Raw genomic sequence first — 60,364 nt, 5'->3', positions numbered from 1 at the left:
GATTGAAAAAGTGAATTCTAATTATTGGTACTCCTATAATGACTAGCCTATCAACTGTACTATGACCCATACCATCTTCGGTCATAATAAAAAAAATCTTAGACCACCTTTGTTTCATTACATTATCATCAAGGTAGGAGACAATGACAACAAAACTAGCTCATAAGACTTTACTCATCGTTTTCCAGTATTTTCTAAATAGCATTCTTAAATCAATAGCTATGGAGTTGTGGGGCCAATAACATTGACTTTTATGCATTCCATGTTTTGTTAGCGTAGGTGGAGCGCGAAGTACTAGTAATATGTAAGTAGTAAGTAGTAATTAGATCTCAGATCACTTTAGCAACTATCCGACAAAGCGTATTAGTACTATATTTTCCCGTGGGAGAAAGATAGTGTATGGCAATGGGTTTTAGCACATAAGTGTTACATGTGACATCATGTGTCTTGTGGAGTGCAGCCAGATGGTGTCCTTGACTCCTGCATGCATTGAAGATGTGACCCAGTGTAATGACTCGCTTCTATATATGAGGTCGTATTTCATTCAAATAGACTTGTGTTGTCAGAATATAATGAGACAAAATAGTTTATTTGTTATGAGTATGACAATGTGAATGCATTTATTGGACAAGTTGACATTGTACTAAAGGAATAGGGCCATTTCGTTGCATGTACAGTTGTGCCCATGCATTGTCTCTGGCAATGAGATTACAGTTTGTTGGTTGTGTCCGTATCATGTAATTTTTCTGCTTATCACGAATAGATTGACAATATACCCTACGCTTTTATTCAATCATGTTTTCTTACCAGAGAGCCTTTTCCTCTGGTTGCAGAAAATACTGATTACCACAATGTGGTCTAACAAGCTCTTTGTTATGGCTCAACCTTAGCAGAGGTCTATGCTCTATTCTAGTTATATACTTCAAAACAAGTAATAAAACACATAGGTGATCTGACTGAAATGGCCAAAGTTGCTGACACAATGTGCCTTGACTTTAGTGCAAGCACAATAAAACGTAGTAGAGATGGACAAAGTCATTACTTTGGGTACTAAAACCAAGTTAATTACCTTTTTATGGCTGTGATTTAATTGTTTTTGAAAGATTCCTTAATCCTGATTGTTTATTCTTCTGCCATTAATTACACTTAATGAGCATGGCACCGCAATGCATCACATAATTCATAACTATAATAATAATAATAAAAAGTACTTATTTTAGCCCGTGTTGTTTTCATGTCATTGGCGTATTTTATTGCAAAACAGTCAAGATCAAAAGGTAAAGAAGGTTAGGTGAGTTCCACTTGCACAGTGAAAAAAAATAATTTTGTGTCTGGTAAAAGGAAAGAGTAAAAAACCTGCAGGGATTTAACCATACCTGGGATACACACATCTTGTCATGCATTTCAACACTTTCAATTACCAGGACTCATTTGGGAACAGATTGTGTATGTGGTCCCCTTTGGGCTCCAAAATAACATAACACTACAAGCCATCAAATCTGTTTTCATGGGTAGATATTGCAGTAATTAATAATTTATTGTTTTGACCTTTGACTGCATATAAAAACTATGTTTTTACCCCCGGCACAAACACTTTACTGGCTACTATGAAAACTGTATCACACACACTTATTTAAATTATTCTACTCTGTGAATAATTTACTTAGCATTTTGTTTTTGTTTATATGTATTGTATATTTGCAAGGTATTTTTCAGGGGAAAAAAATAAAACTGTTTTATTTTGTGCTGTGACAGTCAACCATGCACAATTTTCAACTTACTGTAGGGTTTTGTGAAAGCATTTCTATTTGAAAACGTGTTAGAGCAAAAAAGTATAGCTTTACAGGGACCTTTTTCTCGGTCCAAGAATTATTAGACCTCTCCAAAGATTAATACATGACATAGATTTGGCCTGAAAATTGTAACAACAGCAAGCATCACATTAAATCACCCTCTTTACAGCACAAAACCATTGGGGAGCATAGTTGTGTGGTATCTATAGACTGCTATGATATGCTATGATGCAGAGCTGGGCGTTCCGTCCCAGTGACAGAATGGTCTGTCTATCCGTTATGGACAGCCAATTTGCAAGTAAACGACGAGAAGAAAAAGTTAAACGAATGGACGGTCTAAGAATGAATGGAAGTGGTTTTTCGTCTGTTTGGTGTGGCACATTTATCTGTAATTGATCCGCCAATCACGTGGAATTAGTACATTTACGTTGACCGGAGGAAAGGTGGTGGGGAGGTGGCGGAGAGCACGGGCACTGGGTATGCACCAACATTTCTGTTCATCTTCCTCTTTTTGTCATATGAATGCTGTTTTTTAAGGAGGTTATTTGTAATCAGGAAATAGATGCAATCCACAGACTGTGAACAGAATATGATTTATAGATATTGTCAATGTTTGTATAATTACCCCATTAAATTACCTTGGCATTGGGGGCTTAATCCGATGCCAGTGGACACAGGAGTTGGTTACAAATAACCTTTTCATTGCTAATGCCCACACACTCTTCCCAACATAAGGTGGGAGGCGGCGGAGCGGAGGCGGACGAGAGCTTTCGAGGTGGCAAATTGGAGCCGTTTGAGTACAAGTTTGCCCTTTCATCTCTGCAACTGGAGCCTGTTTTTATAGTTCACAACAAAAAAGACTGTTTTCATTTTTATGATTTAAGTAACCTGCACCTCACCATAAAACATAAACATAATGATGTTGGTAGGGACGTCAGGAGCAGAAAATGTAGAAATAGGCTCTTACACAAGTGAAGTCAGATCTATCTATCTATCTATCTATCTATCTATCTATCTATCTATCTATCTATCTATCTATCTATCTATCTATCTATCTATCTATCTATCTATCTATCTATCTATCTATCTATCTATCTATCTATCTATCTATCTATCTATCTATCTATCTAATCTATCTATCTATCTATCTATATAGCTGGTTAGGACGTCCGCCTCAAAGTTCAAAGGGTGCCGGTTCGATTCCACCTCCGGCCCTCCCTGTGTGGAGTTTGCATGTTCTGCCCGTGCCTGTGTGTGTTTTATCCGGGCACTCCGGTTTCCTCCCACATCCCAAAAACATGCATGGTAGGCTGATTGAGCACTCCAAATTGCCTGACGGACGGACATGCGATCAACACACCACTCTTCTCCCCAGTGACCGTGTGTCAGATCACATATCCATCCACCTGGCAAAGCGGTGCTGCACAACAGTGGTCCACAACATTTTTGGTACGAGTGTACAAGTGTATTAGACATCACAAAATTCACAAAATATACGCCACACCGGATTACAAGCCGCAGGGTTCAAAACTTGTGCAAAAAGTAGCGGCTTATAGTCCGGAAAATATGGTGATTACATTTATATTAATCATGATTGGGATCATATGAACCGTGATTTGCAATGTTGTTTGCCATGGTGACCCTGTGCAAGAGTGCTCCATGAATGAATCGAAATCGGTTCATTCGTCTGATTGGGCATGGCGTATTAATAATCAATTAATAATTTGCGGACTTCGGGGAGATGGTGTGACATCAGTGTCATCTGTTAGCGCTAGTCCTTTGACAGTTTACCAACTTGAGGGTGAAATGGCAGTTAATGCTGCTTTCTACTAGGAAATCCAGCTTCCTACTAATGTAGCGAGTGGGACGACAAAAAGTGGTCAATGATAATGTACGGTTTGATGCCTGCATTCATTCTTATGCCCTAATGGCTGTTCTTTCCAGTTGAAATTGGACATTTCTCACACATACATCGTGTACAGTACACTTGAACCTGATCGTCCCAACAGAATGCTTTCACCAACTTGTTTGTTTTCATGAATTTCATGGTCCTCCAACTTACCTTTATATGCCCCCATTGAAGTGGTTTATTCACAAGAATGGTCGGTCGGTTCTTGAAATGTAAATGAGTGCTCTGAAGCTTTGACAGGCCGCTCAATGACCTTGAGTGTTCATCAATTTATTTATCTATTTATTTTTGCTGTTCTCAAAGGGGGCTTCAGAGACAGTGGAGTGGAATATTTATCTGCATGGTTACATTCACGGAGAAAACCCACAACCTTGCTTTCTCCACAGCGACACCACTGACACTCCCTCATGGGACTTTATTTGATGTGAGAGTCACAGCAGATGTGCACACATGCATGATGCATTTTGGTTTGTTGTGTTGTGTATCCACAACACACATGAACAAAACTGGTGCACTTCTGTTATAGAAAAGCCCTTCAATAGTGGTCCCCGAGTTGCTTCTCGGTTATAATGGTGGTCCCTTAGACAAAACCAGTTGAAAACCCCTGACTTAACAATATGTGCTATTGTTAATACTGATATTCTTCTTTGTGAAGACATTGGTCATGTAAATGAGTTATCACAATATTTAGGAAACAGAAACATATATGCAACATTGTTTTCATAAATCTCTGGTAGTGTTCACATTTTAAATGATTCTAAAACATTCCTAGAAAATCACAATGTCCTACCACTGGTGAGCTATTTCTTAGAACAGCCCCGCAGACTACTCTTGCGGGTTGTATAGCAGGGGTTATCAATGTAGCATCCATGGGCACGAGGTAGCACGTGGGCACCACGTTGGTGACCCCTGCTAAGCATGACAAACTCTACAAAGGATGCTGCTATTACCACAAGCAGCCATGTAGTAAGCAGTTTAAGCAGGAAACACCTTACTGTGTTCAGGTGTGGCCTCAACAACCTGGAGTGGACAGCCTTGTTATCTCTCTCTCTCTCTCTCTCTCTCTCTCTCTCTCTCTCTCTCTCTCTCTCTCTCTCTCTCTCTCTCTCTCGCTCACACACACACACACACACACATGCACACGCACACACATACGCACACACACACACACACACACACACTGAGCAGTCAGGGGTGACATTTTCTCAAACGCACGGTCTACAAGTGTGTACCGTATTTCTCGGACTAAAAGTCGCTCTGGAGTACAAGTTGCATCAACCATAAAATGCACAATAAAGGGGAAAAAAAACATATATAAGTCGCACCGGAGTTTAAGTTGCATTTTGGGGAAAATTTATTTGACAAAATCCAACACCAAGTACAGGCATGAACCAGCAAAAACAGGCTAAACGATACGGTATGCTTACGTGACATTAAATTGATTAAATGATTTTTCCCTAATGAAGTGGCCTGTGATTAGGTTACACCTGAAAATGGCGATGTACCTAATGGAGTGTCCGAGTGACGTCACAGCTCAAACAGCCAATCAGGAGGTGGGGTGAGGGCGGGTGTGGCACTTTTCACTTTCACTTAAGCTTTTTCCCTAATGTAGTGGCCTGTGATTAGATGCACCTCATGGGCACTTCAATAGGTACACTCCGCGAGGTAAAAAAAAAAAAAAAAAGAATAAATAGATAAGAAAGTGTAGCGAACAATTTGGTGAACGATTCTTTCGAACAAATGTTTTGAGTGAACCAATTCTAAAGATTCAGTTCACTTGAGAACTGGAATGCACATCACTATTACAAAAGAGTGCAGACAGCCAAGCGTTGTCAGGTCGAAATAGCCGACTGGTTTATGATACGGGCTCTTGCTCGGAAAGAAATTGGTTTGATCCTGGGTGTGAACACATATATAAATGTGCTTTTAGAATAGGAACCTCACTTTGTATGTGTACGCACGTGCAAACAAATGCAAGTATTTATCTACCCTCTAGGTCAGTGTTTCCCAACCAGTCTGCCGCGGCAACAACATTAAATACCGAGCGCATTGTAAACAGGATCACCAAACCACAGGTCAGTTAGCGCAAGGCCTGGTCAGCCACTTGCTAATCGTGCATGCGTGGCAAATTGGAGAATCTCGAGATTGCATGTTGTGGCAGCGGCACATACTCAGTTTATGTGTGTGATGCTGTTAGTGTTGGCTCGTGAGTGAACGATTCGTTCAAAAGAACGATTTTGTTTTCAGTGAACGAGAGGAAGTGATTCGTTCTTTTTTCAGTTCATATGACTTCAACCAATAGGTGCTGGTAATGCGCATTGAAGCTGGTGCCACCTCACCGTAAATCAAAACGAAGAAAATTACGTAACTTCCGGTTCACGAACGAGTCGTGAATTGCATTTCCCGTTCACCAACTGAACGGATCTGTGAGTGAACGAGTCAGTGAGTGAGTGATTTGCATTTCCAGTTCATCGTGTGAACGGATCAGTGAGTGACCGAATCCTGACTTGCCCGTTCGCGAACGAGTTAATGGGTGAACTGCCTTCCCGTGCATCAACGGATCAGTCAGTGAATGTGTTGCGTCTCCTGGCGTGAACTATGTAAGCCAGAAGGTAGATTTACGATTTGCCAAGGAAAGAAAGAACCACTCACTGAAACACCCCTTCTTTTATGCACGTTTTCTCCAAGCTAACAACTAACTTTATTGCATGAAGGGATGCGCCGTTATGCAACAACGGGGGGATTATGCTTCTCTTTGGGTGATCTTGATTTTATAACACTTGTAGTAGTTTTTAAATAACGTGTATACATATATACGCCTAAATATTGTTATCCAATATATCTACTGCAATTTCACATTGGATTGCTGGTTTGAAATTTACTTTTATTATTATTATTATTATTTTAATTAACATTTATGTTAAAACTTGTCTGGTGTTTTATTCCTTGTTTTTATATTCGCCAATTAAAACATAAAAATCAGACATTTGGTTAACTGCTTTATATGACAACATGTGTAGGTACACCTCATGGACACTTCAATAGGTACACTACACGAGGTAAAAATAAATAAATAAATAAATAAATAAATAAATAAATAAATAAATAAATAAAGGGTTAATTGCACAATAAAAGCACATTCAAGTTATTCCACAGCCATAGTGCGCCCTCATGCGGTTTAAAGTGAAAATAACATGTGAAGTGATCAACTATACTCGTAAGTCAGTAATGTGTTAATGATCAAGTAAAGATTTGTGAATAATTACACATATAAGTCGCTCCTGAGTATAAGTTGCCCCCCCACCCAAACTATGAAAAAAAACACAGCGACTTATAGTCCAAAAAATACGGTAATTGCGTGCGTGCGTGTGTGTGTGTGTGTGTGTGTGTGTGTGTGTGTCAAACAGACATGCAGAGAGAGAGAAGGGGAGAGGAAGGGGGTAGAGAGAGAAACATGGGTGGTAAAGGGGAGGGAGTATGGATCATGCATGTGCATTAACTCAGCTCCAGCGGCGCAGCAGCAGCAGCAGCAGCAGCAGCAGCAGCAGCAGCAGCAGCAGCACAGGAGGCAACGAGAGAGACGAAGGCATAGTCGGAGAGTTGGAGGGAGGCTGCTTAGAATATAAGCTGCAGAGGACCGCTCCACATCACTAAAAGAACAATAGAGGTGTAAGAGAGGAGGGAGGTGGGGGGTGGCCATGAGTGGAGTGAGACAATAACGGAGTAGAAGAGGCATCCTGTAATCAGTGTGGACTGAAACCGAGGCTCCTGTCTGGTCTGCTCTCCATGTTTTTGGGCACTCACCGTACCATTGCCCTCGTCTCCAAAGCCAGGGGAGAATGTCGGGGAAGAAGGAATTTGATGTGAAGCAGATCCTCAGGCTCCGCTGGCGCTGGTTCAGCCACTCGTCCCAAGGTTCGGCAGGAAGCGGTGGTGTCGGCGGGATAGGAGGTTACATTCAGCAGGATGGCACCGACCACAGGGGGACCCCAGTCCAGGGCCGGCTCAAGAGCCATTCCCGGGAAAGGGGTGGAGGAGGACTTAGGAAGTCAAGCAGCCCGGCCCACAGTATCCTGGCGCCGACGCCGGGACCCACTCCCATCAGTGTCAGAGCGGGTCAGCATTCATGGCAGCAACAACAGCAACACACCGTGCCGGGCCTTCAGGTCAATGAGGACACGTCCAAGTGCACTTCCTCACCCAGCACCACCAGGAAGGAGGACCCCAACACGGGCAAAGAAGATGTAAAAAGCAGCAAAGAAGAACCTGCAGAGATGGAGGCCAGAGAGAGGTACCACTGTTGACCTCACAGCCCATGTGTTCATGTGGTGCAACTTGAGTCACTTGCATATGCTCACTCCACAACACCTGCACAATCTAATGCATTTTGGTTAAAAAAGCGCAGTTAAAAAAATCTGACATTACTGAGATTCAGAAACATGTTTCTTATTGTGGTTGTTACGTGGAGCGGTGTAGATAGAAGTGCACTGTCTTACAATGAAAGCTAAATCGAATATTTTCTCTCTCTACAACCACGGTCAAACACAAACATAAGTGGTAAAGTAATCCTGTTTGTTTGGAGTCACAGGTTCAAGATCTGGTGTGGATAGAAAAATATGGAAATTAGACTGGTTGGTGGAGGGTGGCCAGTATACTTTGTGAGACCCCCCTTGAGTAATGGAGCCTCTTCATTTTGATATCCCTCCACAAGCTACCCTAGTATGGCAAAATATTGTACTGTAAATGAAAATGCTTTTCTGAACTGCGCTGATTAAGTCGAAGCATCAATGTATCCAAAAAGGGCCTTTGGGGAACTTTGATTAACTGAAGAGTGTATGCTGTGCATGTTAGCTTTGCTTTGAAGTGTTTGGCAAAGTACGTCTAATGAATAAGGCAAGGAGACGCCGCTGACCTCGGGACTCACTTTCATGCTCCACAGCTTGTTGGACAGGGTAAATCATTGACATATTATTTTAATTATTCAGTAGACATAAAGCCTCAAGTTCATTCCCTTTTGAACCCAGATTTGCTATCTTTCAATATGTCATGCCTTTACACCGACGGTGTCCTAATGTGTTAGGCGAGAAAAAGGCGTGACATCACTTAACAGTGGGCCTTTTAAACAGAAAGCACCGCTATCACATGAATTTCCCCGATGCCCATTAAAGTCACCTGACAAGGCAAATGCCATCACAGCAAGTGGCTGCAGCTCATGGTTTGATTTATCATAATGAAAAGTGTTTTCCAAACCATGGCTTCAAATGTCCACATGTTCATATTAGTCTTTTTAAAAAAAATAATTTTATGTTGTATGAGAGTTTGGCTGTTAAACTATCAAATCTGTTTGTTTACTTGTGTGCTTTCTGGCTGCATGCGAAAAGGCAAGCACCTTCATTTCAAAGATGAAATATAATTAATTTTGACTGTGACTTTCTGAGGAGCCTGGCACTATGTTTGCTTCATGTACCTGGTGAGGATTAAAAAATTGACGGCAGTTGCTTTATTTTATAATAGGGTCAAACTGAATGCATACTATGTGTCAAGCGGGGTTCACTGAAAGTCAGGGATAACAGGACGGACTGGGAATTATTCCAAATTAGCATGCAGTTTTGGAATCAGTTCAACATTCTGCTCTTCATAATTGGCAGATATCCATATTTGGTGTGTGTGTGTGTGTGTGCGGGGGGGGCTCCCTATGTGTGAAGAGTGCATGCATAAGAGATGTGTCCACAGTGGGGAAAAAATGTGTGCTACTCACTTGCTCTCAGGGGGACTGTGAGTTCATGTTGGTCATGTAACACACACACACACCATCATATTTGACAATGATGGTGAAATATTAAAAGGACTGCACTCGATGGGATCATAAAACATGCCCTTGGCCTTCTTGCACGGTTTTAGTGACATGCATTTATGGACTTCATAACCGAGCAAAGTAATCTGATATATACAGTCAATTTAATGAGAACGCCTTCCTCTGCACACATTAAATTGCTAAACGTCAACACTGATTTTTCACTATTATGAGTTCAACGTAAACTAGAACGACCCTCAGCAGTGTGCAGACCTTTTCCAATACCCCAAATGTCCGCATCTGGATGAAAATTTAAGTTCTTGTATATATACTTTCTTGTAGAAATGAATGATTGACTGAATGAACAAGGAAAACTGGAGGAGCCGCACCTTTACCTAGATTTGTTCTGTATAAAATGCCTTATGTTCTATGAAAAGTGTTTTAGCTGTAATCTTACAAACAAACCGATGATGAATTTGATGAACATATATCAGGCTCTTTCAGTCTGTTCTTTTACATAACACTGCAAACAAAAAAAAAGCCCTAACAAATTAATTGGGCTCTGACAGAAAACCGCATTGGTAGTTTATTGTCAACCTACAATGATGATGAATGAGTAAATAAATACAAATAAAAAAATCAGGAAGGAGAGAAGGAGCCCAAAGCTTGTTCTCGGGCCAGACACTAATGTAGGAGGAACTGGTCGTGTGCAATGTACAGGTAGTTCCCAGACAAGCTAACAGTTAGTTTTCAGGTTCAGTTTTTTCTTCTAATGCATTGTATTATTTTTTACTTCTTCTTAATCTTCTTTCTGGATGCTCTGTGGCACCTTGCTACCTCTTCCTGGTCAGTCATTCCAGTCATTCATGATACTATGGAATACATCTGGTTTAGGGAAGGAGACTGAAGTTGATGGAGACCGTTGCGTGTGCATGTGGTTTGCTGTGTAGGTTGTGTTTTTTTTCCTCCTGTCAAGTGTTGTGTGTAACCATGTTTTAAACATTGGTAGAGATGTTAAAATTGGTACATGCACTTGACAATGCCATGAAAACGTTAATGTTTGTTTAAGATGATCAAAAAAATGTAACGATCAGCCAAATATAGCCTAAACAAATATCAAATGGTTCTTAAAATGTTGTTTTGATTTATTAAGGAAAACTAAATTATTCAAAACTATCTGACACTATGTGGAAAAAAAAGTACTTGCCTCCTTGTTGAATCAATAATTTACTGTGGCTAATCACATTTTTAGTTCCTATCACTTATAGCGGGCCTAATATTAGTATGCCTAAACAGCCAAACATGATGGTGGTAGTGTGATGGTCTTGAGCTGCTTTGCTACTTCAGGCTATAAATAATTTATTGTGATTGATGGTGCCATAAATTCTGCTTTTTGCCAAGAATTCATACTTTTTTCCACATATCTGTAACTGGATGTCAATTGCTCAGTCCATAGAGATTATGCATCACCCACTTAGATGGAGCACCAAATCAGAACACTGACAAGCATCTCTCAAACAAGCCTCGTGTTAATAAAAAAAGAACAAATGCAACCCCTCAACAATTTAAAGTTACACAGGAATAGCTGGAACTGACATCTGAATGGGGCGTCCGTGAGGAGAGTTACGAGGCTAAGTAGGCCAGTGACTGTGTGACACAAGGAGAGCGAGGCAGATGTCACTGAGATGTGCACATTCATTTACTACACCAGCCTGATGCCCCTATTACGTCTCGCATCATAAATCCTTGACACATAATTTGTCACAATTCTTCAGGTTAACTCGACAAATGACTTATGTCAGATGTGGAAAAAGTAAAATAGTATTCACCACCTCTCTCTTCTTGGAAAGTATCACATTAGTGTTAAGATTTTATTTTTCACATATTGTCCAGCCATAGTTTAATGCACTGATTTTCAAACCGAGGGGCACATTGTAAATCTCCTATTTCATTCTATTCATGCTCTATTAGGTATATAATGACTTTGAATAATTATAAGCCTGCTGTCCTGCGGTATGTGTATGCTCAATCAAACTTGGGGAGAACAGTAAGTCACAACCAATCTCCCTTTCTCCCATCCTTGTGTCAAATGCAGCCACATATATACAGTATTTGTTCTGTCCTCGTCCAAACATATATATATATATATATATATATATATATATATATATATATATATATATATATATATATATATATATATATATATATATATATATATATATATATACACATATATATATGTGTGTATATATAGTGTATATATATAGCATATATAGTAAATATATAGCATATATAGTAAGTATAGTATATACAATATATAGAATATACGTATATATATATGTGCGTACACACACACACGCACGCACACACACACACACACACACACACACGCACACACACACACACACACGCACACACACACACACACACACACACTCACACACACAAATAAACCCTTACCTCTTGCACATAAACACTAACAGAGGTTGGAGTCAGCAGTTGTTAGTTTGAATGATATCTCAATTCCATCTCCGCCGCCTTGGAGAAGAAATACCACCACCATTCCCATGTCAAAAGCAGTAAGTCAGATATTTGGACGCCTAATAACACCACACGCATCACCATGTGTGGCACATGCTACAGAGGTGTCCTTTCAGACATGACATGTTTGTGGATGTGTTAAGTATCACTTTATAGATTCTCAGAAAGAAGGATCGATCGCATTCTGCGAAATACCCCCACCCCCCCACACACACATACGTACATATGAGAAATTATATGCTAGTCATATTCCCTTTCCGTACAAATCAGCATCTGCTCTTTTTCCAACCTTGCACATTGAGCTAATTCAAAGAAAATTATCCCTTACACAGCCTTTCTTTTACTTTTTGCTGCTATTAGGAAACACCATGACTCTGTTCTGCAGTATCCCGAGGCACTCATTTCCAGCCATTTGCATTAAAAATCACTGTCATAGATAACTGTAATAAACTGTAACGAAAAATAAATGAATATATTGAAGACTTGCAATTTATGGATCCCATTTAATTTATCGCACATATTTAAGCAAGATTCTTATAATAATTTTTTTAAACTTTTTTTAAATGCTGGTTTGTAACTAAAATAGCCTCAATGATTAACATCTGCGTAAAGACATACATTTCTCATGATGGCATAGCACATTAGGAACAGGCAGCAAAGTACGCAATTATAGTTATTCCCCACTAAAAGTAATACAGCAGCAACGTCAAATCCTTTGTTTTTGTTGTCTGCTGAAGACATTTGTGTTTCAGATCAAACGATGAAAACGGGACAAAAGTTCAGAATTTCAGCTCGTTCAAATTGCCCGTAGATGGTTGTTCGTGTGACCTGCGATTGGCTGGCAACTAGTTCAGGGTGTCCCCTACTTACTGCCCGCTGACTGCTGGGATAGGCTCCAGCACGCCCGCGGCCCCTGTGCGACAAGCGGTACAGAAGATGGATGGATATTTTTCATGTTCACCACTAAGTGAGAAGGGTTTAAAACTTCCAGTGCAATTGTAACCACTGAAAAATCAAGAAATTACAGACAGAGAAGACCACTATCGTCATTGCAGCCTCCCAGTTTGGATCTCAATAATAAAAATACAGTGTATTTATGTATGTATTGTTTTTTTTCTCACTCACCCAACTCCCCATGCACCCAACTCCAACATGCATGACTGCTAGTGCACCGAGGTGAAAGGAGCTCATGAAATATATACAGTACAAAACTGCATGAGGCTTTCGTAAGCTCAAACCAATCTCTGTCTAGCCCTCAGTGGCAAATAATCATGGCTTGACTTTGCTGCCTGGAAAGCATCTGATGCTTCACTGAGATCCCCAGTAACATGACTGACTCATATTTTTTTACCCAGCAGGTCTTATCAGGGGAACAGTCAGACTGATGCAGCATAGGAAGGACATGTGATGTGGTTATTTAAATCTGCTCGCTATAGATTAGATATCACTGCGCGTTATCTGCTGAGAAAGCTTTAAACAGACCTCATGCCAAATGCATGAACGCTAAGAAGAGGTTTGATATGAAGTCAAGAGAGAAGATGAAAAGGTGGTTAAAAGCCATATACACCACTTCCAGGATAACATTTTTTTTTGCATTAGCCAAGAACTAAACTCCATTATACTGAGGGGGGTTTCTAATAATGCAACCCCCCATGGAGCAAAACAAGGTAACCACACCAGTGTGAAAACGAATAGATAGCATAAATGTACATACTATTTCCCGCATTATAAAAGTGGAAAATGGTGGTGATTGTTCTTGAAAAATATTTTGTCCTAGATTATTTGCTTATATCAGCTTTCTTTGGCTGTAAAATAAAGCAGTGCTCTCAAAGATTTTGAAGACTTTTGAAACAGTTTGCCTAATTAGACAAATTCACAGTGCTGCATGGCTTTTCTTGGAGACCACAAAAGACCTCTTCGGGCCCCGATACCATTTGTGACCGAGTGAATTGGTTTGTTATATGCGATACATTGCAGTGGGCCACAGTAATTTCCCTGAGTCGGGTGTAGTGATGCTTTAGTGCCTCAATAAAATTGGGCTGTATACCTTTGATGATTCCACCCACTCTTGCAAGGGAAATATACACCTCTGAGAAATTTACCGTCCTCTGGAATGCGATGCCAAAGCAATTAGTGTCGGAGAGATGAGCATGCATGAAAAATCCTTTTTAGCAGGCCTTAGAGTCGATACAAAGGGAATGCTTTTATGGCTCTATTGTTGTTCCGACTTGTTTGGTGTTTCTATCCAAGATGAAGCAGTCATTAGGGAATTATTATGACAGCCCTATGTATTATGCTTTGCACTTCACCATAACATATAGACAATAAAGACTGACCTGAAGAGACAATTGAGCAATGTTAAAAATCTCAGCAAAGAGATTTTCACGACTTTAACAAACAATTCAGAGACAAGAGTCAAACACTAGGCTTAACTTTATAATTGGGTGTTGATCACAATGTTTAATCGACCGCCCTCTCCATTCTCCTTGCATAATCAATTTCTCTATGTCAATACTTTGTGCTGCCAACCAAAATGGGAGTCATTGGTCATTTATTGGAACACATCTGTAACTTGTCTAAATTATGTTGGTCTTATGGCAGCATAATAAAGATTAATCAGACAAATCAAGTGAAAAAGCTGTATGGAAATAAGGTTCAGTATAGTATTAACTATTTAAAGTGCTACTGACCAGCTTTTAGTGGACAAAGGACTTGGTCTGTGACTGGTGTTGGTTGGGTTGTGCATTTCAAACCAACTACTTGTATAGCTTGATTTTAATTAAACAAATTAAATATTTAAATGCATGGCACAGTGGAGCACCAGTTAGCATGCCACCTCACAGTTCTGAAGTGCAGGGTTCGATCTGGCTTTCCTGTGTGGAGTGTGCATGTTCTTTGTGTGGATATTATTAGACTGATTGTTACAATACCTCAAGGTTAAAACATTACTACAGTTCGTAATGTTTTCTGATGGCAATAAATACTCTCTGTAATAGTTATAAAGTTAAATAGCAGCAATTATGTTAAACTCAAGCATTATCTGTCTTTACACAGCAGAAGCGTGTTCCTGATGACAGTAAAATCCTTCTGTGACATGATGTGGTTCTTTTTGTGCAAGGAAATAAACAAGCCCAAATGTCAGAATGGACCAGCTCTGTGAAGGGTACCAAGTGATCGGGTTGCATTGTTCGGCATGCATCATAGGGATTACTGGTGAAGCAGCGTGTAATCTCGCAGCCCGCGGAGACGCCGATGTGCTTTCTCACAATGCAGCGATGAACAGGCGTCTACATTTGTTGAGTTCTCTCTGTGATTGGCACACATTTGTGTGAACACAGATAAACACGGGCAGTTCTAAAGGGAAGGCTGTGGATTGTGGTGCTGTTTGTCCCACTGGACTGGGCTACTTAGTTATCCACTTATTCACGGAGTTTAGCCCACAACAGTTTTGATTTCAGCTTGGAAAGATGCAAAAGCACCTCAAAGGACAGCTGATTTATGAGTGCCACATGTCCAAATAAGCCCTATTGTTCCCCTCTGCCATCATTCCTATGGTTGCCTCTTTGTGTCTTGGATAGGAGAGGAGAACTCAATATTTGAAACTGACATTCAGCTCAGTGGATATCACAGAGGACTCACGGATAACATGTCTGCTGAGGTTTTGATTTGGGTTTGAATCTCATCTTGGGCCTTCCAGTGTGAAGTTTACATTTACTATATATTCCCTGAACTTGAGCGTGTCAGGTTGATTGATGATTCCAAATGATCATTAGTGTGAATATGAAAGGAATCGGTTGTTTCGTCTATATAGTATAAACTCTGCGATTGGATGGCGATCAGATCAAGGTGACCTGAAGTCATCTGGGACAGGCTCAAGATCATCGTTGAGACAAGCACTATAGAAAATCACATCCATGTGATTTAAAGTAGAATTCTTTTTCTAACAATAGAGGGCTACTGTAACTTTAGAAACGGAACGAAAGGACTGAAAGAACACGAATGAGGATCAGACTCCATAATCCCAGATCATTCTCATCTTGTCTTCTCCAGGTTGGCTCTGAGTACCTTCACCAGAATGAACACCAACTCCTCTGACGAATTCTTCCAGGCCACAAATCACGCCGAGCAGACCTTCCGCAAGATGGAGACCTACCTGCAGCATAAGCAACTCTGTGATGTGCTCCTAATAGCAGGCGATCACAAGATACCAGCTCACAGGTCGGCGCCCCTACCGGCTTTGATGTACTATTCTGTTACATTTGATGTGAAATGCACAAACTTCATTAAGATTTCCAGTGTGAATGTTCGGCTTTGCTCTGGTCTTACCAGCCTGCCTTGTTGAGGACTAATCAAATAATCCTTAGGAGACAGTTGAGCCAATAGATGAGCAAACACATTGTTCACCAGTGCGCAAATAAAACCCACTGCTGTGATCTAATTACACCTCTGCCCTTTCACATTGACGTGTTATATTTGAGACGCAGATGCACACTGGGATCGAAAGCACAGGCGTGTCAATATGTGGACAGCTTGCCCTGGGGTGACTGGCTGAATGCGCCACAATTTGAAACTCATGATGAATCATTGTGCTACTTTATGTATTTTGAATGCCATATATAGTATTGGCTGTCCATTTCTGCAAACCACTTCCACAAGTCTCATCTGCACATCTAAAACCAACTAGTTGCCATCTTAATCACCTATGCATATTGTTCAGGTTTTTAGTTTTGAATTTATCATAGTAGACTACCATCACTTCAAAACCACATAGTACATGGTGTAATAGTACTCCAACTTGTGCTTCAATGCATAACCAATATTCACCCTTAAGTAGACAATACATGCCTGCTGACCTGCTGCCTTTGAACCTTCCTTGAATTTTCTTTGCACCAGACTGGTTCTGAGCGCCGTCTCCGACTACTTTGCTGCAATGTTCACAAGTGATGTGAGGGAGGCCAAACAGGAGGAGATCAAGATGGAGGGGGTGGATCCGGATGCCCTCACCTCCCTAGTTCAATTTGCCTATACTGGTGAGTGCTCATAAAGACATTCACAAGCTCTTGCAAGTCACTATGAGATCCCTGGAAAGTGACAGTGATTAAAATGGATCTCGCACTCAATTACTGGCCATCCCCATTACTTCCTGTTACTTTATGAGCACAACTCTTCTTCCATATGTAACTAAGCATATTTTTTGACTGTATTTTAAGTATCAAAAACTAAAAACAGAATATTATTATGATAATTTGTTCAACTTATATGATGGGGTTTAAAAAACAGTTTGGCATTTATTACGTCAATGAATGTTATCACCCAGGAAAAGGAATTACGCTCATTTTTATCTATTCCGTGGTAGCATGGCAGAAATTACGAGTGAATTATATCGCCATGACAGTTTTTTGTTGGCGCAGCTACATTTAGTTGTCACATAAAAAATGTAGCTTGCACACTCTGACATTGCAGGTGTCCTTGAGTTGAAAGAGGAGACCATTGAGAGTTTATTGGCGGCAGCTTGCCTCTTGCAGCTCTCACAAGTCATCCAGGTTTGCTGCAACTTCCTGATGAAGCAGCTCCATCCCTCCAACTGCCTGGGTATACGCTCCTTTGCCGACGCGCAGGGCTGCATGGACCTTCTTAACGTGGCTCACAACTACACCATGGTAGGGAAACACGGGAAAATACAAAAATGAAATGCACAGGCCCTCAACTCAAAATGCTTTACATATATATACTGCAAAATACGCATTGCCTTTGCCATACCAATGCTAAAAATAATGCTCAGTTTTGATTGACAGGTTTTGATAGGTAGAATGTTTACTATTGTGATTAGAGTTTGCAGAGGTGTGTCTAATAATGCACACCCCAATAATTATAGGGCGACAACTTGTTAGAAGCAGCTCTCAGTATGAAATAGTGAGGTACTGAACCATTTTAAATTACAACTACAACAAGAAACATTGTAAAATGAATACCTTTCGAGACCGAGGCCAATTTCAATAAAAGTTATTTATATACAGCTGAAATGCAAATTTTGTCTTCCTCTCCATTGCTTTTTGGTCTGTGGTTCAAAATGAAGAGACATACATGCACAATTGTCTAAAATAATTCAGTGTATTTATTCATGCTCTTTATTTATATTATCTATTATTCAGTACATTATTTCACTGTATTCTGAAGCTTGACCAGGGACTAAGACTACAAATTAGCCAATGATAGACATTTTTTTGCATCACATTGCCCCATTTTTAAAATACCATTTTGATTTTAATATATGATTAATTTTAATTTCACAAAATTTAAGAGTCAATCACATACGTTTAGCAAGCACATTTGTTTTTCAAATTTCTCAAACCTGGTGATATATTGATTGTACACTCTGCTTATGTCTCACTCTCAGCCTTCTCACTCAGGACCTTCATCTGTCTGTCTGTCCTGCTCTGTGTCCAACTAGTGTCGCCCAAGTCCTCTGGCTCTCTGTGTGGTGCTCTCAACTTGCTTCTTCCAGCTTTCGCAACATCATCATCTCATCTGGCTCTGTCTTACTGTCTGTCTGATTGTTATTCATCTTTATGGTGCAGAAATGTAGTCCTATACCTATTTTCGCTTCATTTTTACCTATAGATAAAAATCAATGGAGAGATATTTACAACATGTGAGTCTATAAATCAATGTTCTTTAGGCTACTATTGCTGGTTTGCTTTTTGTGTTGTGGTAACCTTAACAAATCTGACTGAGAAGCAGGTTGAATGTGCCTACAGAAAAACCGCAAGCCACATGCTGACCACCTCCGTAAAACTGATCCAGAACTACCAATGATACCAAATATTGGCGAGTGTACCGTATGAATGAATTGGGTATTCCATACTTCACCACAAATACTTGAATTGATCTAAAAAAGCAGGTGTGGTGAATAAATTTTTAAATGGAGCATATAAGCATTTTAAACAACACACGTTTCACTTTATGTTATTTCAGTCACAGTAATAATATAATGTCAATTTGGTGTTGTGTATGAATGATGACAAGTGAGCGTTTCATGAGACCCTCTGCATTGCTTGAGTGAATCGTACATCCTGTGCTTCAATACAATTGTAAAAAATTGTACATGCCTGCATAAAGACAACATATCAAAATAAAATGTATAGTTATAATGACATTTCAAAGTGCTTTTGAAAATATGCAATTCAAACTCTTAAAATAATGGTGAGCTCTTTATATAAATGAAATGTAATCCAACCAATTTTCCATTTCTATGACAGATTTATTAAGTACATGATAAATAGTAACATACACATGTAACCATACCTCCTTTCCACCTAACAGTCCTTCCCAGTGAGAGTTAGTAGTTGACACTCTATTTTCCTCCCCACTGTAATTCTGCCACAGTCTCCATTTGACAGCTCAGTGTCAAGCAGCTCCTTTGGCATCCTTGCAGGTTGGCCATGGAGACTGAGAGGCTAAGGACAAATATCAAGGTGAGGAAACATCAGAGGCAAAGACAGGCCAAATTGGTTGAATGCATTGGGGCAAAAATAGTTGCAGCTGACAGGTGATTTAGCTAGACTCTCATAAATCATACATAGGGGTGAAATCAGATTTAAATAGAAATGCATGTACAACAGATATTATCCAAACGAGGAATGATAAGAATATATTAACGTATAAAAAACACAAAGAAGTTTGTCTACTAGACTAAACAGCATTCCTGTACTATATACATCTAATGTTAAAAACATTATTCCCCAATTACTAATTAGATGAAAAAAATAAATACATTTACTTCATAGTAGATTAAGTAGATAAATGTCTTATATTATAAGATAAATGTCTTATATTATATATAATAGCGGTTTCACACAGTACGTGGACTCTGCAACAAGGAGGCAATAAAAGTGTACCTCCGGTATGCTAAATTGCAACATAACGTGAGGTCTCGTATGTTTTCATTAAAATAAGTGCATTTTATTCATGTATTATTGAATTTTATTTTAATTTTAATATTTGAGATTTATGTTTTATAAACAGCACTTTATTACAACTGTGAATGTTGCTAAAGTGCACTAGAAGTTGAGTTGGGATATTTGATAAATTACCGTATATTGTTTTCAGTCTCCCCCTAAAATGCTACTGTCAATTCCATAGTCTTTTCATAACAATTACTTTTTGAAATAAATGTCATGGAATGCCCACGCGAACCCCGTGGGGACAAGTGGTAGAGAAGATGGATGGCTGTCATGCAAGGCTGCAAATTCCTTTGGAGTCGAGCACTCATCCTCTTTGTTACCATCCCCTATTTTGAGACTAGTTGCATTCAAATAACCTTTCATAACCTGTAAAGAAATGAAATGAAGATGTCTCAGTTATGTTTATCATCTATTGTTTTGTGAAGAGAATTGGTTGACATGCACATATGAATAGAAATGAAAAGTTTGATGCCTTCAGTTGATCTAATTTATTTCAGCAGCTGCCAGTAAGAGATACCGTGTAGCTGCACATTGATTAGTGCAACCAGCTCAACCTGGAAATGGAATTCCTGTTACATTTTAGAAAGAAATATTTGCATTGGATTAAGATTCATACACAAGCTTGTCAGATAAGGTCTTGGCTGGCCATGCAGGAGTCACACAGCTGGGTATTCGTTATCTCCTAAAGGACATCTGCTCAGCCTGTTTACAAAGCTGGCTTCCGGGATCAGGAGGTTAATCTAATCATCAAACTGCACAGGATGGCTGAACTTCCTGTTCAATTGCTTTGGTAATGAGGAGAAAAATATGTGGACTTCCTGGAAGTCTGTATCCTACTTTAGCAGTGAAGATAGTTTTGTTTTAATAAGCTTGTTTTTTCCTGACCGATAAAGTTTGTATCTCATTTTAGAAATGCTCTTTTAATTGTGTCTTAATTCATGCACCTTAACTTTATTATAATCTAAAAGGCGATTTACTCAAGAGCAGGCATTTATCGGCATATCGAAGACATAAAATACATGACAATAATTAAACAGTTTGTGAGTGGTCCAACCAATTGGAGAGTGAAGACCGCTTTTTAACTCTGCCGGTAAAAATGCTATTAAAACAGTAAATAAAACAGTGGAATAGCATTATGGTGTAACAAGTCACACTTATAACCCTTATTCACATTAATACAAAGAATAGTAAGTGATACAAAGTGGGTTATCAAAACTAAAAGTTAGTAGGCTGTGCCAGATGAGATAAAGGCAATGCAGTGTCGCTCTCACTTCATTTAGGCATCCTAAATCAGTATCCAAGTGGAAAAGAAACACTGAAATACATGTCGTTCATGAAATCTAAACTCATCAATTAATTTCTAACGTTAGAATTTGCTGTTGTTACCACTTTTAATTTATTCATAAACAGCGTGATTAGAGGCGGTAATTTGATTCCTACAAATCGTGACTTGCTAGCCTCATGACTGACTACAGCTTGGCCTGGTGAGGTTGCTCTGATTCTCACCTCTCAATTGTGCTCTGAGGAGAAGCCCCAATCTCTCTGTTTGTAAAAAAAATGGGGTTATATAGTAATGGTGTGGATACTATTTGCAAAACAAAGTCAAATATGTTCTTCTTAGCAGCAATTATTTGTTTTATTTCCGAAAAAGTCTGGAACAATTAGATTTTTAAAGAAGCACTCCAAATATTTCCAAATATTTGAAGCCAAAATTTCATATATTGGAAAACTTGAAAAAAAAAAGCCTAGCTCTGTGTCAATGGTGAATGGTGATGTTATTACATCAGTTGGTCGTTTAAATACTATATTTAATTTTTCTCTCGAGTGTAATTAGACAATTTCCTAAGCACTCTAATATCTGTTAAGGTATGCAAAATCAGCCTGAAACGTATTGTAATTACATGTAACTTATGCCTCTTGATTGAGAAGCAAGTCGCCTACTTGTTCTTCTTTTCACCTAAGGATACATTACAAGTTATGATTAGTGCACTGGCTATGTTGTATCTTTTGTCAAAAGTAGAAGATATTAAAGAGTTAAAGCAAACAAATCTTTTTGTATTATTTCATTCCTTCACCCAATGAAAATAGACAAGAATCAATAATTGTGTTGAAACACAGTATTGATAATGAAATTGGAATAGCAAAATTCTAAATACTCAATTCTATCCCTAAACATGAAGCTGATTGTTAAATATAATCAGTCTTGGAGTAACTGAGGCACCCACTTAACTGCAAATATCATGGGCACTGTTGATTGAATTCTTTCAAATTGGTAAGAAGAAGAACAACATTGACACCAGTCAAAGCCTACATCTGAAGGCAATCTCCTGTAGATAGCATAACTAGGCTCGGGGCAATTAAGCATCTTCTTTGGTGTACCCCCCAACTTCTGTTTACTATATATCAAAATGACTGATATGGTAAAAAGTCTTGCGACAAAAAAGCAAATGGTGATACAGTAACCATTACTTTTACACAGGAATGTCTACGGTGCAGTCAACCAGCTAAATGGAAAAACAACACAAATTCTAATTCAATTGACTTGTCTTAGAAAGTATAGCTTATTTCTCCATTCCTCTTTTGCAGGGCTTTAATCGATGCATATCCTCTCCCGCTACTCTTGTTTTACCCACCAGTGAGTTTGCAAGCCAATGAAATCACATCCTTTAAAATCATTATGAAACAAACACTGTTTAGCTTTCAATCGTCTTGTCAGCCTGGTAATTAGAACCTACTGGTCCTAAAGCAACGTCAAAGAGTCTCTCCATCAAGTGTAACCACAGCTGATCAATGCACATCCTTCTTTTCATTAAAGCTTGTGGTGTAGAGCTCTCAGATCCTGCTCTGGTAATGGCGCCGAGCGAAACACTGCACGTTAATGATCAATAGTTGGCTTGTTTTAGATAATTGTTGAGCAACCACTAAGGGAATGAATGCTTTCTTTCCAAAGAAAATATGTTTGGTTCTCCCAGTTGGACTCAGGCATGGTGCTTAGATAATACAGGGGCATGCACGCGCGGTGTTTTATATCACATCATCTCTAATGGAAGTGCCCCGCGATAGTGCCCTTGAAAAGGTTGCCGCACGGTGTTGTAACATGGCCCTGGCTGCAGGCCAGTAAAATGAAGATCAATCTTTAGGAGGGCAATGGCGAAGAGCTTTCACATCAAAAGTGGCAGCGCCGTGATGATAATGCAGGGCTTTTCTGTTGCTCGTTAAAAAAGCTTATAAAAAGACTTAATGGTGTCATGTATGATCAGCGGCAAAAATGCTTTGTAAGCTGATGAAGGTTTTCAAGGGAGATTTTTTCAGCTGGGCCTGCTTGCTGCCTCCATCATTTTATTTTATAAGTGACAGTTATATCTACGCCTTTGGAATTTGAAGCAACGGAGCATAAGTCATCACTGTTATCGGCTATGAGAAGACTGTGGAAGCCTGAACTCTCTTCTCTGTGCTTTCATGCCGTTGCTCTCCTTGCTGCAGTAATAAAAATAGACACACAGACCCATGCATCAGGCGAAGTTCTGGTCTAATGACTGATGATTATGTCCCTTTGGCATCTCTAAAACCAGGAAAACTTTCTGGAGGTCATTCAGAACCAGGAGTTTCTTCTGCTACCCACAACTGAGATAGTAAAGCTGCTGTCCAGTGATGACATCAACGTGCCTGATGAGGAGACCATCTTCCAGGCCTTGATGATGTGGGTGAGATACGACGTCCAGCATCGACAACAGGACCTCGGAGTCCTTCTGTCTTACATTCGCCTGCCTCTTCTTCCTGCACAGGTGACACATCATGTCTTACTTGAAGTTATGTGAAAATACTTTGGATTTTTTTTTTTTTCGCTTTATCATCACCGTAACATTTGGACTAATTTGGAGACTGTCCCCCACCACCGATCATTTGTATGATATGAGAGGGTTTGATGATGGTTGTTTATAGATTTATGAAAACGTGACATTGGTCTAGCGAGTTCAAGCACTGTGTTCTGCATTAACAATGTCCGGGTGGCGACTATATCGAGCCACTTGAAGTTCAGGGACACTGGCCCGATTGGGTCAGTTTATTTCCTGAATAAACAGGATTAAATCAACATGTTCTTGCTTTTTAATGTTTAATATTCAGTTGTGGCCACTTAAATTGATCAGTTGTCATTGATCTTTTTAACCACACTGCGCACATTATTTTGGGGATCAGATTAAATCCTTTAGATGGACATTCTGCCACCAAATTGTGACTTCTGCTGCGCATCAAGATTAATAAATATTTTGTCCGATTAAGTGCACTTGTGTGTTTTTTTTTAATGCAGCTTATTGCTGATCTGGAAAACAACAAGATGTTCTCTGATGATCTGGAATGCCAAAAACTGTTGATGGAAGCCATGAAGTATCATCTTCTGCCTGAGCGCCGTCCCATGTTTCAGAGCCCAAGAACCAAACCCAGAAAATCCACAGTGGGGGCACTTTATGCCGTTGGTGGGATGGATGCTACCAAGGGTACAGTATGACCCATTTACACCAGATAGTCACACATACGTAGCAAAGCAGTCGATCTACAATGAGATTTGTGTCTTTTAGGTTCAACCACCATCGAGAAGTATGACCTGCGCACCAACACTTGGGTCCCACTTGGAGTTATGAACGGACGCCGGTTGCAGTTTGGTGTGGCTGTTATAGAAAACAAGCTGTATGTAGTCGGTGGAAGAGATGGGCTCAAGACCTCCAACATGGTGGAGTGTTACAATCCAGTCAACAAAGTGTGGTCAACCATGCCCCCCATGTCAACACACCGACATGGACTTGGTGAGTGGACGTCCGTCTGGTTGGTTGGTTGCTCGGTCAAAGTATTTTACAACCGTTATTGGTCCAAGACACCCAATTTACATAAGAAAAAAAAGTATGAAATGAAATCAATGAACTGTCTCAATTGACTTGTTGTCTGTGATTCCCAAAAACAATTTGAAATGTGGGCTCACCAGACCACTTGTGGTCACACTTGTCCACTTTGTGGCAGTCCATTTTAGATGAGCCTTTAAGGAACTCAATCATGGCACTCCCCTGTTTTCAATTTACCTGTTCAATGTTCCAAAAAATAATTTTAATTTAATTTAGTTTCATACATTTATTTAGCATTCATCAACTTAAGTCCTTTATTTAACATCCATTTTTGGGAACGTGTTGCAGTCATCAAATTCAAAATAATTCAAAAGTATTTGCAAAAAAAACTAAATAAAAATAATGTTCATGGTCCTATCTATTGTATTCAGTTATACCATTATATTTTGTTTTTACATTTTACACAGTGAGCCATCTTCATTGGGATAGATAGATAGATAGATAGATAGATAGATAGATAGATAGATAGATAGATAGATAGATAGATAGATAGATAGATAGATAGATAGATAGATAGATAGATAGATAGATAGATAGATAGATAGATAGATAGATAGACTGAAAAACTAAAAACACACCTTTTTTCATGTCATGTTTTTGTTCAGTCAACAAAGTTTGATAGCGATACAGGACATTTTCTGGATGTATGCTCCAACCGGTATCTGCTAACATGCTGTGAATTTGAAATTAAACATATCTTTAGAGATACACCTTTGATATATTCTATTTGCCCGATCAAAGCAATGTGGGCAGTGCTGTCCCGGATCTTCCTCAATCCTCCCTGCCCGACAAATCTCATATCAGAAGCGTTTTGATTTATGGTTGAAAGAGGTCTGGGTAACAGAACCTCGAGATCTTGTCAAAGCTTCGTGGGGCCTGGGGTTTCAGTAAACCCGAGCGGGAGCACACTTTACACATCACCTAGGTTTTTCTTTGATGTTTCGTTCAGCCCAAATATCTGCTTGCTCTGATTGTGCCATGCTTATTTTCAGTGGAAATATATTTGCGCTGTACATTTCCCAGTGTCCCCACAGCTTACAGGGTAGACAAGAAAAAACAATTCATCTTAATTTCTCAAACCACACTAAAAGAGAGCTTCACCCTTCAGAATTGTTTCTTGACGACAGTGTTGATTTAATTCAGACCTCTCTTAGTGCAGCATTGTCTTTTGGTTCCTCCCACAAAATAATTAAACTTTCACCACTTAGAAATATGTTGTGCGCTATTGTAAAACAGGCTTCCGCTGTGATTTGAGACCAAAGAAAAACAAGGCGGTTTCATTATCTTCCTGTTTGAAAAGGTTTGCCCAGTTGCAGCTCACAATTTATGTGTTGTTTAGTTTCCTCTGTGATTTATGGTTGACTTAAGATGCCAAGCAAGCGTCACTGCAGATAGGTGCCACTACTAAATAAAATGTTATGATTATATTTGTAATAGTAGTAGTAATTGAAGAAGTAGCTTGCCATTGCAGTGGAAGTTTTGCAAGTATGAGGTACATGCATGTTATCATGCACAGCTCTCAGTTTATTAGGCACAGCATCTGTCTTGGCTCAATATGTGCAGGTATTGCTGTGCTGGAGGGCCCCATGTATGCTGTAGGCGGTCATGATGGTTGGAGCTATCTCAACACAGTGGAGCGTTGGGACCCGCAGGCCCGACAATGGAACTATGTTGCCAGTATGTCGACACCACGGAGTACCATGGGAGTCACCGCACTCAATGGGAAGTACGTTGTTTGGCCTTTTCTGACCCTTGCCGACAGCCTGTGCAGGGCAAAATGCTGATTTATGCAATATGTAAGGAAAAACTTCCTGACCATCTGCTGCTTAGTTTCGAGCCTTGGGACAAAATTGATGGAAATGTGAGGTGGAAAAAAACAACTGGGAGGTAGGGGTGTGTGTGTGGGGGGGTGGGTGAGGGGCGTGGGGGGGCTAAAAAACCCAAAACATACCACATTCAGAGGACTCGAACAGTACTTGTAAATTATTAATGCGTAGTGCCGCTTAAGAAGCTACTACTTGGTTGCAAGAACTGTAATAAATATCATGTCCTTACAAAGACAATGATTTTAATCTAATTCCTACATTACATTCATTGACACATTGTGAAATAAAAAGCTCTCTGATAGTGTCAAATGAGTGAGTGAGTGAGTGAGTGAGTGAGTGAGTGAGTGAGTGAGTGAGTGAGTGAGTGAGTGAGTGAGTGAGTGAGTGAGTGAGTGAGTGAGTGAGTGAGTGAGTGAGTGAGTGAGCAAGGCTGATTTTCTTCAGGTGGCTTTTTATTTCCACTGTATGTAGGTCCGAGTAATGTTTTTCTATGTAGCACTCAGAGGCCCCTGAAAGTGCTTCACGTAAAGTGACTATTGTATGTTCTGCATGTGTTGTGTGAGCAGAAAGCCTAATTTGTGATGCTCTAGCCCACAGGTGTCAAACTCAAGGCCCGGGGGCCAGATACAGCCCACCACATCATTTTATATGGCCCGCGAAGACAAATTGTGCATCAATTTCGTGTGTCATTACTAGTATTGCTAACTTTTAATATCTTTTTTTTAAAATATTTGACCAGTTTTTACTCGTCTGATTTGAAAACGAGTTATTTGTCAGTTTGTTTTGTAGCTTTTACTGTATATAATATGAGGTGCTCATACATTTATTTGGGTTGACAGTCATAATGGCCCTCTGAAAGAAGCTATGTCTACAATGCGGCCCGTGAAAAAAATGAGTTTGACACCCATGCTCTAGCCAGATTACCAAAACCTAGTCAGTCAATAACAATCATTATCAGAAATTAAACCCTTACAAAAGTAAACAAGGACTGTACCACAGCGGTTGACTCCGCTGGTTTAGATTGTAGTCTACTTTCAGGAATGCGAGTATGCAGTAGTTGCATAATTTTATGTGAAATACTGGAAATGATGCAGCAATATACATATTAGATGTGTGACTTTAACGACACACATTTAATCCAAATCAGTACTTTGTCTGACAATTCAGCCCCAGTATGTGAAAAGGACTGTAACAATGAAGCTCTCATTTGACTTTAAATATATTGATGCTGAAAACCAAAAAAAGAAAGACAGAAAGAAACGAGGCTTCTATGCTAAGATGTTGTGTTGGAGTTATTTTGAAATGTAGGTCAAAAAAGACAACAAGGAAACTGTTTTCCAAGTCTCTATTGTCTTGCTGTTGGGCTTGTGGGCTCCCGGCTCTTAAAGCACTCGTGATGATTCTTGATGGAAACATAGCCGACAAACTCTGCTTCTCAGCAGTGGGACAGTAGACTTGAATCATTACGCTACTTTTCTTAATATCTGTGGTGGGACTTGCATTTGGTACCGGGGCCCTCAGTGGGGTCTTACTCAACTCAAGTCCGTGTCTCAATACTGTATTCTTACTAATGTTTCCATTATAGAAGCCATCAGTACGATCCAAAATTACCACATAATTGGACAAAAATGTGTCTCATGGATTATTTGGACCAGTTCAAAATCAAGATTTATCCAATAATGTCTTTTTTGTATTAATATATGTTTATACAGAAGAAGGAAGGTCAACCAGTCGTTTCTGAATTGCTGTTTACATTATTACACAATCCATAGTGAGTTTTTTTTTTTTTATCTTGCACTCGTCAAATACTCTTAAAATAATTAGTAACCAAATAAATACCGGTATGAAAAGGTTTATTTCCATAAACCTCTTCCATTGTTTACATTTTCAAATGAACACTTCTACAACAATCCTAAAAAATCTCAATGCCCCATCACTGGTAGACTATTTTTGTAACAGCCCGTGGGCTACTCATGCGAACCTTGAGGGCTACCTGATGGTGATCCCTATTTTAGAGAAAGTTTGTTAGTTTTTATTTTTGCAAAAATGCTTCATTTGTTTGAGTTTTTATTCGTTTTAGAATTAGTTTTAATATGTTATATACATGGAATATTCATGGAATATTTGTTGAGTGCAAGATAAAAAAAAAAACAATTCAATCAAACTAGAATTTTCAAATACCTGTTTGATCCTCTTTCTATGCGGATGTACTACAGCAGTTCCAAAATAAATACATTCAAAATGACAAAGACACAGTCAAAGTAGAATTTCATTCTGATTATAGTGAGTTTTGTAAACATAAGGCGCTGTTGATTTTTTCTATCTCAGTAACTGAGATCATTACACATTTGTGCTTTTACATTCCCAGACTGTTTGCAGTGGGTGGTCGGGATGGCAGCTCATGTCTGAGATCTATGGAATGCTTTGACCCTCACACCAACAAGTGGAGCATGTGCGCCCCGATGGCCAAGAGGCGAGGGGGAGTGGGTGCGGCCACCTACAATAATTTTCTCTATGCTGTGGGTGGACATGACGCCCCGGCCTCCAACCACTGTTCCCGACTCTCGGACTGTGTTGAGAGGTGGGAGAAATTATTTTCCTCCGGAGAACATGCACAGAGAAATGTTACACAAACAAAATTTGGTTTTGCGCGAGGAATTCACTCATGGGTGTGGACACTGATGACTTTCTCTCACTGGAACAAAAGATGATTTGTTTCCCCAGCTGAGGTCATGGTTTCCATCAGTTCGTATATTTCCTGGTGTCTAGCACCACCTGGTGGTCTCTATGGATATATAAGTGAGTTTATACCAGTAGTAGTAATTCCTTGCTCTTATGAAAATCTGCAAATTATTTATGATATATGACAATATTCATATAGCTAATATTATTAAAATAATGGTAATAATGCATTAAAGTAGTTTATAAATATGAATTATATTACTCGCTTTTAGGGTCTCTCCAAGTAAGAGTTGTATGGTTTATATGAAATGAAGTGTTGACAGACTCACTGTAAATTTTCAGTTTTGTTTGAGTGGCAAATTGCAGCTATAAATTGTTATTTTTGTTATAATTATCCATTTGGCTTGCCCAAACACAAATATTTTAGGCATGTATGCATTCATTCTTTGTCACTTTTTAAATGTAATGACTTTGCACTTTGAAAATCCTTAATCATCTTGATTATTAATTATAATGGAATGCTTGAGTGATCTCCACAGATTGGGAAAGTAACTGAAAGCTGAGGTTTTTCTAGTAACTGTTTTATGGATAGAACATTTGCAGTTTGAGTCACTTTAACTAATTAATACAATAAGTACCGTAATGTATGTATATGTGAAATGAGATTTTACAGTGCGAACACGCAGCACTAGATATACAACAAAGCAAACTGCATTGCTCCAATTTACAAGTTAAAATCATTAAATGTTGCTCAAGTCATAAATCAATGACACATCACATGGGAGGACTTTAGACCGCACAAAACCAACCGTCAATATGGTGCTCCCATATTTAATTTGACTCTTTTTGGACCTATCGTCTGCCAGCTGCTATTTCCAAGAGTTTCACTTTTTCGAGAGGGAAAAGACCCATTAGTGAATCCTAAGGCCTCTGTTATTAGTCACAGATGGTGTAGCAATATAGTCCCCTGGTTTGGGTGCAGACAGAGCAGATTCAATTTGCACTTAGTAAATGTGTGACTATGAGTGTGAGTGGTTGATTGTCTCGATGTGTCCAGTCCAGGGTGCTCAGCTCACTGAAACCCTTGACATGATAAAAAGTCTTCCGTTGTAGCAGTACATACACAAAAATAAAGTATCTTGTTGATACTCCTGAAAAGAAACCGTTCATTATTAAACAAAATGTATTTTACTTATACAACTGATCTGTATGAAACAAATGTAAATACTGAACTAAAAAAAGTTAAATCCTCTTAAAAAAAAGTTGAATCCTCTGAACTACAGTATTATGCACAGGTTGAATATTCATTTAGTTATTCTTTTGCACTCCAAAAGAGGGAACCCACATGATACTCGTTCCACACTTTGAGAATCACTGTAAAGAAACTTGAGCTAAACTTGATTCATTTGAAAACATTACAATTTTGTATACTTAATTCCCAGAATTTTGGGAACTGCGTTCAGTATATTTCACAACGCTTAGAACGGAATTAAAAAAACAACAACATTTGTCTAATTACAGGTATGACCCCAAGACAGACACGTGGACAACTGTGTCCTCTCTCAGTGTTCCTCGAGATGCAGTGGGCGTCTGCCTGCTGGGTGACAGGCTGTACGCTGTGGGCGGATATGATGGGCAAGCCTACCTTAACACTGTTGAGTCATACGATGCGCAGAACAATGACTGGACCGAGGTACTATGCTGAACTACACAAATTTACATTGTAGCCATAACAAGCTCGGTACCAATAATTCTGAAATTATAAAGAAAAGTAAAACATGCACATACTTCTCTATACCAATGCAAATTGAATGACTATTTGTAGTAAGCTTGTTTTTAATTATCGACTGTGTTTTTCCAATCTTGTTTTCATCATGCTCGAGGCATAGCGGAACTATTTGAATTCCTGAAATGAGAAACTGCATGTTAACCTATTTTTTTTCTTCTGCAGGAGGTCCCTCTAAACATTGGCAGGGCAGGTGCTTGCGTGGTGGTGGTGAAACTGCCTTGAGCGCTTTTTGTCCCACGCCCGCTTGATATATAAACAAATGAAGAAGAGCGGACCACCAAAACAACAAAGACACGTCCTCTGAGAGACACTTGTTTTTATCCTTACTGCTTTCCAGATTTTTGCAAAAATAAAAAACATGACCAAGTCTACAAGCCCCCCCCACCCCACCCCCCATCTATCATTGGCGCATGTATGGGCCCACTCGGGAGGACCCGCTCCCAAACTGGAATGTGCATTCTTGACATTCTCAACCGATCAACAATTTTCATATTCTTGGCCAAACTGTAAAAGTTTGCCAAGAAGTTGATGTATTGCTTTGTTATTCTGGTTTTACAAAAAAGGAAAGAAAGCTCTGTGTAAGATGACATTTTGGTCACATCATCTGAACTACAGATTTATACGTGAACATTTTCTTATGGTTGTCGTCTCGACTATATATTTTTGGGCTACTTTTTTCCCTTTACAGCAATTCAAGCAAACACGTCACTGTGAATAATAAAAACAAGGAAGGTATTAGATTTTTTTGGTGGCTAATGTATTCAAATATGTTGCTTCCTGTCAAGCCTGTAGCGTTACAGAACATCAAAGTCATCTGCTTGTCTTTCAAAGTCTGGCGGATTGAATAAAAGTTTACACAATTGTGAATTACACAAAATATATCATATTGATATTTCACATTGCTACAATTGTGTTGATGAGTCCCGTTTAAAGCTGTGTGCTCAGATTACTGCAGTTATTTCTTATTTCTTTTGTGCGCACAAGGTGAAAGTATTTAATCACAATATCAAGTTTATTGTGTTCTGTATGAGACATCTAGGATCACATATGGTTAGCGCTTATTGTCCAAGTTTATGATACAATATCCAACGCCTGACTGCCAAAACTGGAATGTTTTTATTACTGTAATTTATATATCCCACTCACGAGAATAAAAAACAGTAAGAATTTCTATTATTATAGTATGCTTCCTACAGCAAATGTTACTTTCTATGTTTTTAATAATTTTGTACAGCAAGTTAGCATCTGAATACAATGGTTTAAGTTTACTACATGTTCAAATCCATGTTTCAAGGTGGATGTGGAAAGATTATTGCGGGAACAAATTAAACATATTTACCCAAACAACCTCAGAAGCTATTATGTCAGTTTTGTTCCTGGTGCAGCAATTTATAAGCCAAGTATGAGTGTCTCATCGAGACCTTCTGAACTTGTGGTTCTTACACAAAGTATCAACACTTAGAGCAAAAAAAAAAACATTGTCACAACTTACAAGCCATGACAAACTAATAGTCAAACTGGTTTGTGCATTTTCTCTTTGGTTATTTTATAAATTAAGAACTGTAAAGTTGATTAATATCTCACAGCATAATGGTACAATCCACGAGCTTTTCAATATGGTCTCTAAGGGCATCTATCAGGAAAAATCTATCAGGTCAATCTAATTGGACACTACTGAAAGTGGTAAGACAGTGTTGCCTTTGAAATCTTGTAGTTCAGTGTCTTTGGGAAATGTGTGCACCTCGGTGGGCGTTCCGATGCACCGAGGGCATTTTCTTAATTTGTTTGCTGAGCATAGACTAGACCTTAAGCCATCTAAAAGCAGGTCCAAGTTGTGGCACTGATAGTGTTAACACAAATTTGGAGGATTTGATTGAGGCACGGGCAGATGCTCCGCAGAGTTCCGCAGACGAGTGTGGTAGATGTCATCGTATTCCATTCATAAATATAACAGCGTGCATTGAAGCCCCTGAATTATTTTAGAAAGTGCTTCATATACCCACTTCACAGTGGTGGTATGTGAAAATTCTTACCAACTATACATCACCTTGCTGTTATTTATAAAAGTACTGTGTACTGTGCACACCTCTTTTGCACTACAGTTTTAAGGGAATGAGAGGAGACCCTTCCAATGGCCGGTAAGCCAGCTGTGTTCACTCCCACGATGGCGCAAACGCCCCTTTATACTTGTTTATGAAAATATCAAAAGAAACATTAGTTCACCCATGCGCACAGTTAGACTGCGCTTTGCATTAGGTATAAATCATTTAAAATAGTTTTGCTCATTATTTATCAATATCAATGAAATTCGGAATAAAACGTTCTTAGATCTACAGGAACCCCATGAAAGCACTGCTACACACAGTTAGCAGAATTCAAAGAATAATGTGTGATGAACCACATTAAATCTCATCAAGCTGATAAACAGTACACATTGGCTGAAAGAGTGTCAGTGGACATATCCAGACAGATTGATAGTTTGCACGCTTGAAATTCCTGACATACTACTGTAACATGGTGTTCTGAGCAGACAGACTGGCGTGAGGCTGAGGAGGGCTGACATTTTTACTGAAACTTGCAAGAACCAAACCAAAAGTAAAGATCACAATTTCTAACACAGCCTACATTGTGTTTTGGTACTGTGTGTTCATACCGCTTTTGTGGCGGAAACCAGCCTATCTAGAGAGAAATTTGCATTTCAGCCTCCAGAAGAAGAGAACGCATGCAAAATACCTGTGGAATATTAGAAAATCTACTTTTTAAAGGGAGATTATCAAAACAAAGGAACTTTATTAATAACATTTTTCTTTGCTTCTTTTTTATACTTTTATTTCATTTTTATTATATTCTTTAAAGCCCGCCACACACGCACGCTTGCGTACACACGCGCACTCACGCACACAATGTTATATTTGGTTTTATCATTATTATGAGGGGGAGAATCACAGTCACACGCACATATGGCCATGCGCACGCACGATCCCACAGTCGCACACCACCCCCCAAGGCAATGTACCACCCCAGCTGTAACGCATTATGAAGTGTGATGATTAAAAAGTGCATGCATTAAACTCGAATGTCCCGTGAGGGTTCTGCCTTGCAACATTTACAATGGAGGCGGATTAGACTACGATCACTCATTAATTGAGCACGCTTCCGCACGGTGACATTGCCATATTGTAAACGATCAAGAGAGGGTGTTGTTGTACCGCAGACAGCGTCACGCTTGGCCACGACGCACACTAGAGCACCGCGATTATTACCGTCAAGTGACATTAAGAAAGCCAAGGACGAATACTTGAGCTAATCACCCCGCAAAAATATTAAAATGATGAAATGACAGGAAATTGGAAGCAGAAGTGTCTACTCTCTCTTCTTTCAAATGAACATCTTGCTCAGTTTTAAGGAGAAGCCTACAAGCAAAACGACTCTAGAGATGATTTGTCAATTTTTAAAGGGATGGTGATATCACAGACTTTGAAACAGTCGTGTGTAATTGCTTGACAAAAGCAGACAGATCGTGCTATTTTGGAGCTCTGTTCCCAGACTTTTTTTCTTATATATAACTCTTTTGTCTGCCTCTCAGTTTATTTATTTTGTGTGACAGTGAGCTGCAGGGATGAAACGAGGTGTGACAAATAGGCAACAAGACACCACGAGTCGGAAGCTGTTTTATATCAATAGCTAGTCTTGCAAGAATATTTATTTATACAACATATTTTTGAGCTTGGAAGAAATTAAAAACTAAATATTCCTGTAGTGCAGAATTAGCCAGCCGGCTAATAGTGGGAGATTTGCTAAAGTGGACCTTGTGTTTTGTCTCTTTGAATAATTAATGAGAAAAATAAACTGAGAGTGGGTCTCCTTTAATGACCTACTGTGAAAAGCACAGTAAACAGTCCATTTCGGGGCAGTGGTTGAACAGGAAACAAACTGGAATGGAAAATAGAAAGAATTTCTTCCAGGGTTATCTTGGAACCGTTGTTCGCTGTAGAGGCAATGCTTTAGGGACAATTCTAACTGTTCAACAAATATAAAAAAAAAAGTTAAAGGGCGAGTCGTTCATCCTGTTCCTCCAAACAACACTTTTTTTTGGTCCTACTTGTTAAAACTTTCAGTTGGTTTCTCCCTGACACTAGTACATTAGTAAAACGATATGTGGGGGAAAAAATCAGCTGCCTGGCTTCATGTTTCCCCTTCCATTTGATTAGCAAGAAACCAAGGCATCAGAGTGCCCGTATACTTCTCCGTCCTGGAGTCGCTTATGTGGTGTCTTATTTTTTTTTCCAGTAAAGAACAAGGGTTATGTTTACGTGCTGTTTTTTCTTTGGGGTTAGAAAATTCATATAAACAGACATCCCATCTTCCAATATATTTGAGAACAGGTCCATTAGGGAATAAGAATGCAGAACATAAAGCTATTCCATGCAAGGTTAAAAAAAAAAAATGAAAATGCATTGAAAATAAAATGTAAGACTGATGGATTGACGATTACAGTTTGGTTCAGTTTGAAGAAATGACGGACTGACAATGATGGATGGGTGCCCAGGCCGATGATGGTATGATGGTATATCTCAAAATTTTGTATATTGCCCACCTGTGAAAACTACCAGTTAGAGACAGAAGGAAGGCACGCCTGACTATTGCTGCATTCATGCTTCAGGGCGTGATGCCCAATTAGGATTTTTTTTGTTTCTGTTAAATCCGATCTTTTTATGTTCTCATCCACATCCCAAAACAACTTTTAATGTGAACAGAACACGTTTGTGATGTGACATGCATGCGTACAAAAGACAAGATTGAGTAACACACACAAAAATGACAGTAGTATAAATGTTCCTGCATGTAGGGGCTCATCTGTAATCGACAGAGGCACAAGGGAGTGAAAATATTGGAAATATTTGGGGGAAATGAGGTGACACATTTTGATACTCGTTTTTCATGGAGATGTCTACTAAAAATTGACTTCATTGTCGCGTATAATAAATGCTGAATTACGACTATCACCACAATTGTCAAAAGTAACATTAAATTAAAGCCAAATACGAAGTCAACACTGTTACTCAAAACAACCTTGCAGATTCACGATAAATTTTAAGTAGTCTGTCTCCTAAGCAATCTGCCCTACCCGCATTTGGGCTTTGATGAGTGTTCATACTGCACATGCATCTCATACATACCCAATTCATATCCACATACGAACAAGGGCCGCGGGTCTGATTTGAATTGCGCTTCAGTGTGAACATAGTCTATGTCATTCATTGACTGCCACCCTCACGCTGATCTGTTATGTAGAGCTGCAGAAGCTTTACGGACACTATGGTGGAATAGCCATCACTCGTTTGCCAACTACAGGCATATAACTAGCAAACAGAAGCAGAGCAAAAGGACCTCAGGCTGCTGGGAGTATTCAAATGCCATGTACAAATTGCAACACATTTGCTTGTCAGATACAATTTCCTCTTTTTGGCTTTTAATTGACTAATTGTGAATTTCGCACATTTCAGTGTGTATATAAAATGTATTTATGAATTTTACTGTCGGGGTGGGTAAAATGTTATTAATTTGAATTGTGTCTCTTAGGGGGTCTTGAAACACTTTACGATGACCGTTCATCCGTTCAGCTTCCTCTACCAAATCTAAAAGCTACAAAAACACGACTGTGGGGAAGAAGGGTTTATATGTCACAAAAAATAAACTGCATGTAGGGGATCATCTTCACCGCAGGGACAAAAGACAAGGTAGATCCTTGTACAAGTTCTTCAAGAAATTGTCAAGCTAAAAGAAATCAGTGTCATGCAAGCCGAAGTAAGCCCAATAACACAGCACTTTTGGCGTGCAGCACTGGAGCCATGTCAAAAAAGATACAGTATGCTTGCCTCTTTCTTTTTAGCTGTTGGCAAATTGGTTTTATACTATCCCCCCCGATTTGTGCGTGTTTAGGGGGGCAATGCGACTGCATTCATAGATTTCTACTACACTGACATTCGAAATGCATGCTCCTGCTTTGCTATCTACACTGAAATGGGTTCAAGAGCTACAAAAGCAACTCCAACCTTTAAGCCACACTAGCGGCGATAAAGTAGATAGCAGAGCTTTCATGAGTCCACATACAAAGAATGACAGTTGCTACTCTTGGCTGATCAAAGGCGGCAGACGAGTTCTGTCGAACTTTCCTCCCGCCATCCTTCCCCCTTGGAAGCCTGCCTCTATCTAATGATAGTTGAATTCATTGTCATCTCATTATCTTTGAAGAGGGGAGCGATCCCTCCCGTACGAGTGGGCACCATGTCTCTTGCCATCAGACGGGCCGTGGGATTGCTGAAGCGCGTTCTCATCTTATTAAATTGAGTGAGCGATATCAGACACGTCCCATCTGCCCAACGCTTTCACGCACATGCCGTCATGCTTGAGTCACACGGGCCGATACGGAGATGCTGCACACAGCCCATCTGCAACAAGGAGAGGCTGGTACCATGAGCAGACTGGGACTCTAAATCACTGCATTTTTGTTTATCTCACTCTCAGTGAAAGAAACCCTTTGAACAGCGGGTGGTCTAAAGAGCTCTTGACATGCATCAATAGTATTGCAACACATGAGGCAAATGTGGAGAGTGGTTGGTTCTTGATTGCACCAATGGACGTAGGAATATGGGTACGCCTGCATCCCCCCCATCACAGAGATCCTCTCGAGCAAGGCACTCGCCATGTGTCGTTGTTCGCTTGCTTTGCTCATTGCTAAATGGGGTAAATACAGAGCTCGTATTCAAAGTAACGCATGCTTTATTCTCAATAAGTCTCGCACTTGCAGCTGGATAATAATAATTTGTCCTTATTTGATATTACCTCAGATTTCTCTAACCAAAAGTACCATTTTCCCCAGATGTCACCTTTTCACAATATCACAGTACAGACAGAACAGCATTTTAAGACATCTTTTGAGAAATAGCAATAAAAATTGATCCTGACTTGTCATTCAATTATGGACTGACACTATTTTCCGCCATCTCACTGTTGTGTCAAAAAGCAGTATGAAATGTATCGTAAAAATGGAATTTGATTCCAAGGAGCGATGAGAGACATGCTATTTTGGGGGGACACATGCCTCACATCATCTCAACCGATCAGTGTTTGGACTATATTGTAAACAGGCATTTCAAAACACAAATAGTATGTACTTTTGACTGAAGTCGGGCTGTTATGTAAAATGTAAATAAAAACTAAATACAATGATTTGAAAATCCTTTTCAACTTATAGTCAATGAAATTGACTACACAGAGGATATATTTAGTGGTCAAACTGTTAGTGTTCTCAGTCTACAAATGGTTGAGTGTTGTTGAAAGGTTTATATAAATATTGGACTGTGGGAGGAAGCTGGAATACTTGGATAGAAGACACACGAGCATGAGAGAACATGCATTTAAGATTGCGATTCCAACCATCTTGCTATAAGACGACCATCCAAAACACTACTGTCCATTGCTTTACTGTAGTCTTTCAATACATTGAATGCTGATGTTAATTATGGTGAAATGAATGTTAACGTGTATTCGTGACAATGAAAGGTTGGAGGTCTTGGTGTGGTTTTGAACTGCAAACCTATGCACGACGGACCTTGCTCAACAGGTTTAGAGGCTTCTTCTTTCCTCCTTACAAGTGAAAAGAAGAAAAAAAAAAACCCTTCCTGCGTTTTTTCCAATTTTCCAATTTGCAAATTCTCCCTGAGGGTAAAGAAACTGCACAGACAGCGAACATTACAGAATCTGATGCAATTTCACCGCAAACGCAGAACCTCAACATGACTCACTCACGCTATAAACACATCCGCTGCTTTCCTTTTATCGTTTTTAATTTGCATTCTCCACAACATTAAGACAAAACTAAGTGAAGTATTTTAATGTTGGTACTTGTGTTGCTATTTCAATTCACACAATTAGCACCCAGACTCAGAAGAAAGTGTTTCAAGAAAAAAGCCAGCTTGGTCCCAGGATGTCACGGGCCAATTGCCTAAACATCTTGTGGTGGACACAGTACAGTGAAACCACTCCACTCATCTACATGACACACGTCAGATCAAAATGAATCCAGTCATGGTTTTACCAGCTTTGAATTCATGCATGAGGAAGCCTGTCAGTGGTGCGACGACAAGGCTGTGGATTGTAGCTCTCTCGGTGTTTGTCAAGATTTTACATCCTATCTCCACGGCTACTTGTTTGAAGCCAGTCATCTGCTTTCTCACAGCTTGCTGCCAACATGCTTGAGAATCCAGGTTCAACATTTGTGGAGCTCTCAGAGGAACGAATGCAATTAGGATGCTTTTGTGGCTGTAACAGATCCCTTTGCATGCATCCAAAAATTTGTATTTTAATGGGCCTGAATGTACTTTCATGACTTGTCTATCACTACTTTCTTTTTTTTTTGCTCCATTAATGGCAATCATTTTATGTAGCAGTTCTGCTTCCTTGAAAGACTTGGCAATTCTAAGAAGAGTGCACTTTTCAAGGCAGTTTGTACGTCACATGGACCAATAAGAAAATAGAAACCTACACGCAGAAAATGTCCAACTGCACTAAAGGTCTACATTTTCTGTATTTTCCTCATTTCTCTTCTCAAAATGACTTTCTATTATCCAATAATAAGATATCATGTCCACTTACACTAACGTTCAAAAGTTTAGGGTCACCCAGACAATTCAGTGTTTTCCATGAAATCTAACATAATTGCACAAGTTTCTTTTAATAATCCATTAGCCTTCTAACACAATTAGCAAACACAATGGACCATTAGAACACTAGAGGGATGGTTGCTGGAAAGGGGCCTTTATACACCTATGTAGATATTACATTAAAAAACAGACGTTTGCAGCTAGAATAATCATTTACCACATTAACAATGTATAGAGTGCATTCCTGATTAGTTTTATGTTATCCTCAATGAAAAATATCAATTTTATTTGATTTATAAGGACATTTTTAAGTGACCCCAAACCTTTGAATGTATGTTTAATAAAAGCCTTACCCTTGAAAGGCACTCAATAAACATTCAATGCCTCTATTTTTCAGATTTACCTTTGCAATGAAAAGGTGAAAAATACTTTTGTGTTACAATTGTACTGGCTGTATGCTTATCATCCTGTGTCATCCTTCTCAGCACATTACTGCTGTCCCTGCAATACACGTGTATAGATTGCCTGCAGGACTTAACTGTTTCTTTTGTCAAGCACGACTGCTTTTTTTTTTTTCCCCCTCACCCTACCCTGCTATTGTTGAAGATGAACGGCCGTCGATAATCAAAGGTGTGGACCATTACCTTCAGCTGTAAGGAAAGTTAGGTGCCATGCTTTTCAGCACAAAGGAGAACACTGCGCTGTCTGCATTTCAGGCAGAATTGAAGAAATGTTGCTGAAGTATATGTTAACTGCAGCATGAGCATTGGGCTAGCTCCATTGTGAGTTGCTAAGAATCCATTAAAGAAATTGCATGAGACCAAAGGTTTATGGGGACCACTCGATTTCATTGAATCTGTGAAGGTATGAGCCACATGGGGGAAGTGGTTCTACATACTTTTTATTGCAAAATTATATGTATATTTAGGCTGTACAGCAACGTTACCGACATAAGCACCAACATCGACGGCATCATTGTGCATTGTCACAATACTGTATGTCACCTGTTCGGCAGGGGTGCAAATAGATCTATGGACAAGACGTATACATGTGATTCGTATCCGGGGATAAATTGATGAAAGGGAGGAGTATAGTGGAGCGAGGAGGGAGGAAAGGGATGGATGATGAAAGGTTCCATTTGTATCATCTTAATGTTTACCATCGCTCCTGACATCCTCCAACAGAAGTTCACCCAGCTCGCGGTGCCTGCCTCCACCTGTCAGTGGATCACCAGCTTCCTGACCAACAGGAGACAGCGTCTGAGGCTGGGGAGCATCACATCTGACACCCGGACCACCCATACTGGCGCCCCTCAGGGGTGCGTCCTCTCCCCACCGCTCTTCTCTCTCTACACCAACGATTTCTCCTCAGGTGACTCTCCTGTGAAGCTCCTGAAGTATGCAGACGACACCACTCTCATCGGACTGATCCAGGACGGTGATGAGACTGCGTACAGACAGGAGGTGGAGCGGCAGGTCCACTGGTGCAGCCAAAACCACCTGGAGCTGAACCCGTTCAAGACCGTGGAGATGACAGTGGGCTTCAGGAGAGACCCTTCGCCACTTCCACTCCTCATCATCCTCAGTAATGCTATTCCCACCACAGACACCTTCAAGTTCCTGGGATCCACAATCTCCCCGGGACCTGAAATGGACTGGCCACATAGACTCTGTCTGGAAGAAGGCCCAGCAGAGGTTGTTCTTTCTGAGACAGCTCAGGAAGTTCCACAGGAGCTGCTGAAGACCTTCTACACTGCCGTCTATCCTCTGCACCTCCATCACTGTCTGGTTTGGATCGGCCTCCAAACAAGACAAGCACAGACTGCAACGGACAATCAGGACTGCAGAAAAGATAATTGGAATCAACCTCCCATCTATCCAAGACTTGTACCTGTCCAGGACCAGGAAACTTGCAAGTAACATCTCTACAGACCCTTCTCACCCAGGTTTCAGTCTGTTTGAACGACTCCCCTCCGGACGGCATTATAGAGCTCTGTACGCCAAAACCAGCAGACCCAGAGACAGCTTCTTCCCCCAGGCTGTTGCTCTGATGAACTCGCACCACTCTTAGAGTCTCAAGAGTCATTGCTGTACAATAACATCCTGCTCTCCACACCTTTTTTGAATTGTCTACACTGTTTGTACTATGTGCCCTCTCTGCATCCATTGCAGCCTGGTCATCCTGGAAGAGGGACCCTCCCATCGGTGGTCTCTTCTCAAGGTTTCTCATTTCCCCTAGCTGGAGTTTTGAGTTTTTCCTTACCCTCCTGGGAGTTTAAGATCAAGGGATGTTTGAGAATATTTGTCATTTTTCACATGTCCTGGGTGTTGTTAGTCACCTAAATGTTGAACAGAGGCTGTGATGTTCTGAAGTCAAATTCGTTGTTTGGCACGCTCAAACATGGCGAATAAAAACTCTTGAATCTTGATGTTCATGTTAACAGGGATACCAAGAAACATCCCCTTTTACAAGTAGCTTTTGTATTTCAAGGAACAATGTTTTACAAGGTCTCAGCTTTCATGTTTTCTGTAGGCCACACGAAACGTTTTCAAGCCTTCGTTTAAAAAAAAGCCAGCTTTTTCACGCATTACTGTATAATTGTGTTTGAAAAATAAAAACAGATTTAAGGAAATGACTTATTTAACAGACTTGGAACAGACTTGCATTCATATGGAATACCTTAATCTTGGAAGGCAGGGTGGAACGGATATCTGGAGGGAAAAGAAAAGGTTAGAGGTGATTGAGTCGGGCATTGAAAACCGGGAATCAAGTGAGAACCAGAACCATTATTCCAGTTCTCCCAGAATCGTTAAGATTTTAGAATGTGGAATTAATTTGTTTAATTTTGATTCCTAGTTAACCGCGTGGAAGACGCACAAACAAAGAAAGATCGATAGAAAATGTGTGTCACTTTTCAGGCTGAGAATGTTTAAGGTAAAAGGCCATGGTGTGGCTGAAATCCTTCTGTGCTGGCCTAAAAATGATTATAAGCGCTGTATTCAAAACGTGTGTAAAAAGTGTGTAAAATTTTGAATACATTTATTTCCAACAGTCTTTTGTCTTCATTTAATAGCATTTGTCTTGGGTGCGCAGCTTAGTCGTTTGTGGGTTGTCATTATGTATTCTAATTATTGTTTTGTGTCCAATCAGATTTCAGTTTCTGTGTTGCTAATCGCTGTAAACATCACAAGGCCTTCAGACACAGGGTTGCTGGTGCTGTATAATTGAAACAAAACAATAGATTTTTTTAAGAATGTGAGCCAATCCGATTTGACTGTACAGGCCCTACGAGAACACGTCGGGGTTGATTGTTATCATTTCTGTCCTCTGATCGGTTCGGTGCTCCTCAAGTGGCGTTAATTGTGTGAAGCTGGGAGCAGACGACTATAAATACATGACTGTAAATTAAGTTTAAAGGCAGTCTTTCGAAAAACTCCACAGAGGTAACAATCGCTTTCAATACAGAGGGAATGGGCATTGAATCTCAGGCGTTGAACTTAGTATAGCAGCAACCCGCTAATACTTAAGACCTCCATCATGAATAGTTTTGACAGTTTTGTCAGACCACTTGAACTGTTTGTGTTGTGATGTCAGTAAAACGGCTTTTTGTGAAACTACACACCAACGCTTCACAGTGGAAGCCTGTGAGGTGACAGCAAAAAGTAAGTGAATGTTTGAGCAGTGCATTCACAACTGTATGAGAACACTTAGTCTCAGAAGTTTAATAGAGGGATTAATCAATTTGTCTTTGTGATCAGTGGAAAGTCATTTTTGAGATGTGTTAGAATAGCTGAGGGGGGGATTACGGGGTGAGGGGTTATAAAGTATCCAAAACCAACAAATTGTGACTAACACATCTGCAAGTAACTAATTTTATGCTGCAGAGGCAAATACAAATGACATTTTATTTAGAAACTAATATTACATATTGTCGTTAAATTCAATAAAATTCAAAATAGGTTTACACCAGTCCTGCATTTAAATAATCGAGTAATGTTTGCCACAGTGCTATATGACTATATGATAGGTGGAGGATTGGGGGCGCCGTTACTTGCTTCTCGGTTGAATAGAAGGACCTGGGGCTAAAGACAAACTGGGGCAGGGTCTTTACTTTCTGGACTGGGATTTCACATTTCTGCACTTCAGTTGGTGATTCAGTGATCAGTGATTTGGCCTGGAGAGGAGGCTAGGAGACGACCAAACTGAAAGTTGGAATCTGGATTCTTCAACTGACTGGGACAAGATCTGAAGTGGACCACCTCCTCGCAGGTGCTGCCATGATGAACGAAGGTGTTTTGCGACAACACTTCATTTGACTGAATGGAATTTTACGTGACTTTATCTCAAGTCAAGTCAAGTCAAGTCAAGTCACGTCAAGTCAAGTCAAGTTTATTTGTATAGCCCTAAATCACAAGCAGTCTCAAAGGGCTTCACATAGACAAAAATTGGCAATTATTCTCAAAGCATCCCCTGATTTTAAGCTCCCAAAAGGGCAAGGAAAAACTCAAAAAAACACTACCAGAGGAAAATGAGAAACCTAGAGAAGGGACCACAGATGGAAGGATCCCCCTTTCAGAATCACCAGGTTGCAATGGATGCAGAGAGGGCACAAATAATACATCATCATCATCGGTTTAAAGTCCATTTTCCAGACTGCCGCTGGGTTGGACTGGATTCTCAATATGGCTTTCTTCCACCGGGGGCGGTCCATGGCCATCTCGTGGTTGAGAGTCCTATATTGAGAAAAATTTTGGAGCAAAACTTTTTACAGCCGGATGCCCTTCCTGACACCAACCCAAAGGGAAGGCACAAATAATACATACTATGAAAATTGTTTTGTCTTACATTATGTGTTAAATATTGTCCTCTCTGCATCCATTAGAGGATGGTCATCCTGGGAGGGGTATCTTCCAACCATCTGCGGTCCCTTCTCAAGTTTGTTCAGTTTTACCCCAGTTTGGATTTCTTTTACTTTTTCCTTACCATTTGGCGGGTAAAGATCAAGGAATGTTGTTTATATGTGTCAATTGCGGACATATGAAGCTCTTTGAGACATTTCTATGATTAAGGGCTGTATAGTAAATGAATTAGATTTGATTTGTTGCTTTGTCCATCTAAAGATAAGCCGGACCAAACTCGTGGAACAGTGGGCTTTTCTGGTGTGAATCCACCCTAAAAAACTACTTTTACAACGAACATATTGAAACAACGTCAGAATCGAAGGAAAGTCTCAACAGACCAGTGGGACTTCAGCAGAAATAAGGAGATTCCTTTCCATTATGTCAGGAGTTATCATTTTTCAAATATTTTAAAATTGCTTCAACTCCTTCAAGAGAGAGAAAATGAAAGAAAAAGAAAGGTTTGTTGAGCTACTTTGGAGTAACCTCTCCCTTGACAGTGCAGATATGACACAAGTGCAATAAATTGACAGCTACGTGACAAGAAAGTCTAAGTTCTAAAGTATTACAATACGTAAGTGTAGTGAAGTGTTATTGCAGAAATCCTACTGCCACAGCATTTCTGCTGTAGGCAAGCCTATAATTACCTACAGATGAGATCAGAGCAGAGACACACTAGGGTTGATTTAATAAATTTTTTGAACATTTTTCTTCTTGCTTAACCCCGGGCAATCGGAATCACACAGGCGAAAACCCACACTGCGTTTTGCCACAAGGATTGCCCACGGTAGACGAAATCCGTACCTTTCTCTTCCTCCTATAGCCTGGTGCCAGAATCTGAGGACCCGTGTATGCAGATAACAACTTCAAAAGATTAATTCTTGTCTTACTACAAAGTGTCTGCAAGAAAACCCATGTCTTTTGTTACACAGCCTTTAGCTTGGGAAAAAAAAGCCTTGCCTTCAAATTCATCCTGAGGCTCATGCCTGCCTGATACCCCAGTTGGACTTGCTGCAGCATTGAATTATTTAGGTGGAATCTGCGTTTTACCAAGGGATGGAGTTTGGAGGAAGAATACATCTATGATTATGAGTGACTGAAGCCCCAATATTGATCGAGTTGACCTGTTTCTGCAGCATATCATATTAGGGGAAGCATTCGTGGGGATGGAGTCGCGTAAAACAGCCAGGGCATACAAAACCAAGCCATGAATGTCACTCTGTTTATTGTCTTCATTGTATCGTCCAACCGAAGTGCGGCATGGCTACAGTGTGTCGCAGAGCACGAACCCTTGACTGTGCTTTGCAGCACGCCTCGAGATTTTCCACAGATTTGCCAGGAAGATGCAACGCTGTGAAAGGTGCTGCCTCTTACACTCTCATGTGTGGCATGTTAAGCAATGGTAATCTGCTGCAGTGCAGAGAATACTAAATTCCGCCGCATAACCAAACGTCGCCATGACATCGTATTGTACCTGTATGGAATGAGATATCAGTGAACTGAGACGGAGGGGGGCTGCCCTCTGCAGAACAAATACGCATTACTGATGCCGACAGACACAAAAAAAAAAAACCCACACAAAAAGGAGAATATTTGATGACCACTCGCTACTTGTTCACATTTTGTTTTAGAGAGGGTGGGAAAATGTGCATGAGTCCTCATCTGGTCGACAAGGGATTGATCAGTGCATAGCAAACATCGAGCTGGCTGTAATGACAAATCTGAAGGACTGTGCTGTCTTCCCAGTTCCCTCAAAGCTTAACAGTGTGCTGCGCGGACTGACGCAACGCTTAAACACTGGATAACTTGAGTGCACCAGCACAAGCCGCTTTTGTCAGGGCAGAGAAAAGAAAGAAGGGGAGAGTCAGACAGAAGGACTCAAAGGGCCTGATTACCGCATATCATCTCGAATAAAACTTGTACCGTGCAAATCTCCAGTGAGATCCCAACACTGCGCCAGCATGATAACAGAGAGGAAAAGCTTTCTCTGTCAGAGCTTGCAATGGAAAGTGATCTTCGAAACATTCACTGCAGTTAGTTGACAAGCAGAAAGCCATTATGGGAGGACCCCGTGGCAAAGCATAATCCCCAACTACCAAATGTTATTATTTGCAAAGAAGAGACCCGCCAAAGTTTTGCTTAGTCTAAATGTGAGGATTTGCCATATTTCTCCTCTGCATTTTTCATCAGGTTGCTTTTTTGTGTGTTCACTTTTCCCGCATACGGGCTGAAGGATCGTTTGCAGTAGGAAGTGAGGTAACCTTTTATAAAACACTTCTTTGCATTGATATTACTTATTACAAGGGCCCGTTTTTACATGAGACAGCAATCTTCCAAATGTAATGACAAATTAGATCTCGAGAAATCATTAATGAGATTTTTACCCTTTTGCACTAATCCATTTGTATGAACCCTTCCGTAAATGGGATTGGCACCCTTTGGCATGTACTAATTATTCTGAATATTTAGATGCGCATTTATTCACACAAAGCGTCGCTTCTGTCAGGGATTTTCATGCAAATGGTAGCGTTGTAAGAGTATACCATCAAAATTGAAGAAGACATGACTTAAATAATGAATTACATTTCAGGCTGATCCATTTTGATAATCACACATATTATTTTGATATCCATGAAGTAATTTAAATACCATTACAGTGCCTGAAACATGATACAAATTTTTTGAATTGATCCATGGGCAGACTTTAAAAGAAATTGCTCACATGTGAAATGCTTTACAATTCGGAGACTCAGCAGCCTTTAGTTACCCACCAACGCGCATGATGTTTATTTGGTAAAATTGTAATTATTTAAAAATGAATCAATCGTGAAATGAGATCAGATTACTTAAAGCTCTCACGAGAGTAATTCCTTTGTGGTATCTTTATTATTGCATTGCGTAGGAATCAGAGTTTTATAGAGAATGTGTCATAAGTCTTCCAGGATTTAGATGTCGATGAAATGTTTGCCCTTCGTGGTGTTTTGAAAAAGAAAATACAGCCCCAGTGTCGTGTTGCTGTGAAGTACTATCCAACGGACATGGTTGATTTTCTATTTCAATTCTGATCACAAGGCAATTGGTTGCGGCCCACACAAACCCTCTTTCGCTATGCATGGCACTCTAATACTCTCAGCCCTTGTGGACAAAAGGCATAACGGTGAGCCAGGGGCATTTCATTTCATGCTCTGCCTCCTCAACCCCAGATGTTCACCTCCAAAACATCTCCAGATACAGGTAGGGGGCTTAATGACCTGCAAATTGCCCCAGGCTCAGGTAGTGAAATGCAAGCCCCATATAATTTTAATTGAGAAATTTGGATGAAAATCAAATGGTAATGTGCTGTATGCATGGAACGTTTTCAAGTCACTGTGAGATTTGTGTGCAGCATGGTCTAAGGTATGGCAGCCCTTCTCCTCATGAGACACTCCTCTCATATTCATAGTGGATTGCACTGTGTAATAAATGCTTTGGTCGTGTAATAGCATCGGGTAAATGAAGCAGAGACATAGGCCCCTTTGAATGCACAATGGTACCATACATTTACAATTCAATCTGACAGGGTGCCTATTAGAAGCCATAAAGTTGCTCAACTGTTGTGAAGACACCCTCAATAACCCTCCTTGCACGCACACATAGGCATGCATGCGCGCACGCACACACGCACGCATGCACACACACACACACACACACTTAAATTGATGTGCTTAACATTGCAGTTTATGTATTTCGATTTATTTTACATGCTTGTTCTACTTTACCTGTCACCTGTATTTGTGGTGGCTAATAGCTTAAGAGGAGTGGCTAAACAAGCTTTTTGCCTGCAGTAAGACATTGCTGTATATTAAGGGAACCTACTTACTGTAAGTGTACTTCAATTGTTGCTATGCTGATCTTACAAACATCGCAATGAAGCAAACTATATCTTAAATGATTCAAGTCTCAACTTTATTTCAGTCTGTTATTTTCTGGGGGTTTTTTTCTTTTCATGTGTACTGCACTTTTCATTGACTTTCCCGACACCCTTAAAACTGCTGGGTTAAAAATTGGACCGACCCGGGAATTTGAGTCAACTTTTTCATTTTTCTTTTTTTTTTTTGAGAAGCTGCTAATTTCTGTGGTTAAATTTCAACCAAGCACTGTATTACTGCATTACCTTAAAATGACCCACCATCTAGTGTGGATGGATGAATGGGTTACAAAGTTTTTCTTCTTTCACTGTTGTGAATATTAATGCTGTCAAGAGTGATGGCTTTGAATCAGGCCCAAATGTCTATTAGATGGTGGCTGATTTTAACACCTACGTACAAACCATCCATCCAGCCATTTTTTTCAAAAAACACTCGTCCTTCTTGCGTACCCCACTGGATTTCAGATGAGAATAGTTGCACACACCGGATTTGTCGGCAGTCAATAATATAACATACTGTGTAAACAAGCAACCTACACAAGCACAAGAAGACAATGCAATCTCCACACAGTTTCGAATTATGTGGCAGATGTGCCAACCACTAACTTACTGTGGTACCGCTGCAAACCATGTACATATGGGTTTGGTGGAGAATGTAAAATACAGACTCAAGTGCACATGCACACACCTATCCTGCAAATGCACTATAGGCACGCATGAAGCCCTTTGGGAAGCCTTCCAACAGGCACCAGCCAATGGCGCCATGGCCAGCTGCTCCTTCCCCACCTCCGCTCAGCTGTCCAAGCCCAGAGCAGCCTTTGAACAGCCTATTACCCGGACATAACACCAGGGGAAAGCAATCAAGTCCAGAGGTACAGCTCTTTCATACCAGATGGTTTGGGAGATGAATCGAGCCATTACATTATTGCAGGATAATTCCTTAGATGAAGCTAATTAAAAAGAAAAAATAAGTACTATCCTCCTCATTAGTACCTTCTTTGTAACCAGAAAAGAAATTCTCCAGATACACTTGCACCATTTAAAACGAATATGGGTAACATTTGGTTAACATTCTGCACAAGTCCGAATTTGTATCCAATTAAAGAAATCACAGATATAATGTGTCACATGAGACAATACATTTGATCCAACTTGTTGAAACAAATGTCATAAATTTCGACCCAAGCTAAATAAGGCACTCTTAGTTAGATATTCTTGAGATTTTTCAGCACAAGGTACGTTCCAAACTTGTGTCAATTCTCATTCAATCGTTAGACTTCATAATCTCTACAATTTGACCATTTTTAATTTTGAGCAATTGCAATCAGCGAGCTATTATCAAAGTCAAGTCATGAAAACAAACTTATTTTCTCACATTTTGCGTTGGATCTCACACAGAATTGAGCTGACACTATGACACTGAAAGGTAACTCTCGATGTTGACACAATTAGTTGAAAATTTTCAACTCCTACAGTTGATGCAGGGTGAGGTAAAATATTATGTTGTATGTCATGTTTGTGACGAATCATCACGCAGACATACAGTGACACATCATCATAAAATGCCATTTGATCATCATAGATAACTTTAATTCAAAAAGTATCAAGCAAAATTTGAATTCTTCCAGAGCCTATGGACTGTTTTGATTTAGCGCAATTTATATAACAAAAAAAAAATATGATTGTCAAGTTTTACAAACTAACTTTTAGGTTATTTCTTAAGACAAAAAGCGCATCCAAGTATGTTTAATACCTGCACTGGTTTAAGCAGAAGTAGCAGCAGCAAGAAGCTCCACCGCAATGTGCGTTGTAGCTATATTTTAAGGATTCAGGTAAACTCTCAAACAGTGCTTATTGCACTCTTATCCACTTTTGTCTTAATGAAAAGCATGTCCTGAATCTGTCAAGGAAGATTAGGTGAATATCATAACTATTGTCCTTTTGCCAATGTGGAATCACTGTATCCACAGGGATTACCGCTCAAGCCGCCTGAGTCAGTTTTAACGCTCCACTGAGAGAATGTTGAGCTAAGTACCTCGTATAGATCACCTGCGTTGGAGAATTCCAATCAAATAGAAATATTAGTCATTTGTAGTCAAATACAGTTGCAAGAAGAAGAAAAAAGCATGTGAACCCTTTAGAATTACCTGGATTTCTGTACAAATTGCTCATAAATGTGATCTGATCTTCAGCTTAGTCACAACAGAAAATTCTGCTTAAACTATAACCACACAAACAATGTTTTAATGGTTTGATTGGGCAAACAATGTAAAAATCACAGTGCAGGTTGAAAAGATGTATTAGCACTTGATGAACTTCAAGAGCTAATCTGAATCAGGCATCAGCCAATCTAAACTTCAATTAAAGTGACCAGATTGAACGTATTAGGTAAAGCTGCCCTCCCCGAATGCCATTGCCTGATGTGAATCAAGCCTCGTGCAACAGAGCTCTCAGGATAATGAGGGCCCTCTTTTGGTTGACAGGTACAGCCATAAAAAGTGTACATTTTGGTGGCGGGCAAGTCTAGTCTCGTGTTTGGGATCACGCTGCGACTCACTGGGAGTTCTGGCACACCAAGCTGCTGTGCTCCTGACACACTGACAGTTTGGTCAGAGAAAGTAGATCGGGCCAACTTCCTTTCTGTGCTGGAGCAAGTCTGGTTTAGCTTTTTCAATTCAATCGTTTATGCAGCGTGTTGTGAGGCGTTCAGGCGGACCAAGAATATTTTTCATTACATTCTTCCCGTAAATCTGCCAATTTGGTGTAAAAAAGCAGACAAAATCATACATTACCAAAAACCGCGTCTAACTTGAGGTGCAGGCGGCGTAATGCAATTTTGGTGTGTTTGGTTGAGGCACAGGCATAGATTAGGCATTCTGCGGTTGTGTGTGGTGGATGTTATCCCCCTGAATCATTGTAGAAATCAATTTATTGAAAGAATTAGAATCTTCTCCTTTTCACTGTTTTGCCAGTCTGATCAGCAACCACATTAAACAGTTGGTTGTAGTCGTAATTGTTGCTAGAGAAGGGTCAAACAGTTATTGAAAACGTTCAAAAAAAGTTCACATGCTTTTTCCACGCTACACTGTCAAACATTTCTCATTCATCTTTTGACGTCAACGTTTTCAATATAATAATTCAGCAATAATAAAGGAATTGGCTGCACCTCGTTTCAAAAGCTGTGTATTGGTGGAAAAAAAATCCTTTTCTCAGCAAACGCAAATATGCCAGTTACAAATTGCACTGAATTGCTGTACAATTTCTTTATTTGCTTTACATCACATTGTGTACGAATACAGATAACATTTGAACCTAGCATTCAATATTTGGTGCCTCCTAATGTCAGTTATGGTTTAAATACATTTGCACTTGACAAAGCTTCCGCCCAGGAGTAATCATTAGCTGTCACACAAGCTGCAGTATAAGTGTGATAACTCCAACATACATTCTGTATCCTAAGACCAAAACAACATGCAGTAGGTCTTCATCCCCATGACGACCATATGATCCACAGTGGCCTTTCCTCGTGTGTAAAGACTTTGATTACATTCTTGTTAGCGGAGCAAAAAAGAAAGTCCTTGGTTCAACACCACAGGCTGGCTGTCATGGTAACAGTAATACATGTGTCCTATAATGAACAGTGGCCTGCCATTCTGGTTTCTTTGTGACTCATTCAAGTAAAATGTTACCTTTGTGTTGTCACAAAGCTGAGTCATTAATTTAGTTCTACAAACACAACATACAAAAGTCAAGCTTTTCGAATACAAATGGTCTAAAAGATTTTGCTCTGTAGAGTTCCGGTTGGAATTCAGACTGCCTGCCTCACTTGTGGAGTTCATATGTTTCAGTTTTATATTTTGTCACTTGGAGTGGGTGCAGTGCTCGAATGCTTAATTATTCATAAAGGACATTGGGTGCTTGCTAAAACGGACCTGAATCTGGCTCTGCGCCTGTGAGCACATTTTTGACACACACGCACGCACGCACGCACGCACGCACGCACGCACGCACACACACACACACACACACACACACACACACACACACACACTATGATCGATAGATCGATAGATAGATAGATAGATAGATAGATAGATAGATAGATAGATAGATAGATAGATAGATAGATAGATAGATAGATAGATAGATAGATAGATAGATTCATCGGTTCCATTAGTGCTCCTATAACTGTCATTTCTTCCATATTTTTAAGAGCTCTGACACTCCGTTTTGGTATCTTGAAGCTATCTGAGCTCCATTCATCCATGGCGATGGTTTGAACTCTAACTTTTAGTTTCTTCTTGTTTCCTGTGTAGTTTGGGTCTAAAAGTAAAAGAAACATCAATCAAAATGGTAATACCACTCTCAGTATGACAGTAATTCAAGCCCAGCTATTCAGTCAAGATCAGCAACAACGGCCAATCATGCAAATTGCATCTGGAAAACACTTGTTTCACTCAATAACCCACACAACATACACACATCAGCGTATAATAAACACATACTGAGTAAACAGAATTTCCATAGTTGTCATCAACACAGTTTTTATCCGACAGAAGACGTGCAACTGTGACATAAAATCAGGAGTAATCCATGAAATAGTCATGTACTACTGTGAGGTGTAATTTCCATTCAGGATGGGATTGCATGCACTTGCTACATGATTTCAAACAATTGTTTATGTTGTTTTTCATGACTGGTTCCTGATCACCAAGTAGATATGGTTTGGATAAAAATGTTTTCTTGGTTCCATTATGCCTCTTACCTCTAAGTATTTTGCATACAGAAAACAAACAGACAAAAACACCGTCTTCAGCGACACAAATGAGACAATGTCCGGAGCCTTTTTCTTCCTAAGAGATTAAAAAAACAACCACATAAACTTTAAATAGTACATATGCAAAGCTCTGAACATAGTGTAAGTGCAACCTTGAAATGCTAATATTTTCAAGTCTCAAGAGTTTCTCTGACAGATACTCTGAAATATAGTTTGATGTTTATGTAAATCATGTCTTGCTGACAGATGTAATGCCGTCTTCTCAAGTGCAAACAAAGAAGCAGAGGCAAAGAGGGAGTAAGCAAAAAAGAGCATGCCTATTGTTTCGACAGCTTGTGTCCCCAGCATCTGGCATCGGGCAGGAACAGCTTGTCAAGATTAATGAAATGTTGCTTTTATTGATCTACAGCATGTAGCATATAAATACATACTTTACAACAAAAAAATGTCTGCAGTCACTTATATGATACCCTGCAGTGAGTGCGGCTTTAGTTTGTAAAGTTTCTCAAGCATTTTTTGGGGCATCCAACTAAAATGACAATTCTGTCAATTGACACACAATTTGAAAACAAATGTCTAGCACCCGTTTTAGCGAATAGATGATCTTAATGCCTGCCATATTCCGGGGCTTTAAATTGCATTCAATGAGGTGAAATTCAAGACCATATGAATGACTTTCAGTGTGACTTGTTAACGGGAGCGGGGACACGATGACAAGATTGTGACAATGACTGCTCCCTCACTTTCCTCTCCCCATTTAATTTTCCAATTCACTTCCTCCACATAGTTAGAAGTGAGTTTTGTTCTGGTTAGATAACCCACCTAATGAGAGTTACTAGGAGCTTGTTGGAATCATTCCCTGATAATACGCACATCCGGAATGCAACGAATGAGAATTCAATTTTTTTTATTTTATTTTATTTCTATCGGTGATAAGGCAGAGGGCAATTAGTACGCATCACTCACAGTTCTGTGATTGGGATTCAGATCTGGGCTCTGGCCCTCCTGTGCGGCGTTTGCATGTTCTTCTGGCTTCTTCACTTCACTCCAAAATGACATCATGCTCTTCAGGTTGATAGTATTTAATTGTCAGAGGTGTGATTGTGAGAGTAAAACCAAGATTTTATGATTATTTTTGATAATGTTCCCTCACCCGCCTCTGAAATTGTCCCTGTAACAATCAGTACCCGCCTGCAGCTGACTCCGACTGTGAATCTCCGACTGTGCAAAAAAAAACACTACCCCCAAATCCTTTTTTGGGGTTTCTTGGTGACGTTAATTTGAACCCAAACAGTCCACACAGCCACAAATAATATAGTATTACAACCCTGTTTATCAGGTAATACTTTATGTGGGTGATGTACTCTCTAAAGAATGTAATATTCAACAGCCAATAGATGCCCTGTTGAACTGAACGAGCCATGACAGTGTAACATGTCAACCCTGAATTCATTCTACTTGCATGACACACTGTGGTTATAACAAGAACAAGTGACCCGACCTAGCCTCCTCTACCGTCTGCTTAAACCTCCTTGGTGGTTTAAATGTTATCAGTTTGAAAGATAATGCACCTCCCTTTCACTTCCTGGGGCCAGGGGTATTAGTTACAGTTGAAACAGTGGATTGGTATTCGGTCTGAAATCCCACAATTGTGTTGGCACCTTGATGTTTGATTGGATCTGAGCAAATAAAATGTAAATGCAAATTTGCTTGATATCAGCTCTTGCTCGGGGTGGAATAGCAAACTGGTTACATTCAGACAATCTGGCTGCATGGACTAGTACCTTCCCTCCCTTGTCGTTTTGAGTGCAGCATTTGCGTGATTTATAAATTTCCAGTCAATTTCAGATCCTGGGCGCCTTCCTTGACATTTTCACACTCCCACATAGCATATTTCTAAGCAGGTGAAAATCTATAATCTGTGTCAATGGTATCACATGGTGTATTCGCAGAGGGGCTCTACACGCACTAAACTGGCCAAGATTGCAGTGTAGCGGCTCAGAGGAGGTAAAATGTTTGTTCTTACTTCTCCTGTCATACCTGTGCCTCAGGGCCTACAGCAGTTACTCATAGGCTGCAGGAGCAGAGACAATCCAATATTCTGCTTTGCTTTCCGCAGAGCTTACCATGCTCCCAAATCTCTTTTCATAGAAAAGAGGTGTGGAGCAGAAATAAATTCACAAATGCTGGAACGTGTTAATCTTCTTCAATAAGGGTTTGATCAAGTCAAATCCTAACTGCTCATGGCACTGTCCACAGTGGTTAACAGGAACACTTTTTTTCCAAAATCCTTCAATTATTTGAGTTATCTATTCATGTCTGTGCTACAGTTTTCCTTCTGTTGACCACACAGCTAAGGATTTTTCATCATATATTATCGGCTGTGGCTTTTGTCAAAGCATCATAGCTTTACTTTCAACAGTCAGATCCGGCACAGGATAGGCGGAGTAAACTTTGGAAACATCCAATAGGACACTTGGGCATATTTTGCGATTCCAACTACAACTCCTCAACTTGCAGGCTTTTTTGAGATATAATCTGTCGCTTGGATAATTTTTATGATTTTGAGTTGTTAACCAAATTTTACGAAGGAGTACTTCAAGAACAGATCTCCAAAAAGCTGGCCAAGTCCTTAAGTTGTTTATTGGCACTCACAATTAAAGTTTACTGGAGTACTAAACATGCAACAAACAGAATTATGTGTTGTGTATTTACCCAAACACCTGGGGGATTTGTCCAACGCAAGTCTGCAAGTTTGATGCTGACACACAACGCAAAACGTCATAGACTGGATAATGAAATGGCCTAGCTGTGTGGGTGCGGCGAATAAAGAATACCGTAATTTCTGGACTGGATAAGCCGCACCCGAATATAAACCGCACCAGCTAAAATGAGGTGAAAATCCTGTTTTGTTTATATATAAGCCGTATTGGACTATAAACCGCAGGTGATATAATGTTTAATTTTCATATATAAGAACATATGCACAAATCATAAAATATCATATAAAAATGAAAAATCCATAGATAGTCCAGAAAATAAAGAAAGAAAGTAATTAATTAAATAACCCTTTTTTCTGCATGTCTAGCATGTCCATGGTCTTTTTGCCATGTTGAATTATGTTATTAGGGTATGTTTTTATAAAATTCAATACCATTTTTTGTAGGAATTGTATGGTTGGCTGGAATAGATCAATAGCATTTCCATTCATTTCAATGTGGAAAGATGATTTGAGGTACTAGTGTTTTGGGTTATACCCATGGTCGAATTAAATTTGTGAGTTAATCCAGCAGTGTATCTGATTACTCAACATTTGATGTTACCTCCTGAAAAGCTGGTGAAGGAATGGGGTCGAAATACAAAAAGTCCTGCCTAGCTACAAAAACAGATATGCTCAAACCTCATTGAATAAAGTACATAAGGAGACAAGTATATTCACATATTAAATCAATAAAAGAAACATTTTAAGCATTTAATTATACCTACACACCAAATCAATAAAGAAGACATAACTAGACATTTTTGATAAATGTAATGAGAAAGGTTTTTATAACTTTATGATCTGATATATATTTCTGAGCACTTTGAAATAACAAATGTTTTTTGTTATGTTGCCTGAATAGCTTAATGACCCTTAAGGAACTGTTTAATGCATGCCTGATGATTTTCTAAATCACGAACACTGCCAAAGTCGTCTAAAAATGTTCAGTACTTGATTGTATCTTATGTTTTGACTAATGCTAGACGCCAGTTTTCGATTACTACTGAACGCTCTGGACAGAGGGAAATATTTTGCCTAACAAAGAAAATATATGGTTGAAAGCATGATTAAACTAAGTATATGATGACGTAAGCAAGTACATGGAGATCACAAGAACAAACAAACAAAAACATGGTAAGTGGTGAGTACAAACTTTGCATAGTCAGGGAACATTCATAAATAGATGCTGTCACAGTCAAAAGCTCACATAATTCCGTACAAAATGACAAAATTGAAAGAATGATGAATGGATGAGGTGGAACAGTGTATGTGCAAGAATGGAGGAGAATGTTTACAGGAAGGTCACTTGGAGATAAAACCAGCAGGTACCAGAAGGAGACAGCCCAGCCAAAGATGATCGTCAAGGCTGAAAGACGGAAAAGAAAACAACAGCCCCCACACATCGAATCGCCCATAATCAGCACCCAACCCCACGGAACCAGCTCTCACCGAACCAGCACCCACTCCCATGGAATCAGACTCTCCTGCAAACTTGCCCCACCCCAAAGACTCATCACCCATCAAACTCGGCCCACACTGGCATGTGCAACTGAATATAAGCTGACCAATGAACCTTGAACATTGCCTTTTCTGAATGGAGACTTTCCGCTCTTGAAAGGCCCAGCGCTGTATTGTACTTTCCTGAAAACAGAGCTTTCTGAACAAGAATTGTGATTGAACTCAACCAACCTGTGTAAGTCTAATTTCTGCTTCAGTGTTTTAGCATTTTCCTAAATCTGAAGAAATCAAACGAGGACGCAGTGAGTAAATTGGATAACAGGTGATTGCCAATGGCTTTTGCCGTGAGGCACAGATAGCGCGCTCCCTAAATTGTGGACAAAATCCAACACTGGTATATATTTTCTTAAGGGAAAAGTAGAATAAAGCCCACATTTTTTTACTGTAATAGCAAGTCAATTAAACTGTATATGTCAAAATACTTAACATACCCCACACATATGGAATGACCTGTCTGAGTCACGTGTGGTAATTTGATTTAAATTATAATCATTTGTGGCATTTGGATTGAGTTGTAGAGCTACTTGTGACATTAATTCTCGCGAGTGAGTAGAAAAGATAATTGTATATGATGGCCACTAAAGAGCGTGTATCTGCTACCTCTGTGCATCTATTCATTGTGACAGTCACGATCATTAGTCTTTGCCTGATCTTTGCGGCTAATCTATCTTGACGTGATCATTTGCATCCGTTCAGAACGAGGCGCTTTCGTGAACCTTTGCTCAGTAGGGTGGCACGACGGCATGCGCAGCAGAAGAGACAAGAGGATGTATTCAGTGTTCCATTCTGTCAGAGCTACACAGGCTGTTAACAGCAGAGATAAGAACAAACTGGGCCGCCGAGGTTTTGTTCATTGTGTCACCAAATTACACTTGACAAGTGGAGAGAAAATTGCTTGATTGATGTACAGAGTGTTTTTCTGCGTGCAATTAATACACTACTAATAGCCCTCCATCTGTCCTCTACACTGCAGAGTAAAACTGAGAGGAAGGCACGCCAACACATTCCGTGGAAGGCACCAAAGTGACCGTCCGGCGATGTGAAATATTATGTTTCCTTACAGAGATTTTGTTACCTAATGGCTTGTCCGTATGCCATGGGGAAATGTAATGGAGCATGTAATGGATAAAGGATTGTATTTATGGGCAAGTGTTGACTTAACAATATTGATCTGGAATATATATATATATATATATATAAATGCTGAAACATTTTTCAGGGAAATTGTAATGAAGTGTTTCTGAGGTATGCTATGAATAACCCAATAACTTACATCAACATAAAATAGCTTTCTCTTATTAAAAAAAAATAGCCAATCAATGAATCAACCAATTAAAATATTATAATGTTGAGAAACAACCCGGTGGGAACGGTCATATTGGCGGTGTGTTTTGCTAACTGGAGTTAAATAATCCGCGAAGAAATTTGTTGTATGTGTGCGTGAATGCAGGATTGATTGACACACGTTTTGGCCTTTACTCTTGTCACGGCATGATGTGTTTTAAAATAATATTTAAAAAAAGATGGGGGCAGATTAGCTGATTTTTCAAAAGATCATTTTAATAATATTCTACTGTCAGCTCATACAAACAGTTTAAAAATATAACATGGTGATAAAGAGAATATCCTGAAGATTTCAGCAGCATAAAAAGACATGCAGACCGAGTAAAACAACATGCCGTTAATTTACATTTAAAAAGAATTAGGATGCTTCCATCAGTACAAAGATGGATGAGAAGGACATTCAGATGGATAAACAACAGAGCACCCAATCAAACAATGGGCGCAAATGATGATGATATGGAGGAAGAGAGGCAAAGAAGAGAGCAGCAGGATTGTGATGGATGACAACATCCAGGATAGTATCATATCTCTGTGGATTAATGTTCTGGGAAGCTGGCCCCGGAGTGTGCTTGTGCATATCATTAAGTCTCTGGGAAAAGGGGAAGGGAGGGCAGCATCGGAGCTCTCTCTCGGCATAGTGCACGGATAGGGTACATTTTACAGCTGAACTTGGAGAGTCTAAAGGCAATCCAGGATTGGGTTTTCCTTTGTTTCACAAAGCATTTAAGATGATATACGCTTCATGTGAATTGAGAAAGAAAATCTGAGGTATCGTAGGCCATCAGGTCTCTTTTAATGACAAAAATATTTTTGGGTGTTGCAAACATATTCAAATTTTTTAGCATAACAAATTGCGTGCCATCCAAGAATTTACTTGTTTGCATTGATCTGTGCACTGTGTCACTCTTCCAGAGGGCAGTTTTAAAAACATCAACACATTAAATCAAACATCAAATATTGGATGGCAACCGTATAATTTGACAGGTCTGTACGCTGAGCCCGGCTGTGGTATGAAGCATGGATTGTTCATCAGCTTAGTATGCTGCAGTGCAGACCCGACATTGGTCGAAAGGAAACCTGAAGGCCTAGATCGATAGCTGCAGGCCTGTAACGCTTTCCATCAGGTCTGGCGTGAAGGACTCCAACCTTTTTCTTCCAGGCCATAGCATAACCTTTGCCCAAGGATGATTAAGAAGCTCATCATTTCTAATGAGAAATTAGGCCACTGAAAATGACTGTCCGCACCACATTGCCAGGTTCTCTCGGACTGGGAACGTCTGGGAACTGTCTTCATCAT

At 39.7% G+C, this 60,364-nt stretch overlaps 1 protein-coding gene across 1 annotated transcript; it reads left to right on the top strand.

Annotated features, from left to right (window-relative positions):
• Positions 1 to 7,195: 7,195 nt before the first annotated feature.
• klhl4 (kelch-like family member 4) lies at positions 7,196 to 32,534 on the top strand. The gene is made up of 11 exons (XM_088384747.1): positions 7,196 to 7,993; positions 16,091 to 16,258; positions 16,934 to 17,070; positions 17,504 to 17,700; positions 23,577 to 23,789; positions 24,314 to 24,500; positions 24,582 to 24,806; positions 26,463 to 26,625; positions 29,094 to 29,306; positions 30,929 to 31,100; positions 31,359 to 32,534. The coding sequence occupies exons 1-11, from the start codon at positions 7,542 to 7,544 to the stop codon at positions 31,416 to 31,418; spliced, it is 2,187 nt and encodes a 728-aa protein (XP_088240873.1). The 5' UTR covers positions 7,196 to 7,541; the 3' UTR covers positions 31,419 to 32,534.
• The last annotated feature ends 27,830 nt before the right edge of the window (positions 32,535 to 60,364 follow it).

The sequence above is a fragment of the Syngnathus floridae genome, chromosome 1, assembly GCF_059516105.1.
Source record: "Syngnathus floridae isolate MCC-2025c chromosome 1, RoL_Sflo_1.0, whole genome shotgun sequence".
In the NCBI taxonomy this organism is placed as follows: domain Eukaryota; kingdom Metazoa; phylum Chordata; class Actinopteri; order Syngnathiformes; family Syngnathidae; genus Syngnathus; species Syngnathus floridae.
Note: the sequence above shows the minus strand (reverse complement) of the source record. Positions and strands in the feature narration are given on the sequence as shown.

Coding starts and splice junctions, on each gene's coding strand:
- klhl4 (XM_088384747.1), top strand. CDS start 7,542: ATGTCGGGGAAGAAGGAATTTGATGTGAAGCAGATCCTCAGGCTCCGC. Junction 17,701..23,576: donor TGGCTCACAACTACACCATG/GTAGGGAAACAC, acceptor CTCTAAAACCAG/GAAAACTTTCTGGAGGTCAT. Junction 29,307..30,928: donor CTCTCGGACTGTGTTGAGAG/GTGGGAGAAATT, acceptor GTCTAATTACAG/GTATGACCCCAAGACAGACA.